We start from the raw sequence: 72089 nt of genomic DNA on the forward strand, positions 1-72089 counted from the left end.
GCTGAGTTTCAATGATCTTGGAGAAGATGATCTCTTGAACTCAACGCAGCAGCGATTCAAGATGAAACCTGAGAATGTGTAAAAATATTGACTGAAGGATAGGGAACAGAAAATACTCACAAAGTTATCATTGAATAGTATAACACAGAAGGAAGCCATTCAGCCTATCAAGTCTGCATAATCTCTGTCGAATAACAGTCCAATCATTCCTCCACTCTTTCTCCACGTCGATGTGATTTTCTTTCTCCTTCAAGTATCTATCCAAATTCCCTTTGAAAACTATTATCCATTGAAAACTTTTAAGAACATTAACAACTCACCTGAATACTGCAGCGGGTATAATGAAGGAGCATGTCCTCCATGCCGCTTCTCTTTGCCAGTGCCCTCAGTGTCTGCATCAGCGGATCCCAGCTGTAGCCGGGACTGGAAGACTTGGCCGGAAGGATGCAAAAAGGTAGGATCTTCGCAATCAGAGGTGCTCTCCGCTGCTGACCACAATATCTGGGCCAGTGTGGACTTTTCAATTTCTGTTCTAAACGTTAGAGGTGGTGGGGAACGGGGGGGGGTGGGGGGGGGTGGGGGCGAGGGGGGGGGTTGTGGGGGGGGGGCGGTGGGGTGGGGGGGGGTGGGCGGGGGAGGGGGGTGGGGGTGGGCGGGGGAGGGGGGTGGGTGTGGGCGGTGTCAGGTGGCCTCTGAGTAACAATTCCAGAATCATCCAACTGGGTAACAAAGAGTCTATTTTATTTCTGATGGGCTGTGGGAAGGTTGAACACCACGAGGATGGATGTGTAGTTGACCTGTGGTAGGACTGTGCTTATAGGTCAGTTGGAGGTCAGTGGATAAAACCTCCAGGGTTATGCCTATGCAGAGTTGGGAACTCTCAGTGGAGTATGGCGGCATGGTGGTACAGTAGTTAGCTCTGCTGCCTCACAGTGCCAGGGTCCCAGGTTCAATTCCGGCCTCGGGTCACTGTCTGTGTGGAGTCTGCACGTTCTCCCCGTGTCTGCCTGGGTTTCCTCCCACACTCCAAAGATGTGTGGGGTGAGGTTGATTGGCCTTGCTAAATTGCCACTTAGTGTCATGGGATTAGCAGGGTAAATATGTGAAGTTACGGGGATAGGGCCTGGATGGGATTGTTGTTGGTGCAGGCTTGATGGGCCGAATGGCCTCCTTCTACATTGTATGGATTCTATGACTCTCTGAGTTGGTGGGAGGGGGTGCGGGTACTCTGGCGAGTGAATGTGGGGGAGTGACCGACTTAATCCGGGAACACGTTTCCCATGTTGGACATTTAACTGAGGGAGATTGGTGCCTTTCCCTGAGAGATGTAGTGACAAAATTAGTCTTGTTTTACTTTTATTAAAACAACTGCTAATGCGCTGACAATCAGCACATCAATATTCATTTTTTAAGAAATTAACAAATGTACAAAAAAATTCCATAAACAAGAAAATCCACCATTTGTTGTTTCAAGATCCACGTGTTTGTTGTAGAATTCCCTTTACAGCTGCAGCGGTAATCGTACAGAACAAACCCAGTGAGCGATAAACCTGCCTCTACTGTAGCTCGAATAGGAGATACAAAGGGAAAGAATGCCCTTCTCTTAAATCCTGTGGCCACTGTACATCCACACTACATTCAGGATAGGCTGTTCATTTGTTTCTGAAATGCTGCAGTGGACCAGTGAGGTTGGGCGGGTAGATAGTCACTTACAAAGCCAGTTGGCTGCATAATGCCCCTCCAATAGCACCGGGGAGAGTGGAATCTGTAATTCAATAAGCATCGCTTGTCTATTTACAGTTCTCCGATTCCAATATTATTTAGCTACATGTACAGTCAGTGAAAATGAGTTTTGCGTTTCTCACTCTGATTTATGGTCATTATTTTCTGTGTTTAAATACAACATTTTTTTCTTGTTACATTTTAAAACTCTTTGATCCCTGCTGCTGTCTAACGCTGATTCAGCTGACATTGTGAGACAGAGTCTTCAGTTCACTGGCTTCCAGTAAGCTGGTGTTTTAACAAACGTTTTTCTCCAGTCTGCTGAATTTGCCCACCTCCACAGCCCCTGTCTCATGGCAGTGTCTGACTGGCTGCTTGAGGATTAGTGTACAGAACAATGTGGCCGAGAATAGTTTAAATACCGACGCAAATCGGGCTTTCAAAAAGAAAAATAATCCAGCCTTGTTTCACTTCATCAATGACTTCCCTCCATCCTCAGATCAGGAGCAGGATATTCACTGGTGATGGCACAGTATTCAGCTTCATTTACAACTTGGTGAGACAGTCTGTGCCCACACACAATCAGAGCTAAGCAACATTCAGGCTTGGGTTCCTAAGTGGCAGGTAATACCCATGCTGCACAGTACCAGGCAATGATCATCTCCAACAAAGAAAAAGTCTAACAATCTCCTCTTGACATTCAGTGATATTACCATCATTGAATCCCACACCATCAACATACTGAGGGGGGTTACGACTGACCAGAAACTGAACTGGACTAGACATATAAATACTGTCACTATCGGAGTAGGTCAGAGGCTGTGTGGTGAGTAACTCAGCTCCTGACACCCAAAGTCTCTATCGTCTACAAGGCTCAAGTCAGGAGTGTGATGGAATACTCCCCACTTGCCTGGATGAGTGCAGCTCTAACACTGCAGAAGCTCCACACCGTCCAGGACAAAACAGCCCACTTGAATGGTACCCTATCCACCACCTTAAACATTTACTTCCTCCATCACTGACGCACAGTGGCAGCAGTGTGTACCATTAACAAGATGCACTGCAGCAACTCACCAAGGTTCCTTTGAACAGCACCTTCCAAACCCGCGATCTCTACCACCTAGAAGGACGTGGGCAGCGGATACATGGGAACACCACCACCTCCAGGTTCCTTTCCAAGTCACTCACCATTCTGACTTGGAAATATATCGCTGTCATCTTCACTGTCATCGGGTCGAAATCCTGGAATTCCCTCCCTAACAGCACTTTGGGTGTACCTACACCACATGGACTGTAACAGTTCAAGAAGGCGGCTCACCATCACCATCTCAAGGGTAATTAGCCAGTGACGCCCACATCCACGAATTACAAAAAAACAAACTTGTATGTTCAAACCTGGAGCCCTCAGGTTTGGGGGGTGCTGCGGGGATGGGGGGCGGGGGGGGGGGGGGTGGGGTTACATCTCAAAGCTGCGAACCTTGCCTGTGTATCGAGACTGCATAGGTAGAGCTTGCATAGAGATGGGCTCTCAGCCTGGCCAGACTGGCTGTTCAGCACACATCCACACTGTCAGTTTGTGTGATTCTTTCATGTAAAGGGGAATGGTCCTTTTTTTTCGGCAAGTTGCGATTAAACCAAATAGAAAAGAGGGGGCCTTGTTCCGTAGCTCAACAGTCTGCTGGGTTAAAACAGTGCAGCTGTACGAATTTCCACATTGGAAATGAGCCTGCTTACTGTGTGACTGAAGCAGTGGCCTGATTAATAAGCGCTTCATTTGTGCATGTATTTACAGTGAGATCTAAAAAGGAAAAAGAAAATTTCAAATATAGGTCAATCCCATTCCGATTGAAGAATGTATTCGCCTGAGAGGTGGGGGATGTGCAATGTTGTTACTCAGTACTTGGTTAGTGTTCAGTCTTACACAGGGAAGATCTAATCACTTTAATTCTCAGAGACTGAGCGACCTTAATGTCTTTTATTTTCCGTTCTTCTTCCCCACAGGCGAATAATGACTTCAGCAAATCAGGTTATTTTTCCATCCTTTCTCTCACATGACTGTGCTGTCACAGCTATTCTTCTTATAATGGTGTGATTAAAGCTGGGCGGAGATCCAAAGACGCTTCAGCCTGACTTCTGGGCCTTTTAGGCCGAGATGGAAAGAGTTCCACATTTACACGGTGTGTCGCAGTTCCTGAACTGAAGCTTGCGTTCGCTGGCTACAACGAGTCTTCGGTATCCTCAGAGGCCCCGTACATATCGGCCAGTTTCTTGAATCGAGGCCCCCAGTCGGTGAGGTAGTCGTAATTGAGGTCCGAGTCTGTTGTGGCCGACTCAAAGGAGCTCAGCGATTCCGCCATGGAGCCATTCCCTTCGAAGGCGTAAGTCTGCAAGGAATCGAAAGGGGGGGCACAGGGGTCTGTGTTGGCATCGTGCAACTTTGCCAGAATATAACTGTTTACGTTGTCATCCTCTCCTCTGGATTGCGACACGTATCTGGAGAGGCTTTCGATTTCCGGCAGCATATCCCGCCTGGATTTTGTCATCTGGGCTTCTCTGGGATTCCACAGGGCAGCAATGTCAAAGGCCTCGGTGTCCTCTTCTCCCCCACCTTCATCATCGTATCGTACAATATTTTCATGGACATTTTCCTCGTCGTCTACGATCAGGGACTGTTTCTTGTGTCTCCTCATTGTTAAAATAAACAACACCAACACTGAAAGGGAAGCAGAAGAAATAGTGTAAATTCATTGAGATTGGGTCAAGTCTCTTGTATTAATGCTGAGAAAAAGAGAGATGCTGTTGAAGCTTTTCATCTTGCACTTATCAGGACAGACACAAAAATGCCAAATTTCAAAGAGTGTAACAATTTATACCGCATGAAACAATGATGCTGATTGGCTGGCAACTATGTCCCTTGGTGCATTCTTTCTGACAATGCCTCCATCAATCAGAGTTAACTTGCCAACCAATCTCATCCAGGATAGATTGTTACTCCCTTTGAAATTTGGTATTCCTGTGCCGGCCCTGTTGCGTGCAAGATGATAAAGCTTTGACAATACTTTAACAATATCTTTTAACAATACTCAAGCTCTATACTCTTGTATAACCTAAAAAGAGACAGCGGCCTGCACACCCAAAAGGTTGGAATGTCATTCCAACTTTAAGCAATTATATAAAATGGGGGATGTCAGATACGCTCGCTGTTGTATCCCATCGCCCAATCTCCTCACCATTAAATTCAACGCAAGAGAAAATTGGGCATTATAAAGAAATCAAAAGTCATTATAAAGAATTCAATCTCGCCCAAGTCTAAATGATCAACCCCACTCCCACTTCTATACCGCCAGGAGATCTGCCAGATTCCTTCCTCTGAGGGAAGTTCAATCATGGTTTTCTGAAAAGATTTGGCCAATTACTTGAAGAGAAAAGATTTGCAGGCCAACGGGGAATAAAAGTTGTTCTTGCAGAGAACCGGCACAGACATGATGGGCCAAATGGCCTCTTTGTGTGCTGTGGTCGTTCTATAATTCCAGCCCCACCCCCTAAAATTAGCCTGGGATTTCAATTTGGATTTGATCCTCTTTCAGGAGATCCCATGGTTTAAGTGGGGTGGGGGGGGGGGGGGCGGGGGGCTGCGGAGGGTGGTGGTGGTGTGTAGTTGGGTAGAGAATGTATGTGTTGTGATACGCAAGGTATCACAATTATGTGTCACAGGTTGGATGGAACAGAGGCTCTTTTTTAACCCATCACTGGCCAGAAGGGAGAAACCATGACCAGGTATGGAAGACAGGTTGGAGGTGGGATGGCCATGTAGTTTCAACACTGAAGAGGTGTCTGTACAAACACATCAATGTTTATAGCAACAGTGACATTCCTGTAACAAAATGTTGTGGACAAATGCTCATATTCTCTAGAAAGTTTTATGTACCAGGACTTTGAAAGGATCAATTCTTAATCTGTTGTTTTTAGTACTTATTTCCCAGAGCATAGAAAGTTGAAACAAAACAAGTGTTCTGGTAAGTGACTTTGTACAAGGTGCATCATTAGGGAGTAGGCGAATGACAGTGCCAGTTAGAAGATGACCCAAATGGTGCAGCCCCATTCTCAATGTCCGGAATATTACCGACACGGCTGCCCCAGAATCCGGGTGGATGAGGCTCGAGGAATGGCATTCTCCGTTGGCCTCAGGCGGGATCTTACGAGTCTCGGGTGGGCGAGGCGGTAACATTCTGGCTCATGTCTCACTTTGGGGAGGGGATGCTTCCGATGGGCGCAGGACAACAGCCTGCCTAGTGAAAACTGCTGGGCTACCCACCTGTGGTGGGAATCCCCCCGCCTTGGACTCAATAGCGGTGAGTGCGTATAACTCAAATGGCTTTACCATGCCTCAGTTGTAAAATGGGAGACAGGTCGGGGGTGGTTGGGAAGGCGATGAGCAGGCCACATGTTACCACCGTTCATGCCGGCAGGATTTTCCCGTCTCAATGCAGTGAATAGAGCTTTGGCTAGCGCCAAGATTTTCAATCATGCTGTAGTGGCATGAACAGCCTGTAAACATAGAATCCCTACAGTGCAGAAGGAGGCCACTTGGCCCATCAAGTCTGCACTGACCACAATTCCCCTTAACTGTTATCTCTGGTTTGTTACCCGTGCCACGTAATAGTGAGGAGAGAAATAGGGAGAGAGGGCAATTGAACACGTGGCTACAGGGATGGTGCAGGAGGGAGGGATTCAGATACCTGGACAATTGGGGCTCATTCTGGGGTAGGTGGGACTTCTACAAATGGGATGGTCTACACCTGAACCAGAGGAGTACCAATATCCTGGGGGGAAATTTGCTAATGCTCTTCGGGAGGGTTTAAACTAATTCAGCAGGAGGATGGGAACCTGAATTGTAGCTCTAGTGTACAGGAGGTTGAGAGTAGTGATAGTGAGGCTTCAACGTCGCAGGAGTGTACCGGCAGGCAGGAAGGTGGTTTGAAGTGTGTATACTTCAACGCCAGGAGCATCCGGAATAAGGTGGGTGAACTTGCAGCATGGGTTGGTACCTGGGACTTCGATGTTGTGGCCATCTCGGAGACATGGATAGAGCAGGGACAGGAATGGTTGTTGCATGTTCCGGGGTTTAGATGTTTCAGTAAGAGCAGGGAAGGTGGTAAAAGAGGAGGAGGTGTGGCATTGTTAGTCAAGGACAGTATTACAGTGGCAGAAAGGACGTTTGATGAGGACTCGTCTACTGAGGTAGTATGGGCTGAGGTTAGAAACAGGGAAGGAGAGGTCACCCTGTTGGGAGTTTTCTATAGGCCTCCGAAAAGTTCCAGAGATCTAGAGGAAAGGATTGCAAAGATGATTCTGGATAGGAGTGAAAGTAACAGGGTAGTTGTTATGGGGGACTTTAACTTTACAAATATTGACTGGAAAAGTTATAGCTCGAGTACTTTAGAGGGGTCAGTTTTTGTCCAATGTGTGCAGGAGGGTTTCCTGACACAGTATGTAGATAGGCCAACAAGAGGCGAGGCCACATTGGATTTGGTACTGGGTAATGAACCAGACCAGGTGTTAGATTTGGAGGTAGGTGAGCACTTTGGTGATAGTGACCACAATTCGGTTACGTTTACTTTAGCGATGGAAAGGGATAGGTATATACCGAAGGGCAAGAGTTATAGTTGGGGGAAAGGGAATTATGATGCGATTAGGCGAGATTTAGGATGCATAGGTTGGGGAAGGAAACTGCAGGGGATGGGCACAATTGAAATGTGGAGCTTGTTCAAGGAACAGCTACTGCGTGTCCTTGATAAGTATGTACCTGTCAGGCAGGGAGGAAGTGGTCGAATGAGGGAACCGTGGTTTACTAAAGAACTTGAATCTCTTGTGAAGAGGAAGAAGGAGATTTATGTAATGATGAGACGTGAAGGCTCAGTTAGGGCACTTGAAAGTTACAAGTTAGCCAGGAAGGACCTAAAAAGAGAGTTAAGAAGAGCCAGGAGGGGACATGAGATGTCTTTGGCAAGTAGGATCAAGGAAAACCCTAAAGCTTTCTATAGGTATGTCAGGAGTAAAAGAATGACTAGGGTAAGATTAGGACCAGTCAAGGACCGTAGTGGGAAGTTGTGCATGGAGTCTGAAGAGATAGGAGAGGCGCTAAATGAATATTTTTCGTCAGTATTCACGCAGGAAAAAGACAATGTTGTCGAGGAGAATACTGAGATACAGGCTATTGGACTAGACAAGATTGAGGTTAATAAGGAGGAGGTGTTAGCAATTCTGGAAAGTGTGAAAATAGATAAGACCCCTGGGCCGGATGGGATTTATCCTAAGATTCTCTGGGAGGCTAGGGAGGAGATTGCAGAGTCTTTGGCTTTGATCTTTATGTCGTCATTGTCTACAGGAATAGTGCCAGAAGACTGGAGGATAGCAAATGTTGTCCCCTTGTTCAAGAAGGGGAGTAGAGACAACCCTGGTAATTAGAGGCCGGATTCGACCCCAGTCCCTAGTGCCATGAGGCAGCAGTGCTAACCACTGTGCCACCGTGCCATCCATTGCACCCATTGTATTTTCTGATCCCCTTGCCTTCTAACCTGCCAATAGGGGAGCATTAAATTTAGCCCCAAATATCCGCTTTCAGACCAGATCACTTAATTCCTTTGGATAACAAAAATCCACCATTATCATTTTTAAAATTAACAACTGCTGCAGCATCATTCGTCATTTGTGGACGAGAGCTCCAAACTTCTACCACCCTTTGTGTGAAGAAGCATTTCCCACTTTCACGCCCGAAATGTCTGCCTTTCATTGTGTGGAGCAGCGTAAGGAGGATGGAGAGCGGCGCTATCTTACCCAGCAGAATGAAGATACAGCTGAGGATAGCAATCAGAGCACCTCTGCTCAGGCTGACGGGTAGACTATAGGCCTCGACGTTACAGGACCGAACATTGCCGTTGGTGTCACAGCCGCACACTCTGATGGTCAGAGTGCTGGTGCTACTCTGCATCGGAAGGCCAGCATCTGCTATGAGAATGGGCAGGTAGTAGGTGCCTTGCTCCTGATGCTTGAAGCCACCTCTCCTGGTCAGGATCCAGGCAGTGTTGTCTGAAAGGATGAAACACAGCACAGAAATAAGACCATGTTTTATTAGACGTACAAGATGCAATGTTTGCAAAGAATCTTTCTGTTAAAATTCATTCATGGGATGGAGATGTTGCTGGCAAGACCTGTATTTATTCCCCATCTCTGCACATCTGAGAGGGTCACTCAGCCACTTCAGAGGGTGATTAAGAGTCAATGATGTTGCTGTGGCTTTGGAGTCACACGGAGGGCAGACTCAGCAAATTCCAATGCTACAGTCACCATTACCAATCATCATTTTGTAATCCCGATAGAATCATAGAATCCCCATAGTGCAGCAGGAGGCCATTCAGCCCATTGAGTCTGCACCGATTCTCTGAATGAGCATCATACTCAGATCCACCCCCCCCCATCCCCCCGCCCGCCGCGCTATCCCCTCGACCCTGCACATTTTATCATGGCTAATCCCTCTAACCCACACATCTTTGGACACTAAGGGACAATTTAGCATGGCCAATTCACCTAACCTGCACAGCATGCTGGCACAGCGGTTAGCACTGCTGTCTCACAGCTCCAGGGACCTGGGTTTGGTTCCTGGCTTGGCTCACTGTCTGTGTGGAGTTTGCACATTCTCCCCGTGTCTACATTTCCTTTCACAGTCCAAAGATTTGTGGGTTAGGTTGATTGGCCATGTTAAATTGCCCCTTAGTGTCCCAGAATGCGTAGGTTAGAGGGATTAGTGGGTAAATATGTGGGGTTACGGGGATAGGGCCTGGGTGGGATTGTTGTCGGTGCAGGCTTGATGGACCGAATAGCCTCCTTTTGCACTGTAGGGATTCTATGATCTTTGGCGTGTGGGACGAAACCGGAGCACCCTGAGGAACCCCAGGCAGACATGGGGAGAATGTGCAGACTCCACACAGACAGTCACCCAAGGCTAGAATTGAACCCAGGTCCCTGGCGCTGTGAGGCAGCAGTGCTAACCACTGTACTGCCCCTTTCATTTACTTTTAATGAACTTGATTTAAATTCCCCAGCTGCCATGGTGGGATTTGAGTTCATGACGCTGGATTATTAGTCCATTAACATAACCGTTAGACTGCTGTGCAGTTTGCAGGCCACTCGACTCCACAGGTCCACATCAGTATTCATTCATCACATGAGCTTCCTTCACCCCTATTCATGTAACCCCATCAATGCCTAAACCTCAGTTTACAATTGTTCGGCTTAATTTTGAAGTGTGTTCCAGTTCCTCCTCCCCCCCATCCCCCATTCCGACCCACCAACCCACACCTCCACCTCCCACCCCCACTGTTGAAGCAGTACGCCATATTCCATTGACACATACAAGATTCTGAAGATGTTTGACAGGGTAGACACGGAGAGGTTGTGAATCTGTGGAATTCCCTGCCCAGTGAAGCAGTTGCGGCTACCTCATTGAATGTCTTTAAGGCAAGGATAGATAGATTTTTGAACAGTAAAGGAATTAAGGATTATGGTGAACGGGCGGGTAAGTGGAGCTGAGTCCACAAAAAGATCAGCCATGATCTTACTGAATGGCGGAGCAGGCTCGAGGGGCCAGGTGGCCTACTCCTGCTCCTAGTTCTTATGTTCCCCTGGCTGGGAAATCTAGAACACAGGGGAGCAGTATAAGGATAAGGGGTCAATTATTAAGGACTGAGATGAGGCACAATTTCTTCACTCAGGGCTGAGAGTCATTGGAATTCCCCATCCCGGAGGATTGCTGATGCTCTGTTGTTGAATACATTTAAGACTGAAACAGGCAAACTTTTGTTGTCTCCGGGAATTAAGGGATATGGGGAGTGAGCGGAGAAATGGAGTCGAAACCCAAGATCTGCCAATGAATGGTGGAGCAGGGCTCGATGGGTCGAATGGTCTACTCCTGCCTCTATTTCTTATGTTCTTATTTTCAACATCAGCCAATCTTGTTGCCTCTTGATGGATATGATCAATTGAGTGCCAAATTAGAGTTGGTTTTACGCGGTAGGCCCACACATGTCAGTGACTTATTTACATTGTCAGCGACCAATATCGAGAGGACACCCAGCCTATCACATTAGATACCAGAGTTGGAAGAGGGGCGGCACGGTGGCACAGTGGTTAGCACTGTTGCGTCACAGCGCCAGGGACCTGGGTTCGATTCCCAGCTTGGGTCACATGCGGAGTTTGCAAATTCTCCCCGTGTCTGCATGGGTTTCCTCCGCGTGCTCCGGTTTCCTCCCATAGTCTAAAGATGTGTGGGTTAGATGGATTGGCCATGCTAAATTGACCCTAGTGTCAGGGGATGAGCGGGGTAAATATGTGGGGTTATGGGAATAGGGCCTGGGTGGGATTGTGCTCTGTGCAGAATGATGGGCCGAATGGCCTCCTTCTGTACTGCTAGGATTCTATGAAGCTTGCATTCCCATTCTTTACCCACATTACACTCGTTATTTTCTGTTGTACATTAAATATGCTTATTTCCCATGTCTGCATTCCTGAAATTAGCCAATGCTAAAGGACTGCTCAGAGCTTTCTAAAGAGCATTTCAAGGCCTGTATTTATTCAAGTTTGCTCAAGCTGTGATACTTACAAGGATTGCATGCATTATTCACAGTGACGCCTGCAGTGAGTTAGTTTGCCAAATTAATAGCAAGATGTAAATGTTTAAACAAAGCACTGACAGAATTAATGTGGTGGTACTGCAGCATCCCATATTAATTCAACTTAATCTGGAAGGCCCAATCTGATCCCCGCCCAGCCATAGCACCAGCTCGCACCCACCCCCCCATCGCCGACCATTCCCCCCCCCCATCCCCTCCCCCGGATCACAGTCCGGTGTAGTTACTCAACTCAACTGTATGGAACATTCTTACGCTGGAAAGAATAAGCTCGCAGCTAAAGGGACACCACTGCTTTGGAGGTAGTGGATGTACAAATGTATGGATTAGCAGCAGGAGGAGGCCTCAAGCCTGCTCTGCCATTCAATGAGATCATGGCTGGTCTAACTGTAACCTCAACTCCACATTCTGGTGAACTGGTGCGGCAACAATAATCTCTCCCTCAATGTCAACAAAACGAAGGAGATTGTCATCGACTTCAGGAAGCGTAAAGGAGAACATGCTCCTGTCTACATCAATAGGGACGAAGTAGAAAGGGTCGAGAGGATCAAGTTTTTAGGTATCTAGATCACCAACAACCTGTCCTGGTCCCCCCATGCCAACACTATAGTTAAGAAAGCCCACCAATCCCTCTACTTTCTCAAAAGACTAAGGAAATTTGGCATGTCAGCTACAACTCTCACCAACTTTTACAGATGCACCATAGAAAGCATTCTTTCTGGTTGTATCACAGCTTGGTATGGCTCCTGCTCTGCCCAAGACCGCAAGGAACCACAAAAGGTTGTGAACGAAGCCCAATCCATCACGCAAACCAGCCTCCCATCCATTGACTCTGTCTCCACTTCCCGCTGCCTCGGCAAAGCAGCCGGCATAATTAAGGACCCCACGCACCCCGGAAATTCTCTCTTCCACCTTCTTCCTTCAGGAAAAAGGTACAAAAGTCTGAGGTTACGTACCAACCAACTCAAGAGCAGCCTCTTCCCTGCTGCTATCAGACTTTTGAATGGACCTACCTCGCATTAAGTTGATCTCTCTCTACACCTTAGCTATGACTGTAACAGTACATTCTACACTCTCTCGTTTCCTTCTCTATGAACGGTATGCTTTGTCAGTACAGCACGCAAGAAAAAATACTTTTCATTTTATGTTAATACATGTGACAATAATAAATCAAAATCTAATCAAATCGAGTCAAACATTCCTGCCTACCCAACCCCCTGATAACCTTTCACCTCCTTGTTAATCAAGATTCTATCTGCCTTAAAAATATTCAAAGACTGTGGGGGGGAGTTTTCCCACACTGCTCACCACGGGAATCGTAGTGGACAGTGGGGGTGGGGGGGGGAACCGTTGTTCTTGTGCGGGATTTTCCAGTTTTGGGGCAAACGTGGCTGGAAAATCCCGCTCCCTGCCTCCACTGTCTTCTGAGGAAGCGTGTTTCAGGGACTCACGACTCCCAGAGAAAGATTTCCTCCTCAACTCTGTCTTAAATGAGCCACCCCTTATTTTTAAACAATGGCCGTCCCTAGTTCTAGATTCCCCCACAAGAGGGAATAATCCACATCCACCCTGTCAATACTTTCTGATTTGATTTGATTTGATTTATTATTGTCACATGTATTAACATACAGTGAAAAATATTGTTTCTTGTGCGCTATACAGACAAAACATACCGTTCATAGAGAAGGAAATGAGAGAGTGTCGAATGTAGTGTTACAGTCATAGCTAGGGTGTAGAGAAAGATCAACTTAATGCGAGGTAAGTCCATTCAAAAGTCTGACAGCAGCAGGGAAGAAGCTGTTCTTGAGTCGGTTGGTACGTGATCTCAGATTTTCGTCTCTTTTTCTCAATGGGAGAAGGTGGAAGAGAGAATGTCCGGGGTGCATGTGGCCCTTGATTATGCTGGCTGCTTTGCCGAGGCAGCGGGAAGTGTAGACAGAGTCAATGGATGGGAGGCTGGTTTGCGTGATGGATTGGGCTACATTCACAACCTTTTGTAGTTTCTTGCGGTCTTGGGCGGAGCAGGAGCCATACCAAACTGTGATACAACCAGAAAGAATGCTTTCTATGGTGCATCTGTGAAGGTTGGTGGGAGTCATAAACTCCGCTTACTCTTCTAAACACTAGTGGATACAAACCTAATCTCTCCAACCTATCCATTCCAGGTATTGGTCTGGTAAACCTTCTCTGAACTGCTTCTAATTCATTTACATCCTTCCTTAAATAAGGAGACCAATAGTGTACACAATACTCCAGATGTGGTCTCACCAATGCCCTGTACAATTGAAGCATAATCTCCCTACTTATGTAATCAATTCCCTCAGAATAAATTAGAATATTCTATTAGCTTTCCTGATTATTTGCTGTATCCTTTTGTGATTCATGCACTAGGACACCCAGATCCCTCTGCGCCTCAGAGCTCCGCAATCTCTCACCATTTAGATAATAAGCTTATTTTTTTTATTCTTCCTGCTAAAGTGGACACATGTAATGAATGAAGTTGTAAGTGTTTGGGTTATAATGCAGGAAACACAGCATCTAATTTGTGCACAGCAAGACTCCACCAACAGCAATGGGATAAGGGCGAAGCAATCTGTTTGAGGGATGTTAGTTGAGAGATCAATCTTGACCAGGACACTGGGGAAAACCTTCCTGTTCATCTTCAAGATATTACTGGGGAATCTGAGAGGGTCAATGGGGCACTGGAAACAGCAGTTGGAGTAAGCCACCTAATTCCTGGTGTCAATGATACTATTCAGTAAGATCATGGCTGAACTTTTACGTTAACTCCACTTCCTGCCCACCCCCAAAAACTCTTTGTCCCCTTAGTGTCCAAACACAAGTCTCAACACTTCATCAAAAGACGGGAGCTGGGACGATGCAGCATTCATAACGAATGGCAGAGCAGGCTCGAAGGGCCGAATGGCCTCCTCCTGCTCCTATTTTCTATATTTCTATTCCTACTGGAGCATCAGGATCTGTTCAAGGCAGTGGGTGGGGGTGCGGCGGGTGAGGTGGGAGAGTGTAAAATCTGATGGGCTGCCGAGGGTCACTGTGACCTCCCCATCTCTACTGGTATTTTGCCAGCAGGGAGGCAGGTGTTTGGCGGCCGCCCACCATTGGTCCAATCGAAGCTGGTAAATAACTAAATAACGGCTGCTTAAGGGCCTCTTCTCACCGTTGCTGGTATTTTACCAGCAAAAGGTGGAGGGGTGAAACTATGTGGTGAAGCAGCTAGGTTTACCCTGGTGGCCTGACAATGGGCTCGGGGTGGAGGTCCCTGATATTTGGGCAGCACCTGTGAAGGATCGGCTAAAAACTAATTGCAGGAACAAATGATTAAAATCTTAAGAATGTTTCCTGGTCTCAAACTATCACAGAATGTTGCAGTGCAGAAGGAGGCCATTGGTCCTCCAGTAGGGTGTAAGAGTGGCACACTGCTGCCTCACAGTGCCAGGGATCCGGGTTGGATTTTGGCCTCGGGTGGCTGTCCGTGTGGAGTTTGCACGTTCTTCCCGTGCATTTTCTTCCAAATTAAAGCTTTGTGCTGAAGACAATCCGTCAGTTCGTCTTGTTTAAATTGGTTCAAAACTTTGAACTCTCGGGAATCTTCATACGGAGTTAACTTCTGTACACTCGAAGCCTAATCACTACCTTCAGTTCACGCCGGTGGGATTTTCCGGTCCCGCCGCAGTGAACGGAGATTTGTCTGAGCGCCAAATTCTCCGTCCTTGCTTTCTGTGGCGGCGGCGAGTAAACGGATGGAAAATTCCAGTCCTTGTCTGGTTAACAGTGACATGGCTTTTGTCTCTTTGATAACATGGTGGCTACCTATGAAATGGCAATACAATGCTTGGGAGGTGGAATATTAAACTAATCTAATCTATTGGACCGAGGATGTGCACATTAGCCCAAGGTAAAAGCTTGCAAACACATTGCAGACAAAGAACACTCAGGGAGAAATTCATAGATCCCTTTGAAAGATTGCATGGCTCTGTTCTGAAGGAGAAGAATGGGGTTATCTCCCCTGGTGTCCTTGTCAATCAACCTCACTAAAACAGATTATCTGATCATTATCTCATTGCAGTTTGTGGGAGCTTTCTGTGTACAGATTGGATGTTGTGTTTCCTACGTTACAATAGTGACGACACTTTGAAAATAACCTCATTGCTATGAAGTGCTTTGGTACTGAACTCTTAAAAATTGCAAGTCTTTTTGTTTAGATTCTAAAGAACTCATTTCAAAGCTGCCTATTCATTGCTTCACGCATATTTCAGTGTTTAATTTCGCAATTGGAACACGCTTGACTTTTTACTTAAAGGACAACACGTTTGGTCCATTTTGAGGCCCTTACTGATGTTGGTGACATTGATTTGACTGCACAGCTCCGTGACTTGCAAACAATGCGGACTGTGAAACATGAGACAATGGGAAACCCAATGAGCATGCTGGGGAAATGATTAAATACCAGTGGAGTGGTGGAACAAAGAATGCGTGCCTGGTACTAAGATAAAGACTCCGTGCCGGGCAGTGCTTTGTTTTCCTTTGGGGAAATTTTAATCCTTCCAGCGTTCACTTGGTCCAAAGCAGACTACTCTTTCGAAACTCTTAATGTTTTGTTGCAGTTCCAGAACAATAGACTGAATGTCCATTGCTGAAATAGTCAGATAGCATGAGCAAACTTGTGTACAAGTAAACATGTAACAAAGAGCTCAGAGAACAAAGTCTGTGTGTGTGTGTATGTATACCACTGAATGGTTAACGCCATGGAAAGCTGTATCAATTCTTTCTTTAGAAGGAACTCTTCAAAATGCAGCTACTGAAAATACAACAAAGTTTACTCCAACTTATAAATCAAAGAAAGGGTTTAATAAAGAAACATCATTACTCCAAATTTGGGGCCTCGCCCTGGGCCACTCCAAGCTTCCCACAATTCTACATAGTTCCTTATTTATAGTGAATCAGCTGGTCAGCTGACTATTACATCACTCTGTAATTGGTTCCATAGTTTACTGGGTCAGCTGACCCTTACATCTTGTTCCCATTGGTCACATTACGTCCAATCAAAGTTGTCACCGGTTACATTCTAACATTAATGAGTTGTGCAGGTGAGACGATGGACTAGTGGTATTATCGCTAGATTATTAACCCAGAAACTCAGCTAATGTTCTGGGGACCCGGGTTCGAATCTCGCCACGGCAGACAGTGGAATTTGAATTCCATAAAAATATCCAGAATTAAGAATCTACTGATGACCATGAAATCATTGTCAATTGTTGGAAAAAACCATCTGATTCACTAATGTCCTTTAGGAAAGGAAATCTGCCGTCCTTACCCGGTCTGGCCTACATGTGAGTCCAGAGCCACAGCAATGTAGTTGGCTCTCAACTGCCCTCCAACGGTACTAGGGATGGGCAATAAATGCTGGCCAGCCAGCGACGCCCATGTCCCACGAATGAATAAAAAAAGATAAGCACGATTTACCTTGATTATCACGCAGGGTGAAGTTTGGGTTGTTTGCCGTTTCAGGAGCCAGGCTATAGTAGAAGTGATGACCACCCTGGGGGTTATCCATGTCCACCGCACTCACCATCTGAATCAGCTGTTGAAAAGGGGCAAATTGAAACCATTCACAAAAGCCATCCTGGTGTCAACAGCAGCTGATTTTCAGCATTTGTTTTTCTGATTCACAGATGCAAAGTTGCTCCAAACAATGACACATCTCAGTGATAACTGCCTCTGACTTGCAAATACATCTTGGTTATCTGTTATGGTCTCTGATGAGATTGGTTTGAAGGCTCAAAGGACCAAATAGCCTGCCCCTGCTTCTATTTTTCATGTTTCTATGTTTCTATAATATTGTTGCAAATCAGAATACCATACTTCCCAAAGGTAAAAGTATGTTTTTAAAAAATTAATTGTTGGCATCCTAAGCAAGGCCCATCCCAGATTTCCCTTGTGAAGGTGAGTTGCCTTTTCGAACTACTGCACTCCGTGTGATGTAGGTACACCCGCAGTGCTGTTAGGGAGGAAGTTCCAGCATTTTGACCCAATGATACTGAAGGAACAGCCGATGTATTTCTAAGTCAGGATGGTGTGTGATTTGGAGGGAACTTGCAGGTGGTGGTGTTCCCATCTGTCTGCTGTCCTTGTCCTTTTAGATGGCAGGGGTCAAAGACTTGGAAGGTGCTGATGAAGGAGCTTTGATGAGTTGCTGCATTGCATCTTGTAGATGGTACACATTGTTGCCACTGTGCGTCGGTGGTGGAGGGAGTGATGTTTAAGGTGGTGGATGGGGTGTCAATTAAGTGGGCTGCTTTGTTCTGGTTGGTCATAGAGTTATAGAATTTTACAGCACGGAAAGTGGACCTTCGGCCCATTCTGGGTGGGCCTGGGTAAAGATGCTCTTTTGGAGAGCCGGTGCAGACTCGATGGGACCGAGTGGCCTCCTTCTGAACTGTAGGGATTCTATGATTCACATTTCAGAGGCTTCCTTTCACAGATCTCCATTTATTGTTCAGTTTCTGAAGCGCACAGGAAACTTCTCCCACAGCCCTGTAATATTTCTGCATACTCAGAAGAAAAACTCTAGAATGTGCATCGCCAGGCCTTACCCAGAACTGTGAGGTATAAAGAGTTTTCTGACTGAATTTCCAACAGGTAGAATGCCTGTGCATCAGGAAATCAGAAACACACAAGCTATCCATTCAAAGAATGGTCGCCGGTGTAAAGTTTCCCGATCTGCGTTCCCAGGAGAAGAGGCTCGGGAACTAGGAGAGAAAAGTGGGAATGTCTGCCCAACCTATTAGAAAAATCCACCGACTGTTTCACACAGTCCATGGGCGGAATTCTCCAACCTCGCCTGTGGCTGGGATTCTCCAGTCCCGCTGCAGTGAGTGGAGTTTTGGCTGAGCGCCAAATTCTCCGTTCTCATTGGCAGCGTTGGCGGGGGGGCGGGGGGGGGGGGGGGCGTGATCGAGATCGGAGAATCCCGGCCCCTGTTCTCTTGAGTTAAACAAAATATCTGGTTGTCTCGTGAATCTCTTGCAGAAGTGCATGGAAACTCGCCTCTTACCTGACCAGGTTTAACATTTTCACAGATATAGGTTTCACGTTCTTTCACAAACTCTGGTGCATTGTCATTAATGTCGAGGACTTTAATTGTGACCGAGACACTCCCAATTTGTGTGGGATTCTCTGAAATGAGACAAACACTAACTTAGCAGCTGATATGACCAAATTTTAACACCTAACATTGTTCATAATAGTCTGGTACAGAACAGCTGAACTCAGAGTTGGTGTTAGTCAATGCCATGTTTTTAAAAACTTTACTCTGCCTTCTCAGTTTCGAGTTACACCCATTCAAACTTTGCCGAAAGCAGTTTTATTCTGTCCTAAAGAAAGGAAAGAAGGTGCATTGATGTAGCCCCTTTCATTACCTCACATGTTGGCACGGTGGCACAGTTGTTAGCACTGCTGCCTCACAGCACCAGGGACCCGGGTTCGATTCCCGGCTTGGGTCTCTGCCTGTGTGGAGTCTGCACATTCTCCCTGTGTCGGTGTGGGTTTCCTCCGGGTGCTCTGGTTTCCTCCCACAGTCTGAAAAGACATGCTGGTTAGGTGCATTGGCCATGCTAAATTCTCCCTCAGTGTACCCGAACAGGCGCCAAAGTGTGGCGACTAGGGATTTTCACAGTAACTTCATTGCAGTGTTAATGTAAGCTTACTTGTGATATTAATAAATAAACTTTCCAAAAAATAATCTCAAATTGCAGTCTAGTTTTGGAATATAGTGCACAAACAAGGAGGAAGATGGTGATGACCAGGTAATCTGTTTTGTAATGGTATTTATTGAGGGAGGAACATGAACCAAATGAACAGGAATAGCTGCCCTGCTGTGTTTGGAGTCGTGCCATGGGAACGTTTGCTTTCACCCAAAGAGGCAGCTGGTTTGAGGTCAGAATCAAAAGTCAAAACGACACTGCCTCAATACCGGGGGTTGCGAGAATGCAGAACTTGGAGTAACAGGGACCTTACAAAACTCATAAATATACAGAAATAACTGGGAATTTAATGAACGCACCCAGACAGTCTGTATAGCTTGTTCTTGTCTATGTGCTTGTCTGTATAGCGCGCAAGAAACAATACTTTTCACTGTATGTTAACACGTGACAATAATAAATCAGTCAAATCAGACAACGCATGATCTATGGACTTTGACACAACATGCAGAATGCAACATACCTTCTAAGATTCTGCTATAAATTAGGGAGCCTGCAGTTTGCAATGTGTTGGAATTATTTTAGACTGAAATGTTCGTGATTGCGCAATCCTTTTATTATTTAGACCTTATTTTAATTTTAATAATTGTCTGTAACTATGTCATGAATTACGATTACTTGTTTTATTTGTATCACCATCACAATCCGCCTGTCCATCTGCCCTCCCATCCGCCCGTCCATCTACCCAGCCATCCGTCCACTCATGCACCCGTCCATCTGACCGTCCCTCCACCTGTCCACCTGCATATCCATCCACCCGTCCGTTTGTCCATCCATCCATTTCTCTATTGATTGAAACATGTCGTGCAGATATGTACAAGGGGAGGCTAGCTGAGGGGTCGGTTATAGCCAATAGAGTTAGAGAAAGAAAGTTATAAACATAAACAAAAGAATGGATTGGTTGGGTCTTTCGGTGCAGACTCGATGGACTGAATGGCCTCTTTCTGCACTGTAGGGATTCTATAATTCTTTGAAATGGATGTTTCTGTGTTGTACAACTAGCGTAAGATTGTTATGCTTAAATCGCTGGAGTGGGTCGCGAAGTTATTGATCCACTTTTGCACTTGCCCAGCAACAAATAGAATACCTTGCCCTAAGAATCAAAACAATTTTCACATGAGCTTGCTAATACTCCAGATTTGGTCTTAATGTTATGATGCATGGATTGAAAACTCACAGAGGGTTGATCATAGTTCAGGAGGTTTGTTCACTAGATTTTTAAAAATTAATTCGTGGGACACGGGCGTCGCTGGTTGGCCAGCATTTATTTCCCATCCCCAGTTGCCCTTGGAGGACAGTTGAGAGTCAACCACATTGCTGTGGCTCTGGAGTCACATGTAGGCCAGACCGGGTAAGGATGACAGGTTTCCTTCCTTAAAGGTCATTAGTGAACCAGATGGGTTTTTCCGACAATCGACAATGGTTTCATGGTCATCAGTAGATTCTTAATTCCAGATATTTTTTTTATTGAATTCAAATTCCACCACCTGCCGTGGTGGGATTCGATCCCAGGTCCCCAGAACATTAGCTGAGTTTCTAAATTAATAGTCTAGCAATAATACCACCAGACCATCGCCTCCCCGGTCCCTGGGATCAGAGGGTTGTCCTTTGTGGAGGGTGAGTATATTGGACCAACACTCTCTGGAGTTTAGAAGAATGAGAGATGATCTCTTTGAAACATACAAGATTCTAAAGGGGATTTAGAGTGAGGGCCTTGAATGTTTTCCCTTTCTGGGGAATCTAGAATACAGGGGCACAGTCTCAGGATAAGCAGCCAACTGTGTAGGACTGAGATAAGGAAACGCTTCTTCAAAGAGTTGGGAATCATTGGAAATCTTTACCCTAGAAGGTAATGGATGCTCCACCACGGAATATTTTTAAGGCTGAACAAGGTAGATTTTTGATTTCTCAGGGAATCCAGGGATCTGGGAGTTGGGAAAAGTGGAGTTGAGGTCATAGGATGGTGGAGCAAACTCAAGGAGCGGTATGGGCTACACTTCCTTCTATTCTTTATGTTCTTCGGTTGATAGTGATCTCCATCAGCAAATTGTAAGCATGGGATCTCCCAGTACAGGGCCTCAGTGAGACCACATCTGGAGTACTGTGTAGTTTTTGCGTCCTTACTTAAGAAAGGATGTAATTGCATCATAAGCAGTTCAGAGAAGGTTCACTCGACTGATTCTTGGAATGGGCGGGTTATCTTGTGAGGAAAGGTTGGGCAGACTGTGCCTGTAACCATTGGAGTTTAGAAGAATGAGAGGTGATCTTATTGAAACAATTCCGAGGGACTGGACAGGGTGGATACCGAGATGTTTCCCCTTGCAGGGAGCGTCTGGAACGAGAGGGACACAGTTCCTCTCACATTTAAGAAAGAGATGAGGAGATTTTTTTTTCAGAGGGTGGGATTCTCTTCCCCAGAGAGCAGTGATTTGATTTGATTTGATTTATTATTGTCACATGTATTAGCATACAGTGAAAAGTATTGTTTCTTGCACGCTATACACACAAAGCATGCCGTTCATAGAGAAGGAAAGGAGAGAGTGCAGAATGTAGTGTTACAGTCATAGTTAGGGTGTAGAGAAAGATCAACTTAATGCGAGGTAAGTCCATTCAAAAGTCTGATGGCAGCAGGGAAGAAGCTGTTCTTGAGTCGGTTCTTGAGTGGGGGCTAGGTCATTGAATATATCCAAGGCAGAGCTCGACAGATCTTTGATTGACAAGGGAGGCAAGGTTTATTGGTGGGACGTGGAGGAGGGGGGGTTTGAGGTGTTGGCACGATGCAGGCAGGAAAGTGGGATTGAGGTGGAAATCAGAGCAGCCATGAGCTTATCAAAAGATGCAGCAGGCTCGATGGGCCGAATGGTCTGTTCCTGCTCCTAATTCTCCTGTTCTTGTGGCACTGGGGGCTTGCTTGCTCAGTACACAATCTGAAAACTAGGTCACGTAGCCGTTTATGACACTAATCATACTGATCATCTCATAGCTGAACAGAAGTGTCCGACACGCCATGTACCAGGGAGCGAGAAGACTGACGCTCACACACAATAGAATCTTTAACTTAGGCAAATCCAACAGGGCTGATTTTACAAATGATTGCTCCATATACAGTATGTACTGTATCTGTAGGGGTGTGTTAACCTTCGTGCTTACAGTTCCGATATGAATTCCCTGCGATGCAGGAAGCACTCTTTTGTAAAACCTACTCCTTTGCTCCTGAAATGTAGAAGCTTTTTCACCGAGAGCCAATTAATCTTTAAAATGGTGCGCAGGGTAAACTCGGTTAAAGGCCTCTTTGCTGCTTCTCTGATCCTGAAAGCGTATTCGCTCTTACTTTCAGTGCATTCTCCCGGCAAGGCTGCTAATCAGGAATCACCGACACTATTAACTTCTGAGTCTATCCAGCAGTTTCTGTTTTTATTAACGTGAGAACTGTTATTAACATTTATTAATGTGGGAAAAATGGTGGCCCGTAACGAGATAGAATCAGAGAATCCTACAGTGCAGAGGGAGGCCATTCGGCCCATCGAGTCTGCACCAACAACAATCCCACCCAGGCCCCATCCCCGTAACCCCACATATTTCCCTGCTAGTCCCTCAACATCAAGGGGCAATTTAGCATGGCCAATCAATCTAACATCTTTGGACTGTGAGAGGAAACCAGAGCACCCGAAGGAAACCCACGCAGACATGGGGAGAACGTGCGAACGAGATAAAATCCAAACTGTCGCCAATCTGAAAGGCCTCTTTGAAAATTTGGCTGAACTCCTCCCGGCAAGGCTGCTAATCGCCCCTGACATACTCTTGGAGTGCATTTCCCGTGCCACCAGCTCTTATTAATTCATGTTGTGTTAGGCTGCAATACCTAATCAAACTTAATTAAAGCAAACATAACATTAACACATGATAAAAAAGACGTCTCGTTTCTAATAAAATATTGAGCAATCTTCAAAGACGTACTCATTTCCATTGCCAGGATTGTGATATTGTGCCAGGAGAGACGCTCTCGGTCCAATGATTTTGCAGTCATCAAAGCTCCGGAAGCGATGTCGATGTAGAAGAATCTGGTGGGATCAGTGGATCGATCGATGGAATATCTTTGAAATGAGTGGAAAACAAAAGAGGGAAAGACCCTGTTAAACCCACATAATTTTCTCGCATTTGTTAAAGTTTATTTATTAGGGTCACAAGTAGGCTTACATTAACACTGCAATGAAGTTACTGTGGAAAATCCCCTAGTTGCCACACTCCAGCGCCTGTTCGGCTACAGTGAGGGAGAATTTTAGCATGGTCAATGCACCTAACCAGCACGTCTTTCAGACTGTGGAAGGAAACTGGAGCACCCGGAGGAAACCCATGCAGACACGGGGAGAATGTGCAGACTGCACACAGACAATGACCCAAGCCGGGGATCGAACCCGGGTCCCTGGCGCTTGAGGCAGCAGTGCTAATCACTGTGCCACTGTGCTGCCCCAGTGCCACTGTGCCGTCTCAGTGCCACCATGCCACCCCACTTGCAGTAAACAATCAACGGTAATTTAGAATCAACCCAAGTTTCTCAGATAATTGCTTCATCTTTTCACACTTCACTGGTCAAATAATCTTCCAAGAGTCCTCACAACTGGATTTTAAATGTAGTGGGTTCACCCTCCTTGAGTGCTGCCAATAGTTATGATCTCCTTATTTAAGGAAGGATAGATTTGCATTTGCAGTCCTGAGGTTCAGTGGATAATATCCCTACCTCGAGGTCAGGAGCCTTGGGTTCAAGTCCAACTTCAGCACCAGATGCTCATGGAAAGTGTGTTCATAACCTGGCAAAATGGGTTGCTTATCAGTCTGTAAATCCTCCAATCTGCCTGATGACAGGCAGCAAAGAGCAGGAGAGTTTCCTGGTCAGCTATACCACAGGGGGCAACAGCAACGCACTGTGGTAGCTGGCCGAGGAAGGCCATGGTTGCCAATACTCTCTTGGGATGTGGTACCAGATGGAGGTGACACTGCATTGGAGGCAGTTCAGAGAAGGTTATGCTGATCCTCAAGATGAAGGGTTTGCCTTATGGAGAAAGATTGGGCCTAATCTAGAAGAATGAGAGGTGATCTTATTGAAACAGAAGATTCTGAGGAGTGGATGCTGGGAGGATATTTCCTCTGTTGGGGGAATCTAGAACATGGGGGCACAGTTTAAGATGGAGATGAGGGCCGGAGCTCTACCACTTTGCCCACCACGGAATCGGCGAGAGTCCGACAAAGGTTGACCTTTGGGTGGGAATTTCCGGTCTTGCCCGAGTGAGGCCATAAAATTCCGTCTGAGGAGATATTTATTTTCTCAGAGGGTTACTTGTCTTTGGAATTCTCTTCCACAGGGGGCTGTGGACATGTTCAAGAGTGAGATGGATAGATTTTTGATTCTCGAGGGAGTCTGGGGGTTTGGGGGCTGCAGACAGGAAAGTGGGAGTTGAGGCCACAATCAGATCAGCCATGATCTTATTGAATGGTTGAGCAGGGTTGACGGGCCAAATGGTCTGCTTCTGCTTCTAATTGGTATGATCTTATGAGCACAGAGAGCTCAGCCTGAGAAGGAGATTGCATTCAGAAACAAGCTAGAAAACTGACGTGGGATCTTACAGACCCAAAACATCTAATAGTTAGACATCAGTTTGTCTTTTTGTACACATGATATGGTGGATTGAAATCAGCATGTTGTCCACTGATTCGATATGGAGTCTTTGCAATACTTGCCCTATAACACCAAAATCTGGGGGACCAATGGAAGGAATTATATTTTATTTGTTCATAGGATGTGGGCGGTACTGGCTCGGTCAACAGTTATTGCCCAAGCCTAATTGCCTTTGAAATTTGTCTGCACCTACTCTTGGGCTTGCGATGGAATTTGAATTCAATAAAAAAAATCTGGGATTAAGAATCTACTGATGGCCATGAAACCATTGTCGATTGTTGGAAAAACCCATCTGGTTCACCATTGGCTCCACCCCACCCCTTACATAGTGACGGAAAAGTAGGAGACAGCAAGTTTGTTTCAGATTTATATCACCTCACTGAAACAGTCGTGAATTCCAACGAACTTTTCGATGAGGAACAAGTTGACAACTTAGTGCCTGGTCCGAGGAAGGATAAGATTGGTGAAATTGATGTCAGGACAGCGTGGCAGTGGGGTTCCTACAGAAGGGAGGCAGTCAATAGTCATTGAAAATCCCCTGAGGAAAGATATAATTCAGAGGGAGAGACTGCCACTCATGAACCTGTTCTTGATGAGGTCAGAGCATTTGCCGAATTCTTTTGTCGCTCTTGGGTGAAGCTTTTCTGAGAATCAGGATTTCATTGGTCTATTGCCAACAAGGGTTAGAAGAAGAGACTAGCAATGAACCAATGGGAGGTGGTTTTCTTTTGGGCTGAATTTGAGTGGTCTTTGCCTGGTTCTAACCCCCTCAAAAGGAATGGGATGGCCATGTCACTGGCAAGGCCAGCAGTTGGTGCCCATCCCTAATTTCCCTGAACTCAGTGGCTTAATCAGCCATTTAAGAGTCAACCACATTACAGTGGGTCTGGAGTCACATGTAGGCAAGTTTCCTTTCCCAAAAGGACATTAGTGAACCGGAGAGGCTTTTACAATAATCGATGCTTGTTGTTGAGATTAGTTTTATTTTCCAGACTTTTCGTTAATTGAATTTAAATTCCACCATTGGGATTGGAACCCATGTCCCAAAGCATCAGCCTGAGCCACTTGTTTATTGGCCGAATAACATTACAGTTACAACATTATCCCCTCGGATCCAAGCTACCTGGAAATGGGGCCACTTCAGTGAACCATTGAGTTTCTTTTCATTCATTCCCAGGATGTGGGTGTCACTAGGAAGGTTGGCATTTATTACCCTGAGAAGATGCTGGTGAGCTGTTTACCAACTGATTCCTGGGATGGTGGAACTGATGTACAAGGAGAGATTGAGACTCAGTTAGGATTGTATTCGCTGGAGTTCAGAAGAATGAGGAGGGGAAGAATCTTGTAGAAACCGAAAATATTTTAACAGGACTAGACAGGGTAGATGCAAGAAGGATGTTCCTCAAGGTGGGGGTGTCCAGAACCAGGGGTCACAGTCTGAGGAAACAGGTTAGACTGTTTAGGACAGAGATGAGGAGAAATTTCTTCACCCAGTGGGTGGTGAGCCTGTGGAATTCGCTACCAGAGAAAGCAGTTGAGGCCAAACTGTTTTCAAGAAGTAGTTAGATATCGTATTTGGGGTGAAGGGGATCAAATGATATGGGGATCAGGCCATTGAGTTGGATGATCAGCCATGATCATAATGGCAGAGCAGGCTGGAAGGGCCGAATGGCCTCCTCCTACTCCTATTTCCTGTGTCTTGGCCAAATATTGTTTTACATTCATCAGAATGTAGGAAATGTCAGGATTGTGGATTTTACTGTGATTTGTGGTCCTCGGCTCAAATAGAAACAAAAGTAATATGTACGTTGAAGCTAGTGAAACTATCTGAACCAAGGACCAGAAATCACAATAAAACCCACAATTAGCCGACACTTCATCAAGAAAAAGTACAGAGCTTTCAGGAGCAATGTGCAATGACCTGGGATTGGATAACAACCGTTCTTCCTTGATGTATCTAATTCTGATGGCTGCAGGAACACACAGTTCTTGAACTGGTTTTACTAAATACAGAAAGGAAGACATGTCTAAATCAATCTCTTCAGATCTCATTGTCCCAAAGCCATTGGCTTTCTTTATTTTTAGCAATAGTCACCTGCAATCCTTTACACCTCATTCCACCCATTGTCCAAGCTGCTCCTATCAGGTTATTTTAATAAAACTTATCACCTTTACTCGTCTCTTTACTTGTTAACCAGTTACGTTTTCCACATTGGGTTGGCTATGTAAAGAATGATAGGCCTTGACCTTATTCATATTAAATTAATTCACATGGGCAAGACAGTTTGGAAAACACACACAGAACAAACACATTCACACACACATATGCACACACAAAATACATACAACATACACACATATGCAGACACACAACGCACACATCATATTCATACACACACAAAGATACCCACTCTCTCCCTATCTCACACACACAGATTAAGTTGATCTTTCTCTACACCCTAGCTATGACTGCAACATCGCTTCTTGGCCTTTTGGCTAAGATCAAGTGTAGTATCAACATGCTGTGCTTGGTTGAAGTCATTAGGTTACATTTTAGCTTCATTTGAAGCAATTTTTAAAAGTGGCATCTCGGCCTTTTGGCTAAGATGCAAATGAGATCAAGCCTTGGAGGAGGAGCTATGCCTACTCCAATCAGCTTGGATCATGTAGATCAAGCCCAAGACAGGAGGTGAGAGTTCTATCTTGTCAGCTTGGATCGGGAATGTCTCAACTTGTTGAGACTCTGAATTGGACTTGATTTGATTGAATTGGAATAAAACAAAAAAAAAATGACTAACACTACATTCTGCACCCTCTCCTTTCCTTCTCCACTATGTATTCTGCAAATGGTATGCTTTGTCTGTATAACGCGCAAGAAACAATACTCTTCACTATATACCAGTACATATGACAATAATAAATCAAATCAAATCAAATCAAAGATGTGCAGTCACACAACACATATTCGCACACATATGCACACACAAAGTACACACATAAACACATACAACACACACAGATTTATATATATGCAGACACACACACACACACACACAACTGAAGATATGAGCCAGGGACGTGGGAGAGGAGTGAGGCCACCACAGTGCAGTGTGGACTAAGGGTCTCAGCAAGCAGGGTAGCACACATATAGGAATGCTGAGAGCATCACAAAACTAACTAGCTCTTCTTTGAAAAGTCATTATTTGCATGTGGCACTTTCATATCATGATTATTAAATGGTACTATTATTTAATTGGGGGGTGCGTGATTACTAATCTAATTGAAAAGGGGTTATTCAACCAAAGAAATTGGTGAATCTCTACTTCAGGGAGTGCAAACAGGGCGAGCATTATTCACAGGCTCTGTGCTGTGCAGCATGGGAATCAATCGGGAGGAAGAAATCAGCAGCAAAAATAACCATGAAGTATAAATTGTGAAGGCTCTGGAGATGTGCCAAAAATATGACAGGACGAATATAGGATCTGAGTCAGACATGAAGTAACCAAACTTTCTTACCAAGGCAACCTGTGCATTGATTGAGCTAAACTTTCCAGCCAGGGCACGTGCTAGTTCATCAATTGTACTCCCAAGCTATAAAACTGCACGCCGCTGTGGCTAATGGACTGGTTTGTGGCACTAAACAGCTAGCAAAGGTGGCTTGGTGAATCAGCTATTGGCAGAACTAAGTAGAATCTTAGTGTGGATTCAATGCTGCTGTTCCTGAGATAAGACCTCAGAGTCATTATGGTTTGGCTGCCAAGGCATGTTGCCAAGGTTACTTCCTACCTGATTGAGTTATTGGCTGCATCTGGGTCTTTTGCCGAAACTGTCTGGATGGTGGTGCCAACTGCGACATCTTCATAAACCTCTACCTGGTAAAAGGTCACCTCGAACCGTGGCGGCTCATCCACATCTTCCACAGCCAGCAGCACTCGGGTCGTATCCCGGAATGGACCAAAGTTCAAAAAGCGCAGGTCCAGGTGGGTGTTGGTTCCCTCCACAGTCAATGTGTAGCTGTCCTTCACTTCAAAATCTAATGTCTAGAGAGAGGGGAACCAAAGGATAGATAATCAGACTCTAGGAATTCATTCCTCTGTAACATTGCCCAACTTCACTTCTGTCGCAGTCACCTGTTGCTGAAACATTTTGTTAGTTTTAAACTTAAGGAGGGCGTTCGAGAGCTTCAGGTCAGGGCAACTGATGGCGCGGCCACCAACGGCAGAGGAACTAAAATTGAGAATGCTCAAGAGGCCAGAATGAATTGAGCACAGAGATCTCGGAGGGCGATGTGGCTGAAGGAGGTTCAAGAGCTACAGATGGGTGAAGCCGTGGAGGAGTTTGATTCTACCAATGCATTCCTGGGTGGTCTCCCCCGTACCACCCTCCATAGACTTGAGGTCATCCAAAGGTCTGCTGGCAGGGTCTGAGCTCACACCAGATTCCCCGGTCAGCCCTGTGCTCATTGGCTGCCGGGCAAACAATGTCTTGATTTCAAAACTATCATCCTTGTTTTCAAATCTTTCCAAGTTCTTGCCCCCTCCCTATCCCGGAATCTCCTCAGCCCCACAATTCTCCCAGATATCTGTGTTCCTCTAATTCTGGCCTCTTGAACACCCTTAATGTTAATCACTCCACACTTTGATGGACATGTCTTCAGTTGCCTGGTTACCAAGCTCTCAAATTTCCTTCCTACATCTCTCTGCCTCTCTGTTCCACTTCTCTCTTTAACGACACCCCATAAAACCCCAGATTTACGGTAATTGGACCCAATATCCCCTTATATGGCCGAGAGTCAAAGTTCGCTTCATACTACTCCAGTGAATCATCTCGGAGGGTTTTTTTTAATTTAAAGTTTATTTATTAGTGTCACAAGTAGGCTTACATTAACACTGCAATGAAGTTACTGTGAAAATCCCTGAGTCGCCACACTCTGGCACCTGTTCGGGTACACTGAGGGAGAATTTAGCATGGTCAATGTACCTAACCAACACGTCTTTCGGACTGTGGGAGGAAACCGGAGCACCTGAAGGAAACCCACGCAGGTACGGGGAGAACATGCAAGCTCCACACAGACAGTGAGCCAAAGCCAGAATTGAACCCGGGTCCCTGGCGCTGTGAGGCTGCAGTGCTAACCACCGTGCCGCTCCCTGCACCCCCCCCCCCCTCCATAAAGGCGCTCCCTGAGTATAAGTTGTTGTTCTGTCAGGTCATAACACAGTAGAGAGAGTTCCAGAATCTGTCATTACATTGTACATTGCTGTCTTACCTCCTTTAAGATGATGATGCCAACTTGGTTGCCATTATCTGTGACAATGTCAAATACGCTCATCCCATCACCATCGATGAGGCTGTAGCTCAGTTCAGCATTTAGTCCCTCATCTGCATCCTGAGCGTGAATCCTTCCAATCACTGAGCCCACCATTGCTGACTCCATCACAGTCATCTGATACAGCTCTGAGGGTAAAAACACAGGCACATGTAAACTACCTTTCATTCTACTGGGGATTGCCCAACACTAACTGGACTTGAGCATGTGGTAATGAGCCACCTATAACTTAGTGGCTTGCTAGACCATTTCTGAGGGCAGTTAAGAGTTAAAAACGCATTGCTGTGGGTCTGGAGTCACATGTAGACGAGAACCAGTTTTAAAGATGGCCGATTTCCTCCCTTGAAGGACATTAGTGAACCAGTTCAGCTTTTACAATTCAGCAGCGTCATGATCATCATTTGTATTGTTATATTGTGTCCAGTTTTGGTCTCCTTACTTGAGGAAGGATGTGGTGGGATTGGAGGCAGTTCAGAGGAGGTTCAGCAGATTGATTCCGGGGATGAAAGGGCTGTCGTACGAGGAGCGGTTGAGTAGCCTGGGCTTGTACTCGCTGGAGTTCAGAAGAAGGAGGGAGAATCTGATTGAGATATCAAAAGGAGATTGTTGAACAGATGTTTCCCCCGTTGTGGGACAGTCTAGAAGAAGAGGTTATCGATAACTAGTCAGAGGAGGTCGGTTCAAAACTGAGATGTGTAGAAACGACTTCTCTTGGAGGGTAGTGAATCTGTGGAACTCGCTGCCCCAGAGTGCAAGGAAGGCAGAATCAACCAACAGACCCAAGAAAGAGATGGATATGTTTCTGATGGAAAGTGGGATAAAGAGCTATGGGGAGCAGGCAGGATAGTGGAGCTGAGACCAGGATAAGATCAGCTATGATCATGTTAAATGGTGGAGCAGGCTCGAAGGGCTGAATTGCCCAATCCCACTCCTAGTTCCTGTGTTCCTGTTAAACTAGCACCTTATTACAGATTTATTAATGAATTGAAATTAAATTCCTCCAGCTGCTGTGTTGGGATTTGAACCAATGTCTCCAGAGCTTTAACCTAGGCCTCTGGATTGCTAGTCCAGGGACATTACAAGTACACAATGTTTGCCATTTAACTAGACAACCATTAAATTTTACAATCCTGTTACGGTCCTGCACTTTGCTTCACTGTTTGAAGCAGACATTTGCACGCACAATTTGGATTAACCTGAAGAGAAAGTGCTTATTGCGCTTGACGTCTTTAAAAATTGGCACTAAATAATGAGATGTAATCCTGTTTTATTTATGACTCGTGGTTTTGTCTGTCTCCTTCCCGGGTACAAATGGTACCAGAATGCCGGCCTTTTTGATAACAGTGATTCCAGAGTGAGCGACAGAGTTAGGCTCCCCCCTAGTGGCACTGTGAGTAAACTCCAGTCTCAATCTGTAACTTTCACCTTATCAGGACATTCCAAGTTTAAAGTCTAATCTTATTAGTGTCACAAGTCGGCTTACATTAACACTGCAATGAAGTTACTGGGAAAATCCCCTAGTTGCCACACTCCGGCGCCTGTTCGGGTACACCGAGGGAGAATTTAGCATGGCCAATGCACCTAACCAGCACATCTGGGGTTACATGGCTACTAGTTCCACATGAAGAACGGCTGAAAATATTGGGCTGCTGCATTCAGGAGCAAGTGAGCATTATACAGCAAAATGAATGATATTTACTGCTGAACGACGTGACTGGATTTAAACACTGCCCATCGAGTCTGCACTGACAAAAATCCCACCCAGGCCCCATCCCCGTAATTCCACATATTTACCCCGCTAATCCCTCTAACCTACGCATCCCGGGACACTAAGGGGCAATTTACCATGGCCAATGCACCTAACCTGCACATCTTTGGACTATGGGAGGAAACTGGAGCACCCGGAGGAAATCCACACAGACACAGGGAGAACGTGCAGACTCCACACAGACAGTGACCAAAGCCGGGAATCGAACCCAGGTCCTTGGAGCTGTGAGAAAGCAGTGCTAACCACTGTGCCACCGTGCCACCCAGCGGAGAGCACCCTCCTCTCCACACCCCCGATTCCCGTTGACCCCAGTTTTGCTATTACACTCGGTCAAATGCTGCCTTGATGTCAAGGACAATCACTCTCACCTCGGGAATTCAGTTATTTTGTCCATGTTTGGACAAAGGTTGTAATGAGGGCAGGGTGTAAACTGGACATTGGTGAGCAGGGTGTTGCTGTGTAATTGCTACTTGACATCACTGTTAACGACTCCTTTTGTAATTTTGCTGATGATTGAAAGTAGACTGATGGGACAGTAATAGGCCAGTTTGGATTTGTCTTGCTTTCTGTGGGCAGGGCATAGCCGGGCAATGTTACCCACAGCCAGGAACATAAGAACATAAGAACTAGGAGCAGGAGTAGGCCATCTGGCCCCTCGAGCCTGCTCTGCCATTCAATAAGATCATGGCTGATCTTTTCGTGGACTCAGCTCTACTTACCCGCCCGCTCATCATAACGCTTAATTCCTTTACTGTTCAAAAATTTATCTATCCTTGCCTTAAATCATTCAATGAGGTAGCCTCAACTGCTTCACTGGGCAGGGAATTCCACAGATTCACAACCCTTTGTGTGAAGAAGTTCCTCCTCAACTCAGTCGTAAATCTGCTTCCCCTTATTTTCAGGCCATGTCCCCTAGTTCTAGTTTCACCCGCCAGTGGAAACAACTTCCCTGCTCCTATCTTATCTATTCCCTTCATAATCTGATATGTTTCTATAAGATCTCCCCTCATTCTTCTGAATTCCAATGAGTATAGCCCCAGTCTACTCAGTCTCTCCTCATAAGCCAACCCTCTCAACTCCGGAATCAACCTGGTGAATTTCCTCTGCACCCCCTCCAGTGCCAGTATATCCTTTCTCAAGTAAGGAGACCAAAACTGTACACAGTACTCCAGGTGTGGCCTCGCCAGCACCTTATACAGCTGCAACATAACCTTGCTGTTTTTAAACTCCATCCCTCCAGCAATGAAGGACAAAATTCCATTTGCCTTCTTAATTACCTGCTGCACCTGCAAACCAACTCCTTGAGATTCCTGCACAAGCTCACAAGGAAGGTGCCAGTGTTGTAGCTGAACTGGAACAGCTTGGCTAGGGGTGTGAAAACACAAGTATTGCTGGAATGTTGTCCGAGTTCATTGCCTTTGCCGCATTCGGTGCCTTCAGCCGTTTCTTGGTATCGCATGGAGTGAACTGAATTGGCTGAAGACTGGAATCTGTGATGCTGGGGACCTCAGGAGGAGGCTGAGGTGGATCATACACTCAGCACTTCTGGCTGAAGATGGTTGCAAATGCCTCAGCCCCATCTTTAGCATTAATGTGTTGGGTTCCCCTAATCATTGAGGTTGGGGATATTTGTGGAGCCTCCTCCTCCTGTTAGTTGTTTAATTGTCTGCCATGATTCACAACAGGGTGTGACAGGACTGCAGAGCTTAGATCTAATCCATTGGTTGTGGAATCGGTTAGCTCTGCCTGTCACTTGCTGTTTGGCACCCAAGCAATCCTGTGCTGTAGCTTCAGCCGGTTGACACCTCATTTTTAGACATGGCTGGTGCTATACCTGGCATGCCCTCCTGTTAAACCTGGCCAGCGATGGCTACATACTGAGAACTGTGGTTATCTTGGAAGCTGTAAGGATCAGAGGTCAATTGAAAGGAACTGTCTTGAGGAATCAAAACGCATTTTTCTTGTTCACTTGCCTCAGAGTCACAAGGACCTGGGTTCAAGTCCCACTCCAGGGTTCAACCAATCAAAACTGACACTCCAGTGCAGTACTGAGGGAATGCTGCACTGTCAGTCGTGCTGTTTTTTTTGGATGAGACACTAAACCGAGGCCTTATCCGTCTGTTCAGTGGGAAAAGGGGAGGGACATTATGATAGGTGGAAAGGCAAGTTGGGGGAGGGATACAGTTTACAAAGAGATATTGATAGGTTAAATAAATGGGGGAAAAGTTGGCAAATGGAGTACAATGTGGGAAAATATGAAGTTGTTCATTTTGGAAAGAAGAACAAAGGAACAGAGTATTATTTAAATGGAGAAAAACTGCAGAGAGCGACTTGGGAGTACTTGTAACATGAAACACAAAACGCTAGCACACAGGTACAGCAGATAATCAGGAAGGCTAATGGAATGTTGGCCCTTATTTCAAAGGGGTTGGAGTATAAGAGTAGGGAAATCTTCCTGCAACTCTACAAGGTTCTGGTGAGACCGCATCTGGAGTAATGTGAGCAGTTTTGGTTCCCTTATTTAAGGAAAGATATTATTTCATTGGAGGCAGTTCAGAAAAGGTTCACTAGGATGATCCCAAATATGGAGGGATTGTTTTATGAGGAAAGATTAAATAGGTTGGGACTCTACTCATCGGAATTTAGAGAATGAGAGGTGATCTCATTGAAACATATAGGATTCTTAAAGGGCTTGACAGGGTAAATGCTGAGAGGATGTTTCCCGTCTTGGGTGAGTCGAGGACCAGAGGACATTGTCTCAGAATAAAGGGGCGCCAATTTAAGATTGAGATAAGGAAGAATTTCTTCTCTAAGAGGGTTGTGAGTCTTTGGAACTCCTTGCTACAGAGAGCTGTGGGGGCAAAGCCCTTGTGGCTAACGGAGATAGATTTTTGATCAGTAAGGGAATCAAGAGTTACGAGGAAAGGGCAGGAAAGAGGACAGGGGGCATGTCGGATCAGCCATGATCCTATTGAATGGTGGAGCAGGCTCAAGGGGCTGAATGGCCTACTCCTGCTCCTATTTCTTATGGTCTTATCCCTGGCATTTATCCCTCAATCAACCTCATAAAAACAAATGATCTGGTCATTATTACATTGCTGTTTGTGGGAGCTTGCTGTGTTTCCTATATTACAACAGTGAAGACACTTCAAAAAGTACTTAATTGGCTGTTAAAGCTTTGAGATGTCCTGGACAGATACTATATAAATGCTAACCTTCCTTTTCCTCTAAAAAAGACCAAAGTTCTGGAGCGAAAATCTCGAGTGTTTTAAGTAGAAAAGTTGTATCCAATGGATATGCAAATAATATTAAAATTTTATATGACTGCAAATCCCTGCCAGCCTTTGAACTGCTTTTCAATGCATGGGGCAGATTAAGACTCAACTGTTCTGAGATTGAAACACTGCAATTAGTGTATCATTTAGGTTCATTACAGTGGGAACATTACAAGTATTACTGCTACTGTTAAGTTGCTTGGTGTCCAGAGTTCTCCTGAGTTGATTGCCATGTGGTTGCGGAGTGTAAGTCACCAGGAGTACATTATCATTCAGGATTTACAGGCTCTCTCTCAGGAGTTGTAAACCGCATCGTCAAACATTGCCAATTGCCGTTTCTTCCGATGAGTCCAGAGGGGAACACACCTGATGGCCAGTGTCACCTCCACATGACTTAGAAGACTATCACCGAGCTGTGAAAGAATCATCTAGGTTCCCTGCTCGTTAGTGCACAGTAGAGTACTGTGTGTGCAGTTCTGGTCGCCACACTACAAGAAGGATGTGATTGCACTAGAGAGGGTGCAAAGGAGATTCACCAGGATGTTACCTGGGCTGGAGCAGCTTTGAGGAGAGGCTGGGATTATTTTCCTTACAGCGGAGGAGGCTGAGGGGGGACCTGATCGAGATGTACACAATCACGAGGGACACAGATAGGGTACACAGGTGGAACCTTTCTCCAGAGTAGGGGGGGTCAATAACCAGGGAGCACAGATTTAAGGGAAATGGCCGGAGATTTAGAGGGGATTTGAGGAATTTGTTTCTCACCCAGGAGGTGGTGGGAATCTGGAACTCACTGTCTGAAAGGGTGGTGGAGACAGAGACCCTCACAACATTTAAGAAACATTTAGATCAGCACTTGAAACATCATAGCACATAACGGGTACAGACCAAGTGCTGGAAAAGGGGAGTAGAAGAGATAGGTGCTTGATGGCTGGCACAGACATAACGGGCCGAAGGGCCTCTTTTTGTGCTGTAAAATTCGATGACCTTTTCTCAGAGCAACTTACGGATTTTTGCAATAGGAGGGGCAATGGAGAGTTGAAACATTTCATTGGGATAGTGTTACCATCACGTAACACAATTATACAGACTCAAGCTAGTCACTTCAATTGTGTCATAACATTCGAAGCACCTCATTAAAGTTTCCCAACTGTTAATCAATAAAGACATTAGAAATGTAAGAAATGAACCAAGAGATTGTTTATATTGACATTCAGCAATAGATATAATGATGTATTTCTCAACCTGTGGTTTCAGTGTTTAACAGAACCAGTTAACTCATTCTCTTTGGGCTTTTCTTGGTCTGTACCCGTTGTGTGCTATGATGTTTCAAGTGCTGATCTAAATGCTTCTTAAATGTTGTGAGAGTTCCTGCCTCTACCAGCCTTTCAGACAGTGAGTTCCAGTGAGTTACATTTCCATAATTTGCTTTCAGGAGAGAATTATATTGCTGCTTTAGTGAATATCCTCCCTGTGGCAATTTGTTACTGGATCACTATATTCTCATTTTGGGTGGATATTATGCACAGACTCAACCTGTCTGCTCAGACAATCACTTAGAACTAAACATTACTTCGGGGGCAGCACGGTGGCACAGTGTTTAGCACTGCTGCCTCACAGCGCCAGGGACCCGGGTTCGATTCCCAGCTTGGGTCACTGTCTGTGTGGAGTTTGCATATTCTCCCCGTGTCTGCGTGGGTTTCCTCCAAGTGCTCCGTTTTCCTCCCACAGTCCAAAGATGTGCGGATTAGGTTGATTGGCCGTGCTAATTTAACCCTACTGTCAAGGGGATTAGTAGGGTAAATATGAGGGGTTACTGGAATAGGCCCTGGGAGGATTGTGGTCAGTGCAGACTCGATGGGCCGAATGGCCTCCTTCTGCACTGTAGGGATTCTATGATTCTATTGAGGGAAATGGTCAATGTTACAAATATAACACAGCAAAAAGTTGTAGCCTTTTCTGGCACACTCTGAGGAACACAGGAACAGGAACAGGACCATTCAGCCCCTTGAGCCTGTCCCACTGTTCAATTAGATCAACACTATTTTCCCCACGCACCCCAACCCTCATCCTACTTTAGTAGTAATAGTAAAGTTTATTAGTCACAAGTAGGCTTACATTAACACTGCAATGAAGTTACTATGAAAATCCCCGAGTCGCCACACTCTGGCGCCTGTTCAGGTTACACTGAGGAAGAATTTAGCATGGCCAATGCACCTAACCAGCACGTCTTTCAGACTGTGGGAGGAAACCAGAGCACCCGGAGGAAACCCATGCAAACATGGGGAGAACGTGCAAACTCCAGACAGACAGTGATCCAAGCCGGGAATCGAACCTAGGTCCCTGGCGCTGTGAGGCAGCAGTGCTAACCATTGTGCTACCGTGCTCCTCAGTGTCTAACAGACAAAATTTGCTACTTGAAAGAGGCTTTGAATATTCCAGCAAATAAACATTTCCCACTAAGAATATCATTCCACAATTATGAATATTGATAGGGTAAACAATTATTATTTTGTGCCAAACTTTGCAGAATTGATGAGCAGCATCATTCTTGTTCATTTTTACCACCGTTCAGCTCCAGAGTTTTAGTCCCCAAATCTCCACAATCACAGAATTCAGAGAATTATAGAATCCCTACAGTGCAGAGGAAGCCATTCGGCCCATCGAGACTGCACTCACAACAATCCCACCAGACTGAGGGAGAATATAGCATGGCCAATTCACCTAACCCGCACATCTTTGGACTGTGGGAGGAAACCGGAGCACCCGGAGGAAACCCACACAGACACGAGGAGAACGTGCAAACTCCACACAGACAGTGACCCAAGCCGGGAATCGAACCAGGGTCCCTGGCGCTGTGAGGCAGCAGTGCTAATCACTGTGCCACTGTGCCGCCCTCACTTAGTTCCATGTCTCTTGATGTCCTACCTAACAAAATAATCTATTAGTTTTATAAATATTTAACCACTGCAGATTGCCTTTGGGAGATTCCAGCCACCAGTGGAATCTTCCCACTGCTCACGTCAGCGGGATTTTCCCATCCCATCGCAGTAAACGGAGAATCGGCTGAGTGCCAAATTCTCTGACTTCGCTGCAGTGGGAGTGTGGCGTGAACCGCCGGTAAGGGGCGGGATCTTCCGGTCCCGCCAAAGGTGACTTCTTCCCTCCCCCACATGGTGGCATACAAACAACAAAGAACAAAGAACAATACAGCACAGGAACAGGCCCTTCGGCCCTCCAAGCCCGCGCCGCTCCCTGGTCCAGGATTGAATCCTGAATCCAGGATCCCCGCCCAATTTTCCAGCCTATCTACATACCAATATCCTATCCACCGAGCTGTCCCTCACAGCTACGATGCTTTGTTCATTACAACCTATTAACTCACCCCCACCCCCCCATTCCAGACCATGTGATCTCCAGGGAGAGGCAAAAACCCAGAGTGAAAAACCCCAGGGCCAATATGGGGAAAAAAAATCTGGGAAATTCCTCTCCGACCCCATGAGGCGATCGAAACGAGTCCAGGAGATCACAATGGCCCTGACCGAAAAATGCTTCCCAACCCTAGTCATTTCCACTTCCACGAACACCATATGAATTCCCTGCCCCCGAGACAGGTTCCCAACTATCCGCAGTCTCGCTCTGTACTGGCACCAGCAAGATGATCATAGAATGAGGCCTTGAAACGAGAAACAAGGAACAATTAGCCCGCGCCGCTCCCTGGTCCAAACTAGACCACTCTTTTGTATCCCTCCATTCCCACTCCGTTCATATAGCTGTCTAGATAAGTCTTAAACGTTCCCAGTGTGTCCGCCTCCACCACTTTGCCCGGCAACACATTCCAGGCCCCCACGACCCTCTGTGTGAAATATGTCCTTCTGATATCTGTGTTAAACCTCCCCCCCTTCACCTTGAACCTATGACCCCTCGTGAACGTCACCAACGACCCGGGGAAAAGCTTCCCACCGTTCACCCTATCTATGCCTTTCATAATTTTATACACCTCTATTAAGTCTCCCCTCATCCTCCGTCTTTCCAAGGAGAACAACCCCAGTTTCCCCAATCTCTCCTCATAACCAAGCCCCTCCATACCAGGCAACATCCTGGTAAACCTCCTCTGCACTCTCTCCAAAGCCTCCACGTCCTTCTGGTAGTGTGGCGACCAGAACTGGACGCAGTATTCCAAATGCGGCCGAACCAACGTTCTATACATCTGCAACATCAGACCCCAACTTTTATACTCTATGCCCCGTCCTATAAAGGCAAGCATGCCATATGCCTTCTTCACCACCTTCTCCACCTGTGACGTCACCTTCAAAGATCTGTGGACTTGCACACCCAGATCCCTCTGCGTCTCTACACCCTTTATGGTTCTTCCATTTATCGTGTAGCTCCTCCCTACATTATTCCCACCAAAATGCATCACTTCGCATTTATCAGGATTGAACTCCATCTGCCATTTCCTTGCCCAAATTTCCAGCCTATCTATATCCTTCTGTAGCCTCTGACAATGTTCCTCACTATCTGCAAGTCCTGCCAGTTTTGTGTCGTCCGCAAACTTACTGATCACCCCAGTTACTCCTTCTTCCAGATCATTTATATAAATCACAAACAGCAGAGGTCCCAATACAGAGCCCTGCGGTACACCACTAGTCACAGGCCTCCAGCCGGAAAAAGACCCTTCCACTACCACCCTCTGTCTTCTATGACCAAGCCAGTTCTCCGCCCATCTAGCCACCTCCCCCTTTATCCCATGGGATCCAACCTTTTTCACTAGCCTACCATGAGGGACTTTATCAAACGCTTTACTAAAGTCCATATAGACAACATCCACGGCCCTTCCTTCGTCAACCATTTTGGTCACTTCTTCAAAAAACACCACCAGGTTAGTGAGGCATGACCTCCCTCTCACAAAACCATGTTGACTATCGTTAATGAGTTTATTCCTTTCTAAATGCGTATACATCCTATCTTTAAGAATCTTCTCCAACAACTTCCCCACCACGGACGTCAAGCTCACCGGCCTATAATTACCCGGGTTATCCTTCCTACCCTTCTTAAATAACGGGACCACATTGGCTATCCTCCAATCCTCTGGGACCTCACCTGTGTCCAGTGACGAGACAAAGATTTGCGTCAGAGGCCCAACGATTTCACCTCTCGTCTCCCTGAGCAGCCTTGGATAGATTCCATCAGGCCCTGGGGATTTGTCAGTCTTTATATTCTCTAACAAACCTAACACTTCCTCCTTTGTAATGGAGATTTTCTCCAACGGTTCAACACTCCCCTCCGAGACGCTCCCAGTCAACACATCCCTCCCCTTTGTGAATACCGACGCAAAGTATTCATTTAGGATCTCCCCTACCTCTTTGGGCTCCAAGCATAATTCCCTACTTTTGTCCCTGAGAGGTCCGATTTTTTCCCTAACAACCCTTTTGTTCCTAACGTATGAATAAAATGCCTTGGGATTCTCCTTAATCCTGTCTGCCAAGAACATTTTGTGACCTCTTTTTGCTCTTCTAATTCCCCGTTTGAGTATTTTCCTACTTTCATTGTACTCCTCCAGAGCTCCCTCCGTTTTTAGCTGATTGGACCTAACATACGCCTCTCTTTTCCTTTTGACCAGTCCCTCAATTTCCCTGGTTATCCACGGTTCTCTAATCCTACCCTTCCTATCCTTCTTTTTTACAGGCACATGCTTGTCCTGTAGCCCTAACAACCGTTCCTTAAAAGACTGCCACATGCCAGATGTGGATTTACCCTCAAACAGCCTCTCCCAATCAAGAGCTGCCAATTTCTGCCTGATCCCAATAAAGTTAGCCTTCCCCCAATCCAACACCTTACCCTTGGGACACCACTCATCCTTTTCCATCACTATCCTAAAGCTAACAGAATTGTGGTCACTATTTGCCACATGTTCCCCAACCAAAACTTTGAAGACCTGACCGGGCTCATTCCCCAGTATCAGGTCCAGTATAGCCCCCTCTCTAGTCGGGCTGTCCACATATTGTTCCAACGAACCCTCCTGTACACATTTTACAAATTCCTCCCCATCCAGAGTCCCTGCCCTCAGCGATTTCCAGTCTATACCAGGGAAATTGAAGTCTCCCACTACAACAACCCTATATTTCCTGCACCTATCCAGTATCTCCTGACATATCCATTCTTCCACTTCCCTTGGGCTGTTGGGGGGCCTGTAGTACACCCCCAACATAGTGACTGCGCCTTTCCTGTTTCTAAGCTCCACCCAGAGTGACTCGCTACACGACTCCTCCGAATTATCCTCCCTCTGCACCGCTGTAATATGCTCTCCAACCAATACCGCTACTCCCCCACCTCTTTTGGCCCCTCCTCTGTCTCGCCTAAAACACTTGTACCCTGGAATATTCAGCTGCCAGTCCTGTCCCTCTTTCAACCAAGTCTCTGTCACCGCAACCACATCCAAATTCCTCGTGCGCATTAAGGCCCCAAGTTCGTCTGTTTTACCTGCTACGCTCCTTGCATTGAAGTATAAGCACTCCAGACCCCCAGGCTCAGTGAGGTCGTCCTCCCCCAGAGTGCTCCTCTTCTTTGCCAGCCTTGTCCCAGCCCCAAGCTCGTCCCCAGCCACCACACTTATATACCTAATAGTTTGATCCCCACCCCCCTGCCATACTAGTTTAAACCCCCCCGAACTGCATTAGCAAAGCTCCCAGCCAGGATATTTGTGCCCTTCCAACTTAGATGTGACCCCTCCCTCTTGTACAGGTGCCATCCTTTCCTGAAAACCTCCCATTGGTCTATGAAAATATCTGGCAGAAGGGTGGGTGAGCTGCGCATAAAGCCGTACACATTGACGGGACTGGAGAGGCCCACCAGCGGGCAATGGCGAGTGGATTTCACTGCCGAGAAACACACCGCCGGGAAAGGCGAGGGCGGCCGCAGAAAGCAGATGCTGTCGGTGGGTGTCAAAATGAATAAACCTTTTAGAGAGAGAAGCAGGTTCCTTGGACCCGAGTGGAAACTGCTTAGGCTGTGGATTCGGCCTTCTGGGGGCTGGCGACCCCCTTCTTTTCAGGATGGAGCCACCGCTCATGGAGGGATCTGCACTGTCGGGACAAAATGCTGATGAGCAGTTTAAGTGACCCTCAATGAGGGGCTTAAATGTGTAGAAACTTCCCAAGTAGCAGGAATTCATCGGGGGGTGGGGGGAGGGGTGGGGGTCATCCCAAGTGTGGCTTGTGATGTTAGTGTCTCTTTAAGAGATTTAAAAAAAAATCATGATCTCTGCAGCTCTCACAGTCAGTGTTTCTCAGCATGCACCCTTAGGTGATGTCACTGTTGAGAGGAGAAAAAAAACTGTGCTGGTCATGTGACAAGAGTTGTTTCTAGTTTCATTTCAGCTGCAATGTTGGAAGCAGTGGTGAAAGAAGTCTCTCTCTGCTTTTATTTTGAAGGTTTTACCAGTTCGCTGAAACCACATCTTGTTTGCCATCCTGCAGTAAAAAAAAATGCGTTTTGGGGAGCTGATGATTACAAGCTGCTCTGAGTTTTCAAGATCATTTGAAATCAACATTCAATCCAGGGAACTGGATTCCAGTATTATGTGAGCTTTAACCTGGGCAGTGATAAATCTGTTTAACGGGTTTTGTTTCTTGAATATTGGTTTTGATTGGAACATCTGATATATATATTGGTTGAGGATTATACATTATTGTGTTTGTTTTGTTCTTTGTTTGTAATTGATAAAGGTTCTTGTTAATTTTATTACCATACATGTTAACTATATTCTTAAATAAACTTTGTTTGATAAAAGCTCCCTAGTGGGTCACTTGAAATACACCTGCTGTGAAACATCTCATGCTTACCCTAGCCAAATTCAAATTGCAAAACTTATGATTCAGATGGGCTTCAGAGTTTCTAACCTAAACCATAACAGGCTCCTCATTATTTTTCCAGCCCATTTGCTTCCATTGCCGCCACCACAGGACTGGGAAAATTCTGCTGCGGTTTCGACACAGTCTGTAAGGAGCTATGGAACATCCTTTTTTAATAGTCCTTCATGGGGTGCGGGCATCGCTGGCAAGGTCAACATTTGCTGCCCATGCCCAATTGCCCATGAACAGAGTGGCTTGCTAGGCCATTGCAGAGGGAAGTTAGGAGTCAACCACATTGCTGTGGGTCTGGAGTCACATGTAGGCCAGACCAGGTACGTTTGGCAGATTTCCTTCCCGGAATGACATTAGTGAACCAGATGGGTTTTTACAACAATCAGTGATAGTTTTGTGGTCACCAATATGTGGGGATAGGGCCTGGGTGGGATTGTTGTCGGTGCTGTTTTGATGGGCTGAATGGCCTCGTTCTGCACTGTAGGGATTCTATGATTCAATGATTACTGAGACTGGTTTTCAATCCCAGAGTTGTGAAATGCATTATACAAATGCAAGTCTTCCTTTCTTTCCTTCTTGTTTAAGAACTGCCAGAGGGAGGATTGTAATGGTCAGATTGCGACAGAAGATAGACTGAAGACCATTTGGTGAAGAAGACACAATGGGGAAGTTAGATGGATGCATGAGATAGAAAGGAATCTAAAGATGCCCTGATGGGGTGAGATAAAACAAGATGGGAGGAGATTCATGTGGAGCACCAACACTGACAGATGGGCTGAATGGCCTGTGCAGATTCTATGTAATGTCTTAGCAACAAGCATCTTGTAACTAAAGCAGTTATAGAGTCAGAGGTTTACATCATGGAAACAGGTCCTTCGGCCCAACTTGTCCATGCTGCTCCTTTTTTTAACCCCTAAGCTGTTGATGCAAGAACGGGGGTACTCACTCTGGGGGAATCTGGGAGGGTTGTCATTCACGTCGGTGAGTGTGATGTTCACAGTTGTTGTCCCGGACAATCCTCCCATTTGTCCGCCCATGTCCTTCGCTTGTACAACCACTCGGTATCCATCCTTTACCTCTCGGTCCATGTTTGACAATGCTGTCCTGATGATGCCTGGGGGGGTGGGGGGGGGGGGGGGGCGGGGGTGGATATAAAACAGAATTCATTATTTCTTGTACTTTGAGAAATGAGCTGTAGGGGGCACCAATTTCACTGTTGGAATCTGTTCCAACAAAGAAGAGGTTAGCAGCCATGCACGACACAGAGACTTGATTCAATTCACCTTGAGATGAACCTCCTCTGGGATTAACCTCCAGAATTGCCACTAACCTGATATGGAGTGGAAATCTGACGAAGGAGCAGTGCTCCGAAAGCTTATGGTATTTGCTACCAAATAAACCTGTTGGACTTTAACCTGGTGTTGTTAAAACTCTTGCCATGAGTTCAGACCAGGGAGCAGCCTTGGATTGGTGAGTTGTGGTCAAGTGAAGTATATTTTTAACCCCTTCATTTCTTTAATATTTTAGTTCAGTGGGACTGAATGGAGTAGCAGTTTGGACAAGAGATAGATTATATTGTGTTCTAATTAGTTCTTACTAGAGTGGGCACCAACCGAGGCAGTTTAGTGAGTTGTTTGACTGACCAATTTAACTTAGTTATTACTTAAACAAAAGAGGGCTCACACAAATTAAATTTAAATTTAAATTAATTAATTAACAGAAGGTAATGTGGTCACACCAGTCCTATGCTCCACCTGTGACAAGTGGGTAACCTGGGACAGTCCAGCTGTCCCGGAGAACTACACTTGCAGGAAGTGTTTACAAATGAGGCTCCTAACAGATTGCATAGATCTACTGGAGCATCAGGTGGACACACTTAGGGACATGCATATGGCAGAGAGCGTCACAAACAGAAGTTTCAGGGAGGTGACTGCACCCAAGGTTGAGGAAGATAGATGCGTGACAGTCACAAACAGTAGGCAATCTGTGCAGCAGCTACCTGGAGCTGTCCCCTCTCTCTCTCAAACAGATACATCATTTTAGATGCTGTTGGGGAGGACGGCATATCAGAGGATGATGACAGCAGTGGCCAGGACAGTGGCTCCACTGCTGGCTCTGCTGTACAGCAGGGAGGGTCAAAGTGCAGGCCTGCAGTCATAGTCGGGGATTCAATAATAAGAGGCACAGTCCGACGCTTCTCATCCCCTTGCTATGCTCTCATCACATCATATGCCTTAATTTTGTAATAAGTACCTCATGTAACACCTTAGTAAAAGCTTTCTAAAATTCCATGTATCAAAAAAATTGCATTTTTAGTTCAAGCCTAAAGAAATCCTGTTCTACTCAGAATGTTCGGGGCGTAAGAACTTCTTCATTATTCTGCCCAAAACAGGACTGAGTAGTGGCAAGAAAAGTGGAGAAATCAGACAGGGAGGCTCACGGCCACATTCTCATCCCAGTTTCTGTCTTCCTACCTTTGTTCTTTTCCTATGCAAACACCAAATAACAATGTTACAGAAGTGTAGTGTTTAAATGTTCTGTGTTTGATTATGAGTCTGGTAACTGTGCTTGATTGGTTAAGCCTGGGCGTTGATTCAGAGCAAGGTAAACGGCCGCCCCAGACAATGTTGAGAGTTGCTAGAAGCTAGAGCTGGGATAAGCAAGGTGCAAACTTTTTGTGATGGCAGAAATATTTTAAAACCCTTGCAAATAAACCTGTTGCCCACGTGGAAACGAGTCTTATCTCTGCGTAGCTCCAGGTATAAAATATGCAACTCACACCTTTCTCCCCATAACCCTGCAAATTCATCCTCATCATGTAAATGCTTAATGAAAGTTGCTATGGTATCTGATTAAAAGCACCCTTTCAGATAGTGTGCTTCAGATCCTACTAACCCTTGTTCTCAGAGATGGAGCTGAGGGCAGCATGGTGGTACAATGGTTAGCACTGCTGCCGCACAGTGCCAGCTCGATTCTGGCCTTGGGTGATTGTACTGTGTGGAGTTTGCACATTCTGCACGGGTTTTCTCCGGGTGCTCTGGTTTCCTCCCACAGTCCGAAGATGTGCCGGTTAGGTGGGATTGGCCATGCTAAATTGTCCCTTAGTGTCACAAGGTGTGTAGATTAGGGGAATTAGTGGGGTAAGTACGTGGGGTTATGGGGATAGGTCCTGGGGCAGATAAAAATGGTGGGTCGGTGCAGACTCAATGGGCCGAATGAGCTCCTTCTGCACTGTAGGGATTCTAAGGATGAGGAAGGGGAGAGCAGATTATGGCAACACTTGAGAGAGGAGCAAAGAAACCTGAGGGTTAACCTGAAGAGATTCAGCATGAATCCAACAGTAAAGCAAATACACAGCTTGCTGCTCACTGCTACAAGCAAGGATGTAATAATTGCTGCGTACCTGTCCTCGCTTCCACTGAGAAGTATGGTTGTCCTTCCAGGATGCTGTACACCACGCGAGCACTATTTCCATATGTGGGGTCATCAGCATCACTCGCTGTGAGCTGGATTACGGATGTACCTGCACAGAAATCACACACAATCATGGCTCTGTCACCTTGGAAACAGAGGAGTTTTACACAGTGGGTTACCTCTTAGCTCTGCAAACTGAAGGGAACTCAATGGAGGTAATTTTGTCTTCGTGCGACAGTAATCATGAATCTGCCGCCCATTTTAAATCTCCCTCCATTTTTAACTCCATTAGCTACACCGTCAGAGTCAAAATGACCCCCATTTTGGGCGGATCTCATGCCTGCTGGGAAAGTTGCACCTTTTGAAGAAAACCGCAGGTGGCTTAATAGACCCACCAAGCTAGAAAACACTAAAAGATAGAAAATCCAAAGCACAAAAGGAGGCGGATACAATAGCAACGTTTAAGAGGCATCTTGACAGATACATGAATAGGAAGGCAATAGAGGGATACGGACCGCGTAGAGGCAAAAGGTCTTTAGTTTAGGAAGGCGTCATGTGCCAGTGCAGGCTTGGTGGGCCGAAAGGCCTGTTCCCGTGCTGGACTGTTCTTTGTTCTTTGAAGTCATTTACCTCATCGTGTCCAGGCCAGCTGAACAAATCTGAGGTCACGTACCAACTGACTCAAGAACAGCTTCTTTCCTGCTGCCATCAGACCTTTGAGTGGTCCTACCTTATATTAAGCTGATCTTTCTCTACACCCTAGCTATGACTGTAACACTATTTTCTGCACTCTCTCCTTTCCATCTCCCCGATGTACTTTTTGTACGGTATGCTTTGGCTGCATAGACGTACAGGAGCTAATGGAATAGAATATAAAGGTAAAGAGGTATTGTTGCAACTATACAAGGCATTGGTGAGGCCGCACCTGGAGTATTGTGCCCAGTTTTGATCCCCTTATTTGAGGAAAGATGCAGTGGCATTGGAGGCAGCTCAGAGGAGGTTCACTAGATTGATTCCAGAGATGAGGGGTTTGTCGTATGAAGAGAGATTGAACAGTTTAGGCCGATACTCTCTGGGATTTAGAAGAATGAGGGGAGATCAAATTGAAGTATACAAGATGATAAAAGGTATGGATAAAGTAGACGTGGATCGGATGCTTCCGCTGGTGGGGCATTCTAAGACAAGAGGTCTTAGGATAAGGCGTAGCAAATTTAAAACAGAGTTGAGGAGAAACTACTTCTCCCAAAGGGTTGTGAATCTGTGGAATTCACTACCCCAAAGTGCGGTGGATGTTGGGACAGTGAGTAAACTTAAGGAGGAGTTAGACAGATTTTTAATTGGTAATGGGCTGAAGGGTTATGGGGAGAAGGCAGGAAAATGGGGATAAGGAGCATATCCGCCATGATAGAATGGCGGAGCGGACTTGATGGGCTGCATGGCAAAATTCCACTCCTATATCTTAGGAACTTATGAAATAATACTTTTCACAGTATACCAATACATGTAACAATAATAAATCTAATCAAATGAAACAAGCGCTATCTCGTCTAATGCTGTCTTTCAGCTCTTGGTCTGAGGTTTGGAGGGTTACTGCATCTCAAACACAAGTTCAAGTTTGCTTTTAAATGTGGTAAAGGCTTCTGCCTTTCCCACCCTTTCAGGCAGAGTTGCAGACCATCACCACACTCTGGGTGAAAAGATTCCTCCTCAACCCTCCTCTATTCCTTCTAATCACTGCTTTAAATCTAAGGCCTCTGATATTGAGGGAATCGGTCACAGGTAAATTGATCCTTCCTCTCCTATCTAAACACCTTAAATTTTTATAAACTTCAATCCAAACTCCTCCCAGCCTCCTCCTTTCCAAAGAAAACATCACATCAGAACTTAAGGACCAGGAGCAGGAGTTGGCAATTGAGCCCCTTCAGCCTACTTCTCCATTCAATACGATCATGTCTTGGCCTCAACTCCACTTTCCTGCCCACTCTCCATAATCCTCCAGCCAATTATTAATTAAAAATGTCTCTATCTCCTGCTTAAATTTACTCAATGTCCCAGCATCCACTGCACTCTGGCGAAGTGGGTTCCATAGATTCACAGCGCTTTGGAAGAAGCAATTTCTCCTCGTTTGTTGTTTTAAATCTGCCACCCCTTATCCTAAAACTATGACCTCTTGTTCTAGATTGCTTCACAAGAGGAAATGTCCTCTCCACGTCTACCCTGTCAATCTCCTTTAACATCTTATAAACCTCAATTAGCTCTTCTCTCATTCTTCTAAACTCGAGGGAGTATCGGCCTAAACTGCCCAATCTCTCTTCGTAAGACAAATCCCTCATCTCTGGAATAAATCTAGTGAAACTCCTCTGAACCGTCTCTCATGCAAGTGCATCCCTTCTCAACTAAGGGGAATAAAACTGTACACAATATTCTAATTGTGGTCTCACTAATGCTTTTTACAGTAGTAGCAACACTTCACTACTTTTATATTCTATTCCTTTAACAATAAATGTCAAGATTCCATTTGTCTCCCTTATCACCTGCTGTACCTGCATACAAGTTTTCTGTGACTCATGCACAAGGACACCCAGATCCCTCTGCACCGAAGCACTCCGAAGTTTATCGTCGCTTAGATAATAAGTTGCCTTACTATTTTTCCGACCAAAATGGATAACCTCACACTTGTCCACATGAGAACAAACCCCAGCTAATCCAATCTTTCCTAATTCTTGAAATTCTTAATTCTTGGGCGAGAATACAAGAGCAGGGATGTAATTCTGTGGCTGTATAAGGCTCTGGTCAAACCCCATTTAGAGTATTGTGAGGAGTTTTGGGCCCCATATCTAAGGAAGGATGTGCTGGCCTTGGAAAGGGTCCAGAGGAGGTTCACACATATGATCCCTGGAATGAAGAGCTTGTCATATGAGAAACAGTTGTGGACTCTGGGTCTGTACTCGTTGGAGTTTAGAAGGATGAGGGGGGATCCTATTGAAACTTACAGGATACTCCAAGGCCTGGATAGAGTGGATGTGGAGAGGATGTTTCCACTCGTGGGAAAAACTAGAACCAGAGGGCACAACCTCAGGCTAAAGGAACGATCCTTTAAAACAGAGATGAGGAGGAATCTCTTCAGCCAGAGAGTGGTGAATCTGTGGAACTCTTTGCCACAGAAGGCTGTGGAGGCCAGGTCACTGAGTGTCTTTAAGACAGAGACAGATAGGTTCTTGATTAATAAAGGGATCAAGGGTTATGGGGAAAAGGCAGGAGAATGGGAATGAGGAAAATATTGGCCATGATTGAATGGCAGAGCAGACTCAATGGGCTGAGTGGCCTAATTCTGCTCCTGTGTCTTATGGTCTCCCCTGTAAACTCTGTAAGAAATAACCACATAAAGTCTTAAGGAATGTATGGGATATTATAGAATGAGCTCTCTCTCTCACAAGGAGAACTTCAAGAGCAGTCTCCAGGCTGACAAACATGCCAGGCCTGTCCCGTCTGCCAGTACGGACATGTCTATAGCACAGACTCTGAAACAAGACATCTTTAGCCTGGATATCATTGGATCTCATGACCCATCTGTACCATGAATCTCAGATGAGACACCTGGGTATTAAGGCCACCACGCTTTAGTTAGATGTTGGCATTGAATGGTTACAAGCTACTACTTTGAGTCAGGAATCATGGGATATTGACTTGGCTTGTGTGGGCTGATGGGCATGCGACATATCTTGCAATTGGAGAGGTCAAATTGTAGCAAGGCAATGATTGGGTTAAATCGGGCTCTGTCGGTTCAGCTGAGTAGAAGGAGAATAAGAATGTTCTGAGTGCTGAAGATGCAGAGGCATTTGTCCAGCTGCTTGGGTCCATCCCACAAATGGGCCCCATATATTATGCATGTCAGGGCATAGCCCCCTTAAAGGGAATGAGTCAGGTGAGGCACTGCTGCCTCACAGTGCCAGGGACCCGGGTTAGATTCCCGGCACATTCTCCCCGTGTCTGCGTGGGTTTCCTCCGGGTGCTCCAGTTTCCCCCCACCGTCCAAAGATGTGTGGGTTAGGTGGATTGGCCGTGCTAAATTGCCCCTTAGTGTCAGTGGGGACGAGCTAGGGTAAATGCATGGGGTTAGGGGGATAGGGTCTGGGTGGGATTGTGGTCGGTGCAAACTCGATGGGCTGAATGGCCTCCTTCTGCACTGTAGGATTCTATGATTCTAGGTGAGCCAGGGTGTGGGGTGATCTGCCCGGGAACCACCCTGGGAGGGCAGTGTGGGGCGAGTGAGACTGCTATAAGTAGCCCCATTCCCTGACGCCTGTCTGTGGGGTGAGTTTTTGAGGGTACACCACGGTGGTCGAGAGTTTAACACTGTCGGGAAGGACAAGACTGGCAGAGGGACCCACGTGTCACATAGACAGATAACAGCGCCCGGGACACAGCCACTGAGGGCGTGCAAGAGTAATGCTGTAGCTGCTCTGACTCTGCTACTCAGGTGTTCAGTGTTACTGAATAAAATATAATCACCGTCAACATTGGGAATACCACTTTGAGTCATAGAATCCCTACTGTGCAGAAGGAGGCCATTCGGCCCATCGAGTCTGCACCGACTCTCTGACAGAGTATCTTATCCAGGCCCACCTCTACCCTATCTGTGTAACCCCACACATTTATCATCACTAATTCCCCGTAACCTACACATCTTGGGACACTAAGTGGCAAGTTAGCCTGGCCAATCCGCCTAATCTACACATCCTTGGACTGTGGGAGGAAACCGGCACACCCGGAGGAAACCCACGCAGACACGGGGAGAACATGCAAACTCCTCACAGATAGCGACCCAAGCCGGGAATTGTATCTGGGTCCATGAGGTTGTGAGGCAGCAGTGCTGATCGCTGTGCTACCGTGCCGCCCTTATTCTGAAACTGTGCCCCCTAGTTTAAGAGTTTCCCTACAAGAGAAAGCATCATTAGCATCTATCCCGACAAGGTCCATCAGAATGTTACATGTTTCAATAAGATCACCTTCCATTCTTCCAAACTCCAACTTGTTCAATGTTTTCCCAGTAAAACCCCTTATTCCCAGTAATCAGTCCAGTAAACCTACTCTGAATTGTCTCCAATGATAGTATGTTCTTCCTTAAGTAAAGAGACCAGAAGTGTACACAGTACTTGGTGGCACGGTGGCACAGTGGTTAGCACTGCTGCCTCACAGTGCCAGGGACCCAGGTTCAATTCACGGATTGGGTCACTGTCTGTGTGGAGTTTGCACGTTCTCCCCGTGCCTGCGTGGGTTTCCTTCGGGTGCTCCGGTTTCCTCCCACAGTCTGAAAGATGTGCATTGACCCGGAGTGTGGAGACTAGAGAAATTTAACTTCATTGCAGTGTTAATGTAAGCCTTACTTGTGACTAATAAATAAACTTTACTCCTGGTGCGGTCTCAATGCACTTAGCTGTTGTAGCAAGACTTCCTTACTTTTACACCCTAAACCTCTTGTAATAAAGGTCGACATTTAATTTGCTTTCCTAATTACTTGCTGTACCTGCATGCTGACATTTTGTCAGAAATACTCAGCAGGTCTGGCAGTATCTGCAGAGAGACAAACAGAGTTGACGTTTTGAGTCAAATATGACTTCTTCCAAACTCTTGAGTTTCCTTTGTTCATCAGAGTTCAACAACTTAAGGTAATGGGAGTTTAACCGAATGCTTAAATCAGCCCCATCAATATCTGTCGCAGGCATTTCACCATCAGTTTTTTTACTGCATTACACCAGAGCTCTGAGCAGAATGTAAACGAGAAAAAGTCCATTGCATTCAGCTTAGGCTAATAGCAACTGCCTGACTCCTTTCATTGAAGTGCTTTCATTGAAAGACAGGTCACGCTACTGGAAATGTTGCCAGAGAGAGAGTGGGAGAGAGAGAGAGGGAGAAAGAGATGGCCATGTACAACAATGTGAGTGGCACCAGCTTCTTGGAGATGGACTGAACTCAGTTTGTAAAGAGAGTGAGAGTAGCTTCAGTCACTCACTTTAGATTAGGAAATCCGACACAAAATGCTAGTGTAGTACGTACAATGCTACTGGCAAGAACCTCAAGGCATTAGCAAAGATAGACCATGGTAAACAGGGATGTCAAATTGTATCATCTTACTCAGAACTTCAGTTCATAAGGACTGTATTTCTTTTGAAGGCAAAGGAAGATCTTGAGGGGTACTTTTGGTTCATAGAAATATAGAAACATAGAAGATAGGAGCAGGAGGAGGCCATTTGGCCCTTCGAACCTGCTCCGCCATTCACTACGATCATGGCTGATCATCCAACTCAATAGTCTAATCCTGCTTTCTCCCCATAACCGTTGATCCCTTTCGCCCCAAGTGCTATATCCAGCCACCTCTTGAATACATTCAATGTTTTGGCATCACCTACTTCCTTTGGTAATGAATTCCACAGGCTCACCACTCTTTGGGTGAAGAAATGTCTCCCCACCTCTGTCCTAAATGGTCTACCCTGAATCCTCAGACTGTGACCCCTGGTTCTGGACACACCCACCATCGGGAACATCCTCCCTGCATCTACCCTGTCTAGTCCTGTTAGAATTTGATAAGTCTGGATGAGATACCCCCTCATTCGTCTGAACTCCAGTGAAAACAATCCTAACCTAGTCAATCTCTCCTCATACATCAGTCCTGCCATCCCCGGAATCAGCCTGGGAAACCTTCGCTGCACTCCCTTGAGAACAAGAACATCCTTCCTCAGAAAAGGTTCATAACACTTTTATTAATAATTATGGCACTAGTTTGGTTTAACCTAATAAAAATCAATTTTTATTACTGACATGGAGACACCTGTCTCGGGTTCTTGCTGGATTGTTCTGTGGCATCAGTTATGGAAATGAACCCCATGAGTCCTGGAAAAAAGATTGGAGCATCAGATTGGTCTAAGGCCCTTCCCAAGTTGCCTTGAAATGCAAATGAAAGGCCAATTGAGTGTCATGTCCCTTATTGGTTATAACGGAGCATCTTCAGGATGTCTGGACGCCCCATTGTTGAACCTATTGGACTGGCAGTGAAAGTGATTAAAGAAAAATGCCTTTACAACAAGGAAATAAATGGTAAATTTATAACTGGCTGGAATTCTCCAATGTCCTTTGCCCGCCACTGCTGCCAGCAAGGACAGAAAATTTTGGTGCTCAGCCAAATCTCCATTCGCTGCAGCGAGACTGGAGAATCCCGGCCATGGGTGAGGTTAGAGAATTCTGTCCATTATCTGTCATAAACAATTGCTTGGTAGCACAGAACATGAATATTGCAGATATGAGACACATATTGCCAAAGTTTGTTGTCTTAGACTTATCAGAACAAACACAAGAACTCCAAATTTCAAACAATCACAAAAATTTATACTACAGGGGGAAAGAGTGCTGATGGCAAGTTGACTCTGATTGGCTGAGGTATTGCCCTGGTGAGAGGAACAGTAGGTTTCCCAAACTCCCAAGTAATGCAAAAAAGCTGCAAGACTTGAACATGTTCCTTTTGTATGCAGAGAACGGGTCCCTGTTCATGAATGTATATCACTACTCGCAAGAATAAATTAGCCATCTTATGAGCTTGACTCATTATCTTAAATTGGTTAGTGTAACTATGAACACACTTAGGATTATTCAGCAAGTGCTGCCCAATCACAGAATTATATTTAATGGTAGAGGTTTTCTTTTGGGCTTTGCAAACACTGGCTGGTTGAGTACCATCCACAGGACATACCAAAGCACTTTATTGCCAATGAAGTACTTTTGAAGTGCACTCATTGTTCTAATGTGGGAAACAGAGCAGTCATCTGCACACAGCAAACTCTCACAAACAGCAAGGTAGTAATGATCAGAGAATCAGGTTTTTGTGATGTTCATTAAGGAATAAATATTGGCCTGGGTGCCAGGGAAATAGCGACACATGGCCTTTTACAAACCGAGAGGGCAGACGTGGTATCAGGTCACATGTCTCACTCGAGTGATGGCATTTCTGACAGTGCAGAATTTGATCCCTGGAGTGAGACTTAAACCTCCACACTTGCGTCTTCAAACATGTGACTCAGAGACAAGTGTGCTACTCACTGAATCATAGCTACACTGTATCAGTGCCACTGCGATAGTAATCACATGCAGGCACCTTTTAGAATTACCACCTTGTTTGAAGAAGCAAGCACAAAATTGATTCTTACCCATTGGGGACATTTCAGGAACGCTGGCGACATAGGGTCCATCGAGGAACTTTGGTTCGTTGTCATTGATATCCTGGATTTTGATGATGAATTCAGACTCCGGCTCCATTGGCCTCCCGGTCCACCTGTCTAAGGCCTGCGCACGTAAGGTGTAGTGTGTTTTCTCCTCCCGATCTAGCCTCTGCACTGCGTGAATGTCCCCCGTGTTGTCATCAATAGTGAAAACCGTGCCAGCTCCATCACCAGAGAGGATGTATCGGACGGAACCTTCTCCCTTGTCCATGTCTGAATGAAGCTATAATTATAAGAACGATAAAGCTGGTTTTATTATTATTGGTTATTCTACCTCTGCACATATGTCTTCAAATATTCACATTGATGCCTCCTGCTATCCTATTTCCTCTTTCAGTGGGGACATTAGGAGAGTGTGGGCTGCACAGATTCTTTCACTGACTTACGAACAAGCTTACCCAGCTCCCTTTGGATATCAACATTTCCCAATCTCTCAGCGTTCAAGAAACGCTCCGTCTTTCTGTTTTTCCTTCCACAGTGGATAACTTCACATTTTTCCATGTTGCATTCCTTCTGCCACATTCTTCCTACTTACTCAGTTTGTCTAAATCCCCTCAAAATCCTTTTGCATCATCCTCACAGTTCACATTCCCACCAAGTTTCATGTCATCAGCCAACTTGGAAATATTACATTTGGTCCCCACATCTAAATCATTGCTATCGATTGTGAATAGCTGGGTCCCAAGCACAGATCCTCATGGTACCCACACTCGTCACAGCCCGCCATCCTGAGAATGATCCGGTTATTCCTACTATCTATTTTCTGTCTGTTAACCAATCCTCAATCTATGCCAGTATATTATTCCCAATCCCACGTGTTCTAATTTTGCTGAGTAACGCCTTGTCTGTACCTTATCAAGAGCTTCTGAAAATCCAAAGTGTGGGTCTCATGAAAGCTGCTAACGTGTTTCATTATTCTTTCTTGAAGCTGAACGGTGGATGGTACAATGGCACAATGGTTAGCACTGCTGCCTCACAGTGCCAAGGACCCAGGTTCGATTCCCGGCTTGGGTCACTGTCTGTGCGGAGTCTGCACATTCTCCCCGTGTCTGCGTGGGTTTCCTCCAGCTGCTCTGGTTTCCCCCCACAGTCCGAAAGACGTGCTGGTTAGGTGCATTGGCCATGCTAAATTCTCCCTCATTGTACCCGAACAGGCACCAGAGTGTGGCAACCAGGGGATTTCCACAGTAATTTCATTGCAGTGTTAATGTAAGTCTACTTGTGACACTAATAAATAATAATATTCCCCCACCCTCATTCTTACCTTGCCCACGTATAAAGGTTCTGATCCAGTGTATTCCTCCAGCACAAAAAACTGGTTCCAGACCCAACCTCTCTTCATGCGATGATGCAGCAACGTATCACCTTGGCTGCTCTCCACTGCATTCGCTGGTTGGACCCCAAACACTGGCACCAAATCAGCTAGGCACAGAAACAGGCACAACCCAGGTAGATATTTATTACACATGGTATTGTAAATCCACACAGCCAAATATACTGGAAATGTAGGTGGAGAGTAGGAGGAAAGAGGCTGATCCTTTGCAAATTTGTGTTCTTTTGGAAGTTTGGATTGACAGTCTTTGGTCAAATCTTTTATCGAGAATTAGGTTACGGCGGTCTTCCTCTGATTTGCGGCTTTCACTTTTACTGCCAGCTGAGTTTAAAATCTTTTATCCAACGGAATTTTGCAAAGTTTCATCAGTGCAAGGACCTGCAATGAAAACACAAGCGAGATTTCAATGCTGTGCCGCAGATATGAGGAACATTTCAGAAAGTATTACCAAACTATGCTACACAAGTAAGGTGAATTATTTTGCTAAGCGGTAGGCTGAAACAACCAGTGAGCTTACCGGTATCGAACTTTACTTGGGATAAAAATTGTCGATAAGTATGGCACACAATGAAACTTATATCTTAGATGAAGGCAAAATACAAAGAACAAAGAACGAAGAAACTTACAGTGCAGGAACAGGCCCTTCGGTCCTCCAAGCCTGCTCCGACCATGCTGCCCGTCTGAACTAAAACCTTCCTACCCTTCCGTGGATCATATCCTTCGATTCCGATCCTATTCATGTATTTGTCAAGATGCCCCTTAAAAGTCACCATCATATCTGCTTCCACTACCTCCCCCAGGCACTCACCACCCTCTGTATAAAAAACTTGCCTCGTACATCTCCTTTAAACCTTGCCCCTCGCACCTTAAACCTATGCCCCCTAGTAATTGACTCTTCCACCCTGGGAAAAAGCTTCTGACTGTTCATTCTGCCCATGCCCGTCATAATCTTGTAGACTTCTATCAGGTCGCCCTTCAACCTCCATTGTTCCAGTGAGAACAAACCAAGTTTCGCCAAACTCTCCTCATAGCTAATGCCCTCCATCTCAGGCAACATCCTGGTAAATCTTTTCTGTGCCCTCTCCAAAGCCTTGACATCCTTCTGATAGTGTGGCAACCAGAATTGAACACTATATTCCAAATGCGACTTACTGATACTACCTACGGGTGCTAGAATCTGAAACAAAAACAGAAAATGCTGGAAAACCTCAGCAGGTCTAACAGCCTCTGTGGAGAGAGAATAGAGCCAAAGGGTCATTCAGACTTGAAACATTGGCTCTATTCTCTCTCCACAGACACTGTCAGATCTGCTCAGATTTTCCAGCATTTTCTGTTTTTTGAGACTTACATCTTGCTTCGATCAGTAATTGCTCCCTGCATACGTTTATTCATGTTAGTTAATGAAGAGTGTGCAATCTTTTATTACACATGCATCAGAAAACCATGTGATTTCAGAACACTGGTACATTTTTGACAGTTTCAGCCAGATGGCTAGAAGAATATTATTACTTTGACGACCGATATTTTGTATTCTTCAGGCTGTCTATTTGTCATCCCGATCCATCTGTCTGCTCTGTCTTTCAATGTGATTCTTACACCAAGAAAGAAAATGTTCCATTTTGATGTTCTGACATTCTTTGCAAGCATGCCCACAATTCAAAAACTGTCCAGGCATGAGTGAGTAATGATGGGTTTTTACATTAATAAAAGAAAGCCGAGAGCGTGCTGTTGGGAGTAGCAGCTGGGGGTAGAGCCTTTGCTTGTCAGTCAGAAAGAAGGTTGTAGATTCAAGGCCCACTCCAGCTACTTGAGCACCAAAATAAAAGCTGACACTCCAATGCAATAGAGTCATAGAGGTTTACAGCATGGAAACAGGCCCTTCGGCCCAACTTGTCCATGCTGCCCTTTTTTTTTACATTTAAGCTAGTCCCAATTGCCCGCATTAGGCCCATATCCCTCTATACCCATCCTACCCATGTAACTGTCTCAATGCTTTTTAATACTTTTAATTAGTACTGAAGGAGTGCTGCACTGTGGCAAATTTAAAGTTTATTTATTAGTGTCACAAGTCGGCTTACATTAACACCGCAATGAAGTTAGTGAAAATCCCCTAGTTGTCACACTCCAGCCCCTGTTCGGGTACACTGAGGGAGAATTCAGCATGGCTAATGCACCTAACCAGCATGTCTTTCAGACTGTGGGATGAAACCGGAGCACCCGGGGGAAACTCACCCAGACATGCAGAGAATGTACAGACTCCGCACAGACAGTGAGCCAAGCTGGGAATTGAACCCAGGTCCCTGGCGCTGTGAAGCAGCAGTGCTAACCACTGTGCCGCCATGCTGCCCAAATGCTGGATTTGGGGTAAGATGTTAATCTTAGTCCTAGTTTATCCTCTCATGTGGATGGAAAAGATTCAAAAGCAGCATCTTGAAGAAGAGCAGGTGAATTATTAGGGGGGCATGGTGGCGCTGTGGTTAGCATTGCTGCTTCACAGCGCCAGGGACCCAGGTTCAATTCCCAGCTTGGGGCACTGTCCGTGTGGAGTTTTCACGTTCTCCCCGTGTCTGCATGGGTTTCCTACGGGTGCTCCGGTTTCCTCCCACACTCCAAAGATGTACGGGTTAGGTTGATTGGCCATGCTAAATTGCCCCTTAGTGTCAGGGGAACTAGCTAGGGCAAATGCATGGGGTTATGGGGATAGGGCTTGGATGGGATTGTGGTCGGTGCAGACTCGATGGGCCGAATGGCCTCCTGCACTGTAGTGATTCTATGATAACCGCTAATCAACAGCGAGAAACAGATGACCTGGTCATTACCATGTCTCTGCTTGTTGGAGTGTACTGTGTGCAAATTGGCTGCTATCTTTCTTACATTAAACCAGTAGCTACACTTCAAAAAACATTTCATTGGCTGCAAAGCTCTTCGGGAGCATCCGGTGGATGTGAAAGGTGCTATGGAAAGATACATCATTTTGTTAAAACATTGTCCATTTATTCTGTGAGAGTTTATGCTGAAACCTACAAATCTTACCAACAGAATCCCTGTTACAGAAACAAGCAGTTACAAAGATTTACCGCTGTGTTAATATCTTTATTTAACCTGCGGAAACACAAGAGTACTGCCATATATAAACTCATTAAGGTTAGATGGAGCGCAGGGCACTGAAGCTTTGTGAGGTTAATATCTTCATTTCTGCTAATGTTTCTCCAGCTCCTTGCCACTGGGGTCAGTAATGTCTTCCAGCTAGTTCCCCAGTGATAGTGCTATTTAAGCAAAATGTATTTATGGTGTTGTTTATGTCTGTGGTGCCTCCAATGATCTTTTTATCTATTTGTTTGCACTGTTCCTGGTTCCAAATTGATTATATGTTTTCCTTTCTAAATATTCTGATTCACTGGTTAAATCCTGCCACCAAGTGACCAGGAGTGTTTCAGAAGGCAGGTGTGGTTGTTCCCCTAGGCCAGAGGACTGCAGGCTAGCATTACTTCAGAAACTGTCGCCATGGGATACATCAGGGGAAGAGCTGGGAGACTTTGGCTGGAATTTTACCGGCATGCCTGCCGCAGAATTGGCGTGGGCGAGCTTGCACAACGACATTCTCACTTTGGCCTCGGGCGGGCGAGCGAGGTGGTAAAATTTAGGCATGTGTGTATTGTGGGTTACTCCACTGTTCCCTGTTCCCTAGCACCTAGAAAGTCCCATTCACTTGGTCCAAATCCACAGCCAGTCCTCAATGTACCTGCCTGGGTCTCCAGTCTTCACCCCAGCTATAAGAATACAAGAGGGGAATGTGGTAGAATGATGGCTTTCTCTGTTCAAAGCCCCATTAGACCACAGTTGGAGCAGTGATCCTGAGCACCACATCTTATATTGGCCTTGGAGGGAGTGGAACATGAATTTAACAGGATGGTACCTGGACTCCAAAGGTGGGATTTTCACGCTCGCCCCGTAACCAGAAAATCCTGCCTGAGGTCAATGGTTCTTTGCATGGTCTGTGTCCTGCCCGCTATGAATCCCGTGGTGGGCGAGATGGGAAAATTCCGCCCCAAGAGTGAAATGATGAAGAGAGATTACAGAAAGCGGTTTGTATTCCCTGGATTTTTTTGAACATTAAGGGGTGATTTGATGAAGGTTTTCCAGATATTAAGCATCTCAAATAGAGGTGAATGGAGAGAGACTCTTTGCACTGGCTGGGGAGGTCCAGGACTAGTGACAGAGTCGATAGATTAGAACCAGGCCTCTCTGGAGTGAAGTTGAGAAACAATTTTTCTCACAGAGCTTGGTAAAAGTTTGGAACTCTCTCCCACAAATGGCAATTGATGCTAGATCAATGGTTAATTTTAAATCTGAGGTTGATAGGCTTTCCCAGCCAAATCATAGAATCCCTACAGTGCAGAAGGAGGCCATTCAGCCGATCGAGCCTGCACTAACAACAATCCCACCCTATTCCCGTCACCCTACATGTTTACCCTGTTAATTTCCCTGAAACTAGGGTCAATTTGGCATGGCCAATCCATCTAACCCATACACCTTTGATTGTGGGAAGAAACCGGAGCACCCGGAGGAAACCCACGCAGACACGGGGAGAATGTGCAAACTCCACACAGACAGTGACCCAAGCTGGGAATCGAACACCAGGTCCCTGGCACTGTGAGGCAGCAGTGCTAACCACTGTGCTTCCGTGCCACCATGTCTTAAGAACTATTGTGCAAAGACAGGTATATGGAACTAAGTCAGAGGTCAACCATGATCTCAATGAACAGTGAAGCAGGCTTGAGGGGTAAATGGGCTTCTTCTGTTAAGATTCTTAATATTTAAGGATCTTTAAATCTACTGGAAGTGTAAAGCCACTAGATTTCATGGTTTACTGTGCAAAGCAAACCCTACTAACTAAACATTATCTTAGCTTATCAATTATACTTTTCACTCAGCAAATAACATGGAGCGGCACAGTGGTTAGGACTGCTGTCTCACAGCGCCAGGGACCCAAGTTCGATTCCCGGTTTGGGTCACTGTGTGTGTAGAGTTTGTGCGTTCTCCCTGTGTCTGCGTGGGTTTCCTCCCACAGTCTGAAAGACATGCTGGTTAGGTGCATTAACCATGCTAAATTCTCCCTTAGTGTACCCGGCGCCGGAGTGTGGTGACTAGGGGATTTTCACAGTCACTTCATTGCAGTGTTAATGTAAGCCTACTTGTGATACTAATAAATAAACTTAAAACAATAAACGTGATCACTTATTCTTAGAACTGAAATCTTTATTGAACCTTTCCCTTTTCACTTTTTTACCACAGAAATTCTTTGGCTATTTATCAGGTTCCGTTACTTCTTGGAACCCAACCAAAGTGCCACAGCTCTCAGGAATTCTCAGTGTTGCTGCTATCCTCCGAAGTATGAGTTTTCTTTGGGTCTTTCCACTCGCACCAGTTAAGAAACCCTTCACTGCCCCTTAAACTCCTCCTGATTGCAGACACTCCAGTTTGTGGATGGGCTTCACTGCACTCTGCTTTCTGGTCTACAGTTGATTTCAGCTGTAAGCAGATTCTCCCTCTGCTGGCTGAATGTAGGACTTACACCCACCAGCTCGGGTGCTTTCATCTCCAACCCCAAAGACCTTCTGGAAAAATGCCACAGCCAACTTCCCAGAATTCACCCTCACTATGGCAACAGAGGTTAACTGAGATGTCCGATAGATATTTACATTAATTAACTTTAGCTTCAAAGCCAAACCTCTTGACCATGAGTTCTGCAATGAATAATTTCAATCTCCAGTCAAGCCAAGACAATTTTCCTTGGACTTGCTGCCTGCACTTTCCCAGTTAAATGAAGGCTATCTGCCCTTTGTAGCTTTTGCACTCCTAACTCTGAACTCATACACAATGGAAACCTTTGCACTGCCACTTACTTGAGGTAATCTGGCCATTTCTAAAGTCAAGCATTTTAATGACTTTACCTGTACTAATTTAATCTTCCCAGTACAATACATTACCTTGAAAATATTGATGTGACCCACGAACTAGAGGATTATGAGTGTTTCTATATTCCTATTGCCACACACCTAACACCCTCAAACCATCAGTCCCACCTCATTTTAAAAAAAAATGCCCTTCTTGAGATGGGAGTGTCGCTGGCAAGGCCAGCATTCATTGTTCATCTCTCACTACCATTGAGAAGATGGTGGTGAGTTGACTTGTTGCTGTCCATGTGGTCTAGGTACACTCACAGTGCTGTTAGGAAGGAGTTCCTGGATTCTGACTCAGTGACAGTGAAGGAATGCTGATATAGTTCCACATCAGGAGGGGAAACTAGAGTTAGTGATGTTTCCAGGCGTTTGCTGTCCTTGTTCTTCTAGGTAGAGGTAGAGGTCGCAGGTATGGAAGGTGCTGGCTGAGAGCCTTGGTGAGTTCTTGCACTGCATCTTGCGGATGATAATACATTGCTGCCAGTGTGTGTCGGTGGCAGAGAGAGTGAATGTTTAAGGTGGTGAATGGAGTGGTGATGATTCGGGTTGCTTTGTCCTGGATGGTGTTGGAGCTTCACTCATCCAGGCAAGATAGATGTGGAAGATAGCATGGCTTTTAAAAAAAGGGGGATAAATAAACAAAACAAGACTAAAGGAGGTTAATGCTATCATAATCCTTTCAGTGTATTTGTTTTAATGGGTTCTGATGACTCTACACTTCAATAATCTTCTCAATAATCAGGTAGTATTGTGTACCACTTCTGACCACTAAGTGCTTCGAAGCAATGGTTAAAACAGCTCACTTCAGAAGACAACTTTAAGGGCAATATATCAGCCAACCCAGTACATAATAAAAAAAACTGCATATTTTGTTAAAATAATTTTAAATGTACTATGGACTTGGAGTTTCTGATGCTGTGTTGGCCTGACCATGTTTTCCTGTTCATTTAACAAGCGTAGATTCACAAACTGCTGATTGTAATCAGCAGAAAACCACATCCAACTACAAAACTGAAAGGTTTGTGACACTGACTGGAAGCCAAAGTAAAAAAACTTCTGAACTCCACCGTTCAAGAGTGGAATTGGGATATAATAAATAGAAACAAAAAAAGAAAATGCTGGAAAATCTCAGCAGGTCTGACAGCATCTGTGGAGAGAGAATAGAGCCAACTTTTCGGGTTTGGATGACCCTTTGTCAAAGCTTCATCAGCCCCATCTCTGACGAAGGGCCATCCAGACTCAAAACGTTGGCTCTATTCTCTCTCCACAGATGCTGCGAGTTTCTCCAGCATTTTCTGTTTTTGTTTCAGATTCCAGCATCTGCAGTATTTTGCCTTTATCTTTAATAAATGCACCATAGCCCCGAGTCAGAGCAGAACGAGACTCAGAGAGTACGCAACATAAGCTTTTGGGTGGGTCATGTTTAGATACATTTCTTTTGAAGTAAGTAAATGCTTTTTTTTAAAGCAGCGAATTATTTGAAAGGCATGTTCCCGGGCAGGCATCAATGAAATTGCGGCAAGTTGCATTCTGATAGGACCTTAAGCAACTCAAGGAGACTCCACAAGTTTTTAATAATTCTTGCTCACCGGTTTAGGGAAAAACAGCAACACATTTACCTTCAGGTGAAGGCTATACAGAGGTTTGCAGCCTCTTGGCTGCAATCAGCTCCCGAGAAGGTTCTGGAACAGAAACCAGGGTGATACCCTCACCCTGCTCCCCGATTGGTTCCATGTGACCTTTACACTGCAGATGGATCCTTAAAGAGACCATCACTATATGGGGTGACATTAAAATATATTAGGACAGGAAAAAGAAGTAGGGATACAGAGAGGTTCAGGGAAGGAATTTGACTTGAATGATCTACAATGATTCTTGGGAGAAGTTGATATGCTTTCATGACTATAGTTTGGGATTTAAAGTGAATCTTGTGAAATAAAGAGCAATGATTTAAAATGGGGACCTGAACCAAATTGACAACTTGCATAATAAAGTTAGCAGATAATTTAACCCCTTTTAAGTTCAGAGGCTGATATAATTGCTGTTACATTCCACAAGAGGCAACTGTGCTCCTGAAGAGATTTTTGGCAGGAGGGAGAACATTTTTGTCAGTGCAACATTATACACAAGTGACATAATGCATTTCAATTTGATTTAGCGATGGCGTGTAAACAAACGGGAACAACAAATGCTTTTTCATGGAGGCAATGTGCTTTAAACTACACAGATACAGGGAACATTCACCCCATGTGCTGGATGCAGACATGTGACAGTATCTGCTAATGACTAAATAATTCAGGATGTTAGTGGCCACGTAGTGTGAGAATTAACATATTTTTCCTTCAGGTTCTCTCCGACTTGACAGCAATGCTGAGCGGCAGGGGAACATTTTCGAAGTGGTTAAGCGTCTTTTGTTGAGATCAATTCATATTAGCCCGGGACCTCAGTGAGTTCAGGCCAACTTTTCCTGCTTTTTTTGTGGCTGTACTCAATGAACTCCATTATTTATTCAGCACACACAAACCACTCTCTATCTGCATGGCGATGGATTTCAATAGCTTCTGTGCGAGCAGCTCACAGTGAGGTCAATTGGTTGGTGGTGACTATGTAAGAACAGGGACCCACATGATGATTCACAAGTGGCAGAAGAAACTAAGGCAAAAAAAAAGCCTCCAAAACATCAGCCTTCGTTTATATACTGCAAAGAACTTGATTTCTCTCTTTACTGATGAACGTGAGGTGAACCGCGACTCTTCATCAGTGGAGAATATGCTTACAATAGACAACTATTCACGAGCTGTTAAGACATGATCTGGCATCATTTAAGCATTACTTTGTGAATTGCGCCATTTTATTTTTCAGCCTGAAATGTGGCCTTGGACCCTCTTTTAGTCAGCAAAGAATAAATAAAGAGAAGAATTATAAATTAATTTAAATTTTAAAAACCTCTTGGAATAATTCGCTACGTGCAAGGGTAAGACATTTCAAATTGCTCCCTTTCTGGACTGGAGAGGTTAAAGTTTATTTATTGGTCACAAGTAGGCTCACAGTAACACTGCAATGAAGTTACTGTGAAAATCTCCCAGTCACCACACTACGGCGCCTGTTCAGGTACACTGAGGGAGAATTTAGCGTGGCCAATGCACCTAACCAGCACGTCTTTCGGAGGAAACCGGAGCGCCCGGGAGAAAACTCATGCAGACACGGAGAGAATATGCAGACTCCGCACAGGCAGTGACCCAAGCCGGGAATCGAACCCAAGTCCCTGGCACTGTGAGGCAACAGTGCTAACCACTGTGCCACCATGCCACCCTGACTGGCAATGCAGGAATATAAATCTCCTAAATCTAAATTCTCCCCTATGTACTCTATGAACGGTATGCTTTGTCTGTGTAGCGCGCAAGAAACAATACTTTTCACTGTAACACAATAAATCAAATCAAAAATCAGTTCATTAAAAGGGCACTCACAATGTAAAGTAACAGGCCTAACACTCTCCAACGAGGTTAATTCATATTTCTAGTGCAAATGCTGCAATTTCTTCAAAGATACTCTAAAGAAATAACCAAAGGAAGCATTATTACAGGACACTGAATTGTCCAGAACTACAATATAAAGTGACACAGAAGAAGACACCTGATATATACACCTCTCTCACACAGGAATGAAGTGACTATGAATAAATGCCACTTCTTACAGCTGGACTATAATTACCCTGAGAGTGCTTCACACCCAGATATCTGTGGAATCCATTTTACACTTGACATCAGGCATTTTTTAATAAAGGTCTCTCCTCTCACTAAGTTTCTCCCCTTCTCTCCTGAAGGGAGAAAATTATGCAGCTGGACAGTCCCAGCTGTGCGAAAAATCTTCTACTCTTTCTCCAAAATGGACACGGCACATGTGGAGATGGTAATGATTGCCAGATATTTCCACCAATGGAAGATCTTACATCTGAGCTTAATCCAGTCCTTGTGTGACGTCCGTGCTTCCCAGCTGAGGAGCTGAAGATTTTGTACCAAGGGAACGGATGTTGAGGCTTTGAGAAAACCCTTCTGCTAACTCGGTCAAGAGCACTGAACAGCATAGATCAGGCATTGAACCTTTCCCGGTCTATACAGGTCGGCTAAACACTGACCAATTGATGCGCTATTCAGACACGAGGCTTGAAGCTCAGTAAATGAAGGCTTTTATTTACTGTTAATGAAGCTACCAAAACTTATATACACTATCCCAGACTGAAGAGGTCCCGGCCAGAGCAGGGACTCTTATACCTCTCCCAGGAGGCGGAGCCCGACTGGGATGTGCCACAACAGTAACATACACAGGTGTAACAACCCCACCCTAACCCAACAGCAACAATAGCACAATCCAACAGTAACATATGTCCATCCTTGTAGTCCTGGCCAGCCCCTGGCTCAGCACTATCCAGTGGGAACCAACGATAGTTCACCACACCAATACATTTACCTCCTGGGTAAGAAGTCTCACAACACCAGGTTAAAGTCCAACAGGTTTATTTGGAATCACAAGCTTTCGGAATGTGGCTCCTTCATCAGGTGAAAGCTTGATTCCAAATAAACCTGTTGGACTTTAACCTGGTTTTGTGAGATGTCTTACTGTGCCCACCCCAGTCCCATGCTGCCATCTCCATGTCATGTCTACCTCCTGACTCACTGGAGGAGGCTTGAGATCTTCACCAAGTCCAGTCCATCTAATACCCCTGTGCTCACCAATCTACATTGGTTCCTGGACAAGCAGTGCCCCTTGTTAAAATCCTTGGGTGGAATTCTACAGTCCCATCACAGTGTTGGTGGAGCTGTAAAATGTGGTGAGCCATTCAAAAATCCGTAAAATTTCACCCTTATTCTTTTTTCAAATCCCTCCATTCCCCGCTCCCCCCCCCCCCCACCCCCCACCCCCCCATCTCAGTAATCTCTCCCAGCCCTGCAACACTCTGAAATTGCAGCGCTCATCTATATCTGGGCCTCATCATTGGTGGCCATGGATTCAGCTGCCTGGGTCCTAAGCTCTGGAATTCTTTCCCTAAACCTCGGCACCTCTGGCTCCTCTAAGCTTCCCATGAAAAGCGGTCTCTTGAACTAAGCTTTTGGCAGCCCGCCCCAACATTGTCTCCTGTGGCTTGCTGTCTAAGTCTGATTTTTTATTCTCCTGTGAGGTGCCTTGGGATATTTTACTACATTCAAAATGCCATATAAATACATGCTGTTGTTATTGAAATGTTTTACAATGATCTGTAACATGGGACAGATTGAGAAGGGTTTTGGAACTGTGGAACTCTCTTCACCTGACACCGATCCGTGGAGTTTGGTATATCTGTTGTGGCAGAGTGCTCGACACAGCCTCAGAATCTGCTGGGAACATAATGATAATGTAATGGTGCGCCTGGTTATCAGCTTCTGACTAATTCGGCAACTTGGGGGGAGCAAGAGATACGCCATGAGCTGTGAATCAAGAAATGGCTGGATGATTTGAACCACTCCATCGGAAGTCCCTCAAGAGTGGGAGCTCACCCTCAACTGTTAGCTCAAAACCTCAGCATTTGCACTGTAAACTCAAATTAAACTCACCGCAGAAAGTTAGGGCCGGTACTTAATGGCGTAAGGATTATTTCATGGATGCAGTTGATGTTCCTGCAACGCCACTCAATGGGCAGGATTTTGCGATCTCGCTCGGGCGAGGCTTGTAAAATCCCGCCCGAGGCTAATGGAGAATTCTGTTCTGCGAGCCGCGGCTGCTCTGGAATGGGTAAAATTCCAGCCAATCTCTCCAGTTTAGAAAGGGAGCAACTGAAATAGTGGAGACTCATTCCTGCAGCTGGTGAATTGCTTTTGGAGGTTTTTAAAATGTCAAATTTTCTCTTTTCTCTGAATCCAGCCGTTCTTTCCCTCCTTTTGTGTCTAATTTGACTCTAATTCCCGTGACTTCCATCTCCATCATTCCTGTTCCTTTCCCAATCCTTAAATCCCATTAGTTAAGGAGATAGACTGTTGGTGCCATTGTTCAGCAAGGTTGCAGACACCCTATTGGCTTCATCACACTGTTAGCAGCTCACAATTCTGACAACTTGTGGCTCAAGGTTTGTTGAGCTGAAGGTGATGTGGAAAGCAATCCAATGAACAGGGCGCACACTGTTTCAATCCCTCCTCAGCTATTTTATTTGATGCTCCCACAATCTTCACTGACCACTATAGCCCCCCCGCCCCCCCCCCCCCGTCTCCCCACTCCCCCCCCTCCCGATGGGCTGGTTCCTCATTCTGTCCTTTCTTTTCACTCCGCACATCCATCCCAGCATCCCGTATCTCATTAGTATCCAATCGTTGTCCCTCGCTTCCCGAAGATGTTCAAGTTTCTCCTCTGTTCAACAAGGCCCTTCTCACAACCATCTTTCAGATCCTTCCTTTTGGTCTCAGCTAGGCTTTTCCGTCACATGACACTCGCACTTCACCTTGTCCTTCAAGAGAGGGACTGGGGGGGTGTAGGGGTGGGGGGGGAAATAAATTGCGAAATTTTGCTGCACGTCCTCCTGTCTGTGACTGGAGGAAGTGGAGAAGTTAGCTCTTCTCTCAATTATTCCAGCCAGAGATAATTAATCCGTTGCTTAATTTCCATCCCCCGCACTTCCATCAACAGTAAATACCAGCTGGGCTGATTTCTTTTTAAAGAGTGCACACGTCATATTGATTGAGGCTGCTAATGGCAGAGGCTGGAGAAGTCCACCACCCACCTTCAACACCAGGGGGAGCACCTTGCCTCTCCTGTTGAGCTCTGATGCTGCAAAGGAAAGATATTCACCCGGTTTCTCCACCTGCTTGGCAATCGCACCACTCAACTTCTTACGATGTCTAATTGCTTTCTTCAGTTGTGGAAAATCTTATGTTCTTCTGTACGGACAAGTGCTTATGTTACTGGCCTAGAAATCCGGGGCACTTGGACTAATTACCTGGTGATATTTAAGATTATTTATTATTTGTCACAAGTAGGCAATGAAGTTACTGTGAAAATTCCCTAGCCGCCACTTTCCGGCGCCTGTCCGGGTACACTGAGGGAGAATTTACTATGGTGCATGTACCCAACCAGCACGTCTTTCGGACTGTGGGAGGAAACCAGAGCACCCGGAGGAAACCCATGCAGACATGAGGAGAACTTGCAGACTGCGCACAGACAGTGACCCGAGCTGGGAATCGAACCCGGGTCCCTAGCAGCAGTGCTAACCACTGTGTCACCGTGCCGTCCCTTTGTAAGTTCAAAGTCCCGACCCAGCAGGAAGAAGCACTAAAACCTGGGAAATGATACGGGTCTTGTATACCTTAAACTGAAACTCCAGTCATTGCCAACTTTCACTGGTTTTTCCTTCGTGACAGCTGCAGAATTTAAATTCAGTTTATTAATAAACCTGCAATTGAAAAACAGAAGTACCATCAGTGAATGTGAAACCATTATCAATTGTCATAAAAACCCATCTGGTTCACTATTGACTCATGGTGAACAATCACTGAAACAACTCTATGATGACATCAACAAGTTCCATCCCACCATCAGACTCACCATGGACTACTCTCCGGAATCGGTTGCATTCTTGGACACACGCATCTCCATTAAGGACGGTCACCTCAGCACCTCACTGTACCGCAAGCCCACGGATAACCTCACGATGCTCCACTTCTCCAGCTTCCACCCTAAACACGTTAAAGAAGCCATCCCCTACGGACAAGCCCTCCGTATACACAGGATCTGCTCGGATGAGGAGGATCGCAACAGACACCTCCAGACACTGAAAGATGCCCTCATAAGAACAGGATATGGCGCTCGACTCATCGATCGACAGTTCCAACGCGCCACAGCGAAAAACCGCACCGACCTCCTCAGAAGACAAACACGGGACACGGTGGACAGAGTACCCTTCGTCGTCCAGTACTTCCCCGGAGCGGAGAAGCTACGGCATCTCCTCCGGAGCCTTCAACATGTCATTGATGAAGACAATCATCTCACCAAGGCCATCCCCACACCCCCACTTCTTGCCTTCAAACAACCGCACAACCTCAAACAGACCATTGTCCGCAGCAAACTACCCAGCCTTCAGGAGAACAGTGACCATGACACCACACAACCCTGCCACAGCAACCTCTGCAAGACGTGTGGATCATAGACACAGATGCCATCATCTCACGTGAGAACACCATCTACCAGGTACACAGTACATACTCTTGCAACTCGGCCAACGTTGTCTACCTGATATGCTGCAGGAAAGGATGTCCCGAGGCATGGTACATTGGGGAAACTATGCAGACGCTACGACAACGGATGAATGAACACCGCTCGACAATCACCAGGCAAGACTGTTCTCTTCCTTTGGGGGAGCACTTCAGCGGTCATGGGCATTCAGCCTCTGATCTCCGGGTAAGCGTTCTCCAAGGCGGCCTTCACGACACACGACAGCGCAGAGTCGCTGAGCAGAGACTGATAGCCAAGTTCCGCACACATGAGGATGGCCTCAACCGGGATCTTGGGTTCACTATCGGTAACCCCCACAGCTTGCCTCCTGGACTTGCAGAATCTCACTAGCTGTCCTGTCTGGAGACAATACACATTTCTTTAACCTGTGCTTAATGCTCTCTCCACTCACATTGTCTGTACCTTTAAGCCCTGATTAGCTGTAAAGATTCACATTCTAATCATTATTCTGTAACTTGAGTTTGTGTCTCTGTATGCCCTGTTTGAGAGCAGATAACCACTCCATCTGACGAAGGAGCAGTGCTCCGAAAGCTAATGGCTTTTGCTACCAATTAAACCTGTTGGACTTTAACCTGGTGTTGTTAAAATACTTACTGTGTTTACCCCAGTCCAACGCCGGCATCTCCACATCATCACTATTGACCTCCAGGGAAGGAAATCTGCCATCCCAACCTGGTTTGGCCTTGTAATAACTCGATGTGGCAAACAAGAAGAACAATATACAATGAAGGGTGTAACAGCACAACTATCCAGGTCTATTCCTAACAACGCCCTGACTCTGACTGAAGCCCTCCAGCCCCGGGAATGCTCGCCCTCGCTCCCAATTGGCCCCAGTTCGCACGCTCGCACTCCATTGGCTCCAGCCCGCTCACATTGACCCATGAACGATAGCCCCTTAAAGGGGTCACGCTTCCCGATCCCCCCCTTCCCCCATATCCCTTGATTCCTTTGGCCCCAAGAACTATATCTAATTTCTTCTTGAAATCAGACAACGTTTTGGCCTCAACTCCATTCTGTGGTAGTGAATTCCACACATTCACCACCCTCTGGGTGAAGAAATTTCTCCTCACCTCAGTTCTAAAATGTTTACCCCTTATCCTCAAACTATGACCCCAGTTCTGGAGTTCCCCACCATTGGGAACATTCTTTCTGAATTACCCTGTCTAATTCTGTTAGAATTTTATAAGTTTCTATGAGATCCCCTCTCACTCTTCTAAACTCCAGTGAATACAATCCTAACCGACTTAGTTTCTCCTCACGTGACAGACCTGACCTAATCTCTCCTTTTGTGACAGGAATCAGCCTGGTAAACCTTTGCCCCTTGGCATCCTTCCTCAGATAAGGAGACCAAAACTGCGCACAATACTCCAGGTGTGGCCTCACCAATGCCCCCTGTATAATTGCAGCAAAGCATCCCTATCCCTATACACAACTCCTCTCACTATGAAGGCCAGCATAACATTTGCCTTCTTTACTGCCTGCTGTACCTGCGCGCTTATTTTCAGCAACTAATGCAGGAGGACGCCAAGGTCTTGCTGAGTATCCACCTCTCTCAATTTACACCCATTCAAGTAATAATCTGTCTTCCTAGTATTGCTACCGAAGTGGATAACCTCACGTTTATTCACAATGTGCTGCATCCCATGCAGATGCCCACACACTCAGCCTGTCCAAATCACGCTGAAGCATCTCTGCATCCTCCTCACAGCTCACCCTCCCACCCAACTTTGTATCATCTGTAAATTTGGAGATAATA

General features: G+C 45.7%; 1 protein-coding gene and 1 non-coding gene across 2 annotated transcripts; one reads left to right on the plus strand and one right to left on the minus strand.

The window, feature by feature from the left end:
- Positions 1-3683: 3683 nt before the first annotated feature.
- Positions 3684-56384, minus strand: LOC144480515 (cadherin-20-like). The gene is made up of 11 exons (XM_078200023.1): positions 56046-56384; positions 54710-55004; positions 46501-46620; positions 44044-44211; positions 30130-30317; positions 28650-28903; positions 23147-23283; positions 18484-18605; positions 16893-17010; positions 8560-8811; positions 3684-4435 (listed from the first exon to the last, which is right to left on the minus strand). Exons 1-11 carry the CDS (start codon positions 56247-56249, stop codon positions 3939-3941), a joined length of 2355 nt encoding a protein of 784 aa, XP_078056149.1. The 5' UTR covers positions 56250-56384; the 3' UTR covers positions 3684-3938.
- Positions 27340-27538, plus strand: LOC144482102 (U2 spliceosomal RNA). Its single transcript, XR_013495857.1, has one exon. It is a non-coding gene; the product is annotated as a U2 spliceosomal RNA (small nuclear RNA).
- Positions 56385-72089: the final 15705 nt, after the last annotated feature.

Source organism: Mustelus asterias, chromosome 2 (genome assembly GCF_964213995.1).
Source record: "Mustelus asterias chromosome 2, sMusAst1.hap1.1, whole genome shotgun sequence".
Taxonomy (NCBI): Eukaryota; Metazoa; Chordata; class Chondrichthyes; order Carcharhiniformes; family Triakidae; genus Mustelus; species Mustelus asterias.

Bases quoted from the DNA above. Each gene is read 5' to 3' on its own strand.
- LOC144480515 (XM_078200023.1), bottom strand. From the start codon at position 56,249: ATGTGTAATAAATATCTACCTGGGTTGTGCCTGTTTCTGTGCCTAGCT. The intron at 30,318-44,043 runs GTGAGTACCCCC...TTTTACCCTCAG, and splicing joins CCCTCCCAGATTCCCCCAGA to AGCTGTATCAGATGACTGTG. The intron at 8,812-16,892 runs GTAAATCGTGCT...TCATCCTTTCAG, and splicing joins CACCCTGCGTGATAATCAAG to ACAACACTGCCTGGATCCTG.